We start from the raw sequence: 72,089 nt of genomic DNA on the forward strand, positions 1-72,089 counted from the left end.
CGGCACCTGACACACACACATATACACGCAGCACCTGACACATACATATACACGCACACCATCAGACACACTAATATACACACGCAGCACCTGACACACGCATACACACGCAGCACCTGACACACACATACACACGCAGCACCTTACTCACACACACATGTACACGCGCAGCACCTGACGCACACACATGTACACGCGCAGCACCTGACGCACACACGTGTACACGCGCAGCACCTGACGCACACTCGTGTACACGCGCAGCACCTGACGCACACTCGTGTACACGCGCAGCACCAGACGCACACTCGTGTACATGCGCAGCACCTGAGGCACACTCGTGTACACGCGCAGCACCTGACGCACACTCGTGTACATGCGCAGCACCTGACGCACACTCGTGTACACGCGCAGCACTTGACACACACACATATACACGTGCGGCACCTGACACACACACGTAGCATCAGACACAATAAAATAAACATGCAGCACCTGACACACACATACACGTGCGGCACCTGACACACACACACGTAGCATCAGACACAATAAGATAAACATGCAGCACCTGACACACATATACACACGCAGCACCTGACACACACACATATACACGCAGCACCTGACACATACATATACACGCACACCATCAGACACACTAATATACACACGCAGCACCTGACACACACATACACACGCAGCACCTTACTCACACACACATGTACACGCGCAGCACCTGAAGCAACACACATGTACACGCGCAGCACCTGACGCACACACATGTACACGCGCAGCACCTGACGCACACTCATGTACACGCGCAGCACCTGACGCACACTCGAGTACACGCGCAGCACCTGACGCACACTCGTGTACACGCTCAGCACCTGACGCACACTCGTGTGCACGCGCAGCACCTGACACACTCGTGTACACGCGCAGCACCTGACGCACACTCGTGTACACGCGCAGCACCTGACGCACACTTATGTACACGCGCAGCACCTGACGCACACTCATGTACACGCGCAGCACCTGACGCACACTCATGTACACGCGCAGCACCTGACGCACACTCATGTACACGCGCAGCACCTGACGCACACTCATGTACACGCGCAGCACCTGACGCACGCAGCACCTGACACAGACATACGTATTCATGCACAGCACCAGACATACACTTGTACACACGCGGAGCACCTGATACACACACATATACACCCGCAACACCTGACACGCACACACACACACACACACACACAGGACCTGACACACACATACACAGGCAGCACCTGACACCACGCACTCACACGTACAAGCAATGCATTTCACGCCTACCTCCAGCCTCAGTCACAGGCTGCTGCCGCCTACCCCCCTCCCTGCATCAGCTGCAAAGGCAGCAAAATATTTTGACCAAAGTCTAAAGGCCCATACACATTAAACAATGTCGATCTGTGAGCGACATCGTCTAATGTTTCCCCCTCCCGGGCCGGCGGCCGACTGTACACACTGAGCGATATGACCGCTCATATCGCTCAGTGACGTCACGCCCCCGCCAGCCCTGCACGAAGGTCGTGGACGACAGTCCACATCCTTCATGCATGCCCTACCGACAGCGACGATCGTTGCCGACCCGCGGGGCCGCGCATTCGTTCGTCGCTGGCAGCATACACACTTAACGATAAAACGAGCAATGTCGCTCAAGGAGGGGGAAAATGAGCGACGTCGCTCATTAAATCGTTAAGTGTGTACGGACTTTAAACAATTCGGTTTGGTAAATAAAATAATTTTGCACAGAATAGTGATGTTATACGAACATTTTCATTAAACATTTAAAAAATCAAATGTTTATTCTTACAGTGAAATTTTACATTTCTGAATAAAAAAAATAAATTTAAAAAAAGCGATGAAATTCCATAGACAAAAAACCTTACGGTTTCACATGTCCCATTAAGGCTTCTTAGACATGATCGAAATTTCAGAAACCTGTTGTAACTCTTCCACTCAAACTCCAAAAAGCAATGAAATTCCGATCATTAAGGCTGACACCTTAATGGACGTGTTCCTTGCGCAATACAGATATGGTATGCCATCACAGCCTGTGGGTAAGTGCAGATTCAGCACTCTCACAGAGTGACATTGCTGTCACTCACACAATGGTGGAGCTGCTAATTCACAGATTTGTGTGCTCATTGGAATACACACATGCAGTCTATGCAACTGAAGGTCTGAGCGGAAGACAAAGCTGCTCGGATGAGGTAAGAGTGTTGTTGGTTGGAGGGAGGAGACAGCATTGTGGATGGGGGAACAAAAGTGTGTGGCTAGAGGGAAGACTAAGCAGCACTAATGGGGGGGACAAAGAAACACAGGGGATAATTCAGACTGCAGCGATCGCAGTCTGAATTAGTTTGTGGGGTGCGAATGCACAATGGCTGCACTGTGCGTGCGTACCCGGGAGCGCAGCGGGGGGAGGGGAGGGCCTGACATGCTGGGCGGACTAGCCCTGTGCTGGGCGTCACATTGCATGTCAGAGTAAATGATTGTAGATGTGCTAAATTTGGCACATCTACAATCAACTGAGCAGCACTGAGCAGCACAGAGAGAAGGAAACGGTGGTACAGACAAGGCACAGGTGGGGAAAGGCAGATGGTACAGATAAATTAGTACAGACTAGCACAGATGGGAGAACACAGCAGTAGGGATTGGGGAAGACAGAGCAGCATGGGGGTGTAGGGGAAGTAAGTGTAGATGCATAGACCGTAGATGTGGTATTATAGTTTTAGCAATTAACCAAGATGTTTGAGGGAGCTAAATGTGTATTCTAAATGAGATGGATGTATGGAGTTAGAAGGATGTTGTAACAAGGTGGGATTGTTGTGACTGAATGGGATGGTTGTGAGGACTGTGTGGGATGGGAGCCCCACATAACTGCTCAGACCTTCAGTTGCATAGACTGCATGTGTGTATTCCAATGAGCACACAAATCTGTGAATTAGCAGCTCCACCATTGTGTGAGTGACAGCAATGTCACTCTGTGAGAGTGCTGAATCTGCACTTACCCACAGGCTGTGATGGCATACCATATCTGTATTGCGCAAGGAACACGTCCATTAAGGTGTCAGCCTTAATGATCGGAATTTCATTGCTTTTTGGAGTTTGAGTGGAAGAGTTACAACAGGTTTCTGAAATTTCGATCATGTCTAAGAAGCCTTAATGGGACATGTGAAACCGTAAGGTTTTTTGTCTATGGTATATATATATATATATATATATATATAACTGGTATGAACCGTGGAGACTGCGGCACTCAGTTTCAAAATAAGGCTTTTTACTGAAGCATGTTAGAAAATTACAGGATGCCTGGACAAGGCCGACGTTTCGGTGCTGCAAGCACCGTTTTCAAGGCAGGCATGAAATGCTGGGTGAGAATAGCTAACAAGACTAACAAACATAGATTTCTTACCTAAATAGGGGAACAGCCATCACGCCGCTGGAGAGCCGGGACTGGCGTCCGCTTCCGCCCGCCGCAGCTGCGTATGCGTCACTTCCGGTGACGTCAGTCGGCTTCCTCTCACGTTACCATGGCGACGCGTCCCGTAGTCACGGCGACGCTCTAAATGCCTGGCCGCCTCTGTGGAGCCGCTGACTAATCTCCCCGGCCCTCCATGCAGCGCTCTGCCACAAAACACAAGGGAACAAGTCACAGAGTGTTACAATGTACAGATAAACAATAAGCTATAAGCATATGTATGCAATAAAGCGTGGATAGGCACATTAGTGTAACAGTCATGTAAGTGCTTGTACAAGAGATAATATAAATCACCTGTAATATAAGGGATGAAGAAAGAAGAAAAAGGAAGACAAAAGGAAGGAAACACAATAAGTGGCCAGATTGATCTGGCACCATAGCACACATGTATGGAACAGATGGAGAAATGTCAAGTGTAGCAGTCCACTTGATCAGGGGACGGAATGATATAAACTTCAACTTGCGTTGTGCGGTGTTAATGTCCTCCAAAGACGTTCCAGTTGAGGCGTTCATTCATTCCATAGGGGGATACTGTATTCAGTACGTGGATCCACCTACTTTCACATCTAAGTAGCTGGCCATCACGATCACCCCCTCATATTGAGGTGGGAATGTGGTCAATCAGAATATGTTTGAGCTGGGCCAATGAATGTCCCTCTGCAAGAAAGTGGCGAGCCACCGGTTGATCAGCCACCTTGGATTTAAGTGCCTTATTGATGGATAAACGATGTAAAGCCATGCGTTCCCGGATGGTGCGAGTGGTCTTCCCCACATAATACATGTGACAGGGACAGATGATGATATACACCACGTGCGTGGATAAACAGGATAGTGTATGTTTGATCTTGAAACTCCGGTCCTTATGTGGGTGTTTAAAAGAGTTGCCGGTGATCATGTGGGTGCAAGTGGTGCACCTAGGGCACTTGTAGCAACCTGCTGGTTTTGTCATAAAGTGGGGTTGCACTAGGGTTTGCTTGAAACCCATGATGTCCGTATGGACCACCATATCTCTGATGTTTTTGCCCCTTGTGAAACATGGCATAGGACGTTTTTGTCTAAAGCATGTTGTTTCTTTATCCGTCGCTACTATGGGCCACAAGGCCCGACTTGCTCTTTGGACGACTTGACTAGAGGTAGTAAAGGCCATTTTCCATGGAATCACAGCTTCATTGGTACGAACTTTGGGACGAAGCAGTTCACTGCGACTCATAGCTAACACTTCATCTTTTTGTTGCTTCAAAAGGTTCAAACTATAGCCTCTAGCTAAGAACCTATCGAGTGTAGCATCGATACCTTTGGCAGCGGTAGCTGGATCATCCGCAATTCTTGCAACCCTCATCATCTGGGACTTAGGCAAACCACGTTTAAGGGGTTTGGGATGGTGACTTGATGCTAGCAGTAGGGTATTCCTATCAGTTGGCTTGCAATATACCTCAGTGTGTAACTGGCCAGATTCAAGTGTTACCAGTACATCCAAGTAATGAATGGTAGAGCGGCTATGCTGATGGGTGACCTTAATGGTAGAGTCACGGTGGTTGATGTCCTCAATCATCTGGTCCAGCAATTCCTCACTCCCTGTCCAAATGATGAACAGGTCGTCGATGTAGCGCATATAGGTCAAAATGTATCGTTTATATTCATCTTTGTTGAAGAACATCTGAGATTCTTCCTGAAACATGAATATGTGACTTCCCATTGCACAACCGGACAGTTGTCTATAGAAGCGTCCGTTGTAGATTAAGTAATTTCGGGTTAAGGTTAATTCCAACAGCTGCATAAACAAATCAATATCCAAGTCATCGATCTGTTGTGATTGATAAAATGACTTGGTTGCCGCAAGGCCCTGGATGTGTGGAATGGATGTATATAGGCTGTTAATGTCCAATGTACACAGTATGCTAGCACCAGGGATATTATTAATTGCTGAAAGTTGTTGTAGAAAGTCGGTTGTATCCTTGATGAGAGTTCGTTGGCTGATAACATGAGGTTGTAGAATACAGTCTAAATACATGGAAATTGGATGGTATAGCGAATTGCGAGTCGAGATGATCGGACGGCCAGGTAGATGAGTTGGGTTCTTGTGAATTTTTGGAACGGTGTATAAAACAGGACTGGTTGGAAAGGGTTGTTGAAGAGCTTTAAGGAGTTTGGACTCCAGGATCCCCTGCTGATGTGCTGCCTTAAAGATGTCCTGCAGTTCCGTTTGATACTGAATCGTGGGATCACCTGGCAGTAGTTGATACACCTCCCCGTCGGCAAGTTGTCTGTCAATCTCGGCCATATAGTCGTCTAAGTTTTGAATGACAATGGCGCCCCCCTTATCGGCGGGGCGCACAATGATGTCACGGTATTCCGACAGATTGCGTAAGGCCTGATGTTCTAGCCGGCTCAGATTGTAATGTAATTTTGGTTGTGCCTGAACGAATTTCTGGACGGAGTCGTCCATGAGTCGCGTGAATGTTTTGATGGAGCTGTTGGAGGATGACGGATCAAAGGTGGAGGTGCTGCGCTTAGACAGAAATACCTGTTGGGGTGAGTTTTGTTGTAAGGGTTCGGAGTTCTGGAAGAACTCTTGAAGTCTCAATTTTCTTGAGAACTGATGCAGTTCGATGTTCCAATTAAGATCGTTATGCCTGTTGGTAGGGACGAAAGATAGTCCTTTATTTAGGACTTGTTCCTCGAGATCAGTGAGTGCTCGTGAGGACAAATTGTAAATTATTTTTTCTTGGTCTTTTGAGAGCTGCTTTCGCCTTTGCCTCTCGTGACGTCAGTCGGCTTCCTCTCACGTTACCATGGCGACGCGTCCCGTAGTCACGGCGACGCGTCTAAATGCCTGGCCGCCTCTGTGGAGCCGCTGACTAATCTCCCCGGCCCTCCATGCAGCGCTCTGCCACAAAACACAAGGGAACAAGTCACAGAGTGTTACAATGTACAGATAAACAATAAGCTATAAGCATATGTATGCAATAAAGCTTGGATAGGCACATTAGTGTAACAGTCATGTAAGTGCTTGTACAAACTTGTTCAAACATACACTATCCTGTTTATCCACGCACGTGGTGTATATCATCATCTGTCCCTGTCACATGTATTATGTGGGGAAGACCACTCGCACCGTCCGGGAACGCATGGCTTTACATCGTTCATCCATCAATAAGGCACTTAAATCCAAGGTGGCTGATCAACCGGTGGCTCGCCACTTTCTTGCAGAGGGACATTCATTGGCCCAGCTCAAACATATTCTGATTGACCACATTCCCACCTCAATACGAGGGGGTGATCGTGACGGCCAGCTACTTAGATGTGAAAGTAGGTGGATCCACGTCCTGAATACAGTATCCCCCTATGGAATGAATGAACGCCTCAACTGGAACGTCTTTGGAGGACATTAACCCCGCACAACGCAAGTTGAAGTTTATATCATTCCGTCCCCTGATCAAGTGGACTGCTACACTTGACATTTCTCCATCTGTTCCATACATGTGTGCTATGGTGCCAGATCAATCTGGCCACTTAGTGTGTTTCCTTCCTTTTGTCTTCCTTTTTCTTCTTTCTTCATCCCTTATATTACAGGTGATTTATATTATCTCTTGTACAAGCACTTACATGACTGTTACACTAATGTGCCTATCCACGCTTTATTGCATACATATGCTTATAGCTTATTGTTTATATGTACATTGTAACACTCTGTGACTTGTTCCCTTGTGTTTTGTGGCAGAGCGCTGCATGGAGGGCCGGGGAGATTAGTCAGCGGCTCCACAGAGGCGGCCAGGCATTTAGACGCGTCGCCGTGACTACGGGACGCATCGCCATGGTAACGTGAGAGGAAGCCGACTGACGTCACCGGAAGTGACGCATACGCAGCTGCGGCGGGCGGAAGCGGACGCCGGTCCCGGCTCTCCAGCGGCGTGATGGCTGTTCCCCTATTTAGGTAAGAAATCTATGTTTGTTAGTCTTGTTAGCTATTCTCACCCAGCATTTCATGCCTGCCTTGAAAACGGTGCTTGCAGCACCGGAACGTCGGCCTTGTCCAGGCATCCTGTAATTTTCTAACATGCTTCAGTAAAAAGCCTTATTTTGAAACTGAGTGCCGCAGTCTCCACGTTTACTATATATATATATATATATATATATATATATATATATATATAGGTACATTTTTTGGGGGGAGAGCACCCTTTTGCTATTACATAGGGGAAATAACTGCTCCGGTAGTTAGAAAAATTGAAAATTCCTTAAAGATGGTATGTGTAGGCTAATAATAACTTAAGATTGTTTCTATGAGTACACCCAATAAATCCTAAGCATATGTATACAATTTAAAAAACAATTTAATAACAATAATAAAACAATTAAAACATTTTACACTTTCTGTGAACACACTTGTTCTTATACTGTATACACCAATAAGTATTCAAATACGACCAGAATGGTTATTGGCTGGTTGAATGTAGTTACACAGCAACAATAAAGTTTTCACTCACTGCATTTTTGTCTGCTGTGACTTCATCAGGGGTGTGTTTAGGAATGAAAACATAATAAAGGGTGTCACAATAACCTGAACAGAAAAAATGTCATTACAAACTCTATGAACAACTTAAATACTGTTGTTATTGGCTTCACATTCTGCTCTAAACATTTCTATATCTGCCGCCAATAAAAAGATTTAACAGTCATAAGTTTATTGTTATCTTTTGATTTGGTCAACATCTAGAATCCAAAACATACACATATACATTAATGGTGGTCTGTCGAAAGACTCTAAATGGTATAGACAACTGTTTAATAGTGTATGTATAAAGGGATACTCACTTATGTACAATACCATATTTTACATGATTGATTTAAGAGATTGGTTGGTTATATAGTTATCCTGTTACATAAGAGTTATATTAGGTTTTTTGACACAATTGTACTGTCATGGAAAAAAATGTTATCAATAGTTTTAAATACTTACTATTTAAGTGATTGTTGAGGTTTTCTATAAGTACTTCCCTCAAGATATATAAATATAAGGCATCAGTCTAGGGTCACTAAGGTCCCTGTGTCTACAGAATACAAATTAATTTAAACACAGGCTAAATGAAGCAATTTGCTGATGAGAGTGTGGTTATTATTCCTTATATCACACTTGTCTGAGCACACCCAATCTAGTTAATTCCAAATGCAAATAACATTTTAATAGAATATTAAATTGATATTAAATTGTTAATAAATATATATATTTGCATTTAAGATTAACTAGATTCGGTGTACTCAGACAGGTGTTAATAAATTATAATAACCACACTCACATCAGCAAACAAATATACAGTTTAATTAATCATTCACTCAATGACAAATAGTAGAGGTTGAATTGGTAATATCCATAAAATAACACTGAGGTACGCTCCCAAAATAACAATAAATGTATATATATATATATATATATACACTGTATATATATTTATTATGCACCCACACACAGTATATTTTGGGACTAATGCAGTAATGCACAGTATTACATAGTAACATATGAAAAAAGACAAAATGTCCATCGAGATCAACCTGTATTATAATTCTTACACCAGCTGCGTATCTAGAGAGGAGAGGACCCGTGTGCAGTCTTCGGCCAGTATTTACTAATATTCGTGTTTGAGTCGGTTTGTGTAGTGTTTAAACTCGTTTTGTATCGGGTGCATTTTCATGCAACTTTTTGAATCCATATACACAAAGTTACGAAGCAGTCAACTTTATGGTTTTCATATATCTCGATGCCAGTCGGTTTTTTTTGCCACATTTTCGGCCGACATTGTCGTTTGCGTACGTGTTTTTGTTTTTGCTGGTTTTTTTCCTAAGTTAAACGCGGCAGGGTTTTTTTTATCCCCGCGGCCGCATTTTCACTTTCAGTTTTGATTTTCATCCCCGTTCGTGATTGGTTGTGTTTCAGATGGTAGGAGTGTCTGTGCGCAACCATATAAATACGCCCCAAACCGTCCGCACCTCGTGGGTTTAGTTAGTGGTGAGGAGGAGGGAGGTTGTGCTGTGGAGGTAGGTGAATTTGGGGTTTGGTGAGGAGTGTTGGTAGCGATTTCTGAGTGTGGTATTGTGTTTGAAAGTCGTCTTGTCATTCTTGTTGTCTTGTCTTTTGTGGTTTTGTCTCATTTTCAGTCCAAGTTATTTTTCTTTATAGTCCCTTGTCAGTGTTTGTGTGTGTGTGTGTGTGTGTGTGTGTGTGTGTGTGTGTGTGTGTGTGTGTGTGTGTGTGTGTGTGTGTGTGTGTGAGTTGTGTAGTGGTAGTGGAGGAGTGTGTTGTTTGTCTTTTTTTTTCCTGTGTTAACTATTTAGACACACAATTATGTGTGACTCAGAGGTGGGTGAGGTGGAGGGTGTGAGTGAGGGGGAGGAGGTTGGTCAGGTGGAGGAGGTGAGTGTTAGTGAGGTTAGTGAGGTGGAGGAGGTGGGTGAGGTTGCTGCAGCAGCCTCAAGTGATAGTGATAGTGACAGTCAGACAGCTCCGCAGCCACGCACCACTACTAAGACTGGGCGGAATGTAAAGTTTAGTTTTGCTGAAAATGTGGCATTGGTGCGTGAGCTGATGAAGTATCAGAGGCAGCTATTTGGCCCTGAGTCCGCCAAGGTGCCAACACGGAGGAAGACGGTGTTGTGGGCGAAAGTTGTTGCTGCTGTCAATAGTGAGGGGGTGGTCAAGCGGTCGGAGGACACGTGCCGCAAACGGTACTATGACATAAAGCGACTTGTGAAGTCCAAAATGGCCAAGGAGGCCAAATTGGCTCGGAAAACCAGTGGGGGGCAGCCCTATATTGCAAGATATCTGGAGTATGAGGAGCCCATGCGGAGTGTAATACTTCCTGAAGTTGTCTCTGCAACCCATGTCCGGGATTCAGATAGGCCCAGGAAGAATGGTGAGCATGTGTATTTGCATTTACATTTTTTTTTTTTTTAAATGTGTGTCATGTGACGTTGCATATTACTCCCATCTTCAAGTGTGTGTCAGCAAATACATTGTTTTGGTTAATGTTTTATACAAAAGCCAATGTAACATCTTACTTTATTGTATGTCATGTGTTTTTATGAAAGATATTTTGCATGTGTAGTTTGGACTTGGTGTGTCTCTGAATTGTCCTGCAATAATGTTTTCCTTTTGGGCGTTTTTTATTTAAAAATTGTGACTATGTTTTATATTTATGTGATTCATGTGGAATGTTTTAAAAACAGTGGTTGTCATGTTAGAGGCTGGAGTAGTGGAAAGTGGTTTGGAAACCACTTACATGTGTAATGTCATTATTAGATAATGTAACATTTTTGACACAAAATAACACTATTTGATTGATAATTTGTAGCTTGTATTTGCAGTGTAATTAGTAAAATATTGCTACATTTTGGTTTGGCTCATATAGTGGTAATGTGTGTTTGGAGTGCCACATCACAGAGCAATTTCTATATTGCATCTGTAATATTTATCCTTTCAATACAAAATGAAGATGTGTGTGTTTTTGGTTGGTATTTTTTTTTTTTTTTTACTTGGGGCCTATGTCAGTGTTCTGTACATGTTTTCCTGTGTTGATTGTGCCATAGTGCATATGTCTATTGGACAATGTTTTTTTTTTTTTTCTGCTCCTTATGTTTTTATACAAAAAAAAACAAGCATTTCTTAAAGAATAAATGTTTATAAGCATAATGGGTGGATGTATCCACAATAGCATGAATATTTTTTTTTAATTCATTTTATACAGTGGTTGAAAAAAGCCAAACTACTCGTCGGCCAGTAACTCCTATCACATCTGACGATGATGACGCTGCGGAAGCAGGTAAAGTGTCCATTGTAGTATAGGGTATGTTTGTAAAGGAATAGCCATAACAAAATTGCACTTTCATTAAAAGGTCCATCAAAAGAAGTATGGAGCAGCAGAAGTGGCACTTCTGTAAGACATCACCACAAAAAACCTGTGGCCGAAAAGAAAGCAAGGTCGTATGTCCCGCACCAACCACAGCAGGCTACTCCGCCACAAAGATTATCGTCCGTATGTTTGGTCCCCCCACTCCAAATTTTGGACACACCTCCCCCACGTCATCCACACTCCCCTCATCTTGATTGTGAGTATCAAACTGAAATAAATGTTAAAAAATTCAGAACGTAATCAAAAATTTTCATAACCGCATTAAGGCAAAACACATCAAAAACTTAGATACTTACCGCAGTAAGTAAAAGCTGAAATGGAATCCAAGCTAAATGGCCTTGTCCACATCCAGTAAAGATATGTATGTCCACTTGAGCCATACAGTATGACATTGTGTGTAAGATGCTGCAACAAAAAAGCATATTTTTATAATTGGAAAAAGTAAGGTTGTTTTTCCAAATTTCACATGTGTGTTTGAGGTAACATTGCAAAATACATTAAAAAAACATTACTATGTTTGTTTGATCAAAGCTATAGGGTAACACATTATGGATTCCAATGTGTTTTTATGGTGGAGTATGTGTGAGCTACAATAAAACTAAAGTGTTTGCTTTCACAATTAAGTAACCAGACACATTTGCCACAAACAGGCATATGTATGTATTTAAGTTATGAGTGATGATGTTGCTAGGCAGAATAGTTGAAAGCAACAGTGAATGACATGTGTTCCATGTGTAGTGATTTGTTTACATTTCTCAAACATATGGATAGCTAACGGAGATTTGTTTAACATTTCAGCATCTAGTCCTGGGAACAGCATCCCTCCGCAACAACAGCAACACAGTGACATGGAGGAGACAAACATCTTAGAAATGCAGCCATTAAGGCAAAGAATGAGCCCCCCAGCACCTGTGAGTACACCACCACAGCAAAGCACACCCCCACCACAACACAGACCAACAACACCAGTAACACAAGGCCCTGATCAGGTGTTTTGGACCATTTGGGCTAGACAGCAGGCCACTAATGAAGATTGCCTGCATAGGCAGACACAAATGTTTGCAAGCCTACCATCTCACCTCAGAAGAATATCAAGAAATCTGAGTAGACAAAATGAACAAACAACCAGAATAGGCAATACCATGGAACTCATGCGTACAGACATTACACAGGTCATGGGCAACTTACAGCGCATAATGGAAGAACAGCACAGACTAATGGAAGAACAGCACAGACTAATGGAAGAACAGCACAGACAACAGCAAAGTTATATGAACATTTTTCAAAACAATCAAAAGATTAATGATAGTTTATTCCGAATTGTAGACAATCAAAATGCTGCTACACGTGAACTCAATGCCACCCTCACTAACCTGAATGAAACACTCAGATGCATGCACCAACAGCAAGCAAGCAGCAGTTCTGGTACGCCTACTCCAAATATCACGCCAGTCTCATCACCACCAAGACGCTCCACCAGAGCACGACAACATGACAGTGCTAAAGGCAAAGGGCAGGACAAGCAGCCACCCAAAAAAACGTGAACATAATACAAGTTAGACATTTGTGATAAGTAACTCAAATTAGTTAGTCAGTGTATGTTAGGCAAAAAATATATAACACTTAGCTCCTTGACAATTTTTACAACATCATTAATTATAAGTGGTACAAACAACAACATAAAATTTGTATGCACATTTATTCTTTACCATTTTTTTTTTTTGGTATTGGAGGAGGGGAATGTTGATGGAGCCGCACATACATGTTAGCAGGAAGTAAACTGACCACTTGATTTTTTTCTAATCATTACTCTTTCTAGATTCCAATCATTCTCTTTTCCCGCAGACACAATAATTGGCAGCCAGGCAGAATGTCTTTAGCAGGAAGTAAACTGACCACTTGATTTTTTTCTAATCATTACTCTTTCTAGATTCCAATCATTCTCTTTTCCCGCAGACACAATAATTGGCAGCCAGGCAGAATGTCTTTAGCAGGAAGTAAACTGACCACTTGATTTTTTTCTAATCATTACTCTTTCTAGATTCAAATCATTCTCTTTTCCTGCAGACAATCCAAATGACAATGTTATTGATAACTATTTTACCTTTCTTCTCTATACAACATTACAAGAACAACACAATTGAGTTGCGAAAAAAGCTTTTAATTTGTTGGCATTGAATTTTTTACAAAACTTTGTCAAAATGAATGTCAGTATTGTTGCGACATGTTTGTGTGTGTTAAAAATTAGTAAGAATGTTATTACACATGATGCAGAAACCAACAAATAAGAACTTTTAAACTAAAAAACAAAGAATGTGTTTAATAATGTATATATGTGGCAAACTGTGTATTTACTTACACATCATCAAGTTTACTGCATCAAACATTTGGAAATAAATTATTCCTGATTTCAGTAAGTTTGTGTCTCTTAAATATGATGGAGCATCACACATAGGGACACATGTATTCCTCAAGACTAACATATTATATGTTGAGGAGTGTTTTTTGGGAACACAGGTTGTCAAACTCGGCCCTCAGGACCCCACACAGTGCATGTTTTGCAGGTCTCCTCACAGAATCACAAGTGACATAATTAGCTCCACCTGTGAACCTTTTCACATATGTCTGTGAGTAATTCATACACCAGTGCTTCTACTGGGTTACGTGAAAAAAATGCACTGTGTGTGGTCCTGAGGGCCGAGTTTGTGAACCTGTGCATTAGGACGATACACACAATGATAAAGTGAAATACTAAATGGATTATGTGGGCTTGTAATAAATTAGCACTGCAAGTTTACGATCACTTATCCAGACTTAATGCATGCCACTCATAATCTGTTGTTTTGAGTTTAAAAATACACACAATACACATGCAACATTTGTTTTGCATAAAGCGAGGGTATGTTTGTATGTGTCAAGGAGACAGACACATTCTGAGTAATGGTTTTGGCAATAAAAATGGCAAAACATCTATTTATGATTACACAACAAATGAAATAAGCAAACCAAACTTACCTTAGAAATAGCGAGTGATGAGCTCTTGCCTAACCTGCCTCCCTACATCTGTACTCCAAGTATCACCAGATGTCTCTAATTCCTCTGCTTGCTGGCTGCTTTCTTCCTCCTCCTCAACATGTGACAGATGTTGTTGCAAACACATGTTATGAAGAAAGCAGCAGCAGAACACAATTTGAGTCACCTTGGAGGCACTATACAACAAAAGGCCACCAGACTTATCCAGACACCTAAACCTAGATTTCAGCACACCAAAACATCTTTCTATCACATTCCGCGTGGACTTATGTGCATGATTGTAATTGTGTTCAGCAGGGGTATCAGGTCGGGACAATGGAGTTAGAAGCCAAGAGAAACAGCCATATCCTCCATCACCTAAAATACAGATATAGTAACGTGATTCATGTTAAGATACAGCAACACATAAGTAACACACTGTGGGGCAGATGTATTAACCTGTAGAAGGCATAAGGAAGTGATAAACCAGTGATATGTGCAAGGTAATAAAGGCAGCAGACAAACTGTTCCTAAATGTTCATTTACATATTGGAGCTGATTGGCTGGTGCCTTTATCACCTTGCACAGAACACTGGTTTCTCACTTCCTTATGCCTTCTACAGGTTAATACATCTGCACCTGTATTTGGACAAAGTATACGCAGGCCTACACATATCAAATTACATACCCAGTAGCCATCCATCTGGCATTTGTCCGTCCTCAAACTTATCAAAGAGGGATGACTGACTGAGGATGAAGGAGTCATGGCAGCCCCCAGGGTAACCAGCAACAACACTCATTATTTTGAGATTTGCATCACAAACCACCTGCACATTTGTGGAGTGTTCGAAATGGCGATTTGTATATATGTGCTGCCTGCCCCTAGGTGGTCTCAGCTGAATGTGTGTGCAATCTATGGCTCCAAGCACATTGGGCATGCCAGACAGCTCATAGAAATCTACCCTGATGCTATGCCACTGAGACTCTTGGGTAGGGAAGCAGATTGAGGCCTCGATGTGGGGCTGCAAAACAGCCAACACCTGCATGTATATTTTAAGAACAAAAAAAAAATGAGATTTTAGGACAGAACTGGCCACCGAGAAATTAAAACAAACACAAAACAGAAGAGGTAGTTAGGTATACATCACCTGTGTTAATATTCTGGAAAATGAGGGCTGTGAGATTCCTATGACATCGCCAGACACAGCCTGAAAGCTGCCAGTAGCCATAAAGTGCAACGCAGCCAGGAGTTTGTGCAGGCCTGAGACAGAGCGAGAGCGTGCTGTCTCAGGGTCTAGGCCCAGTTTGACAAGGTCATACAGACGGAAAATGTTGTTACGATTTAGACGGAACATCTGTATGACCTTATCATCGTACAATGCGTTCAAGTTTAAACGCCCCCTAAAAAAATGAGGCCTGCGCAGCCTCCGCGGAACCTGTACAACCTGCTGACCATGTTCAGTTTCTTGGCCCTGAGTACTTACAGGCTGATGTCTGAGTCTGAGGAATCCCACAGCACACAAAAGATCACTGGCCCACAGTCCTGCTGCCATTTCTGAGTGTAGGTGTATTGAAATGGGCCTAACATCCTTTTATAGGCATCCTAATTCAGGTGTGAGTGATTTTTTATTTGCAACACATGTAAACACGACTGAAAAAAGCAGGTCTATTTGTTTGCCGCTTTTTTACTGAATCGCAGAAAAATACGACCGCAATTGAGCACTCAGAAACTAACACCCAAATACGAATGAATAGTGAATGCCCGTATTGTATGAAATAACAGCCGCGTTTGACCGATGGTCTATTCATTCGTATTTCGGAACTTTGCAAATCAAACCATTACGAATAGTCCAAACACTGCCGAGATTGGTGCTTAGTGAATTCCCGGATTGGGACTTAGAAAAAAAAAAACACAAATCGGACAAACTCAAATTCTTAGTAAATATTGGTCTTCGTGTTTGGGCCCCCTCCTCTCGCATAGCTGGCAGCGCTGCTTTTAGCGCTCCGAGCACTAGAGAATCTGGCACAGTGCCAGAGTCTAAGCGCATGCGTGGGTTTCCAAAAAAATATTTTTTGGAGACCTGCGCATGCGCTGTAGACTCTGGCACTGTGCCAGATTCTCTAGTGCTCAGAGCGCTAAAAGCAGCGCTCGTGGATATGGGAGAGGAGGGGTCCCACACGTGGACACCAATGGATGCCAGAAAGGTAAGTATAGAAGAAATGGGTGCAGTGTTCGCGGTGTGGGTCCCCTCTGAACCCAGAGCCGGATTAAGGGGGCGGGCCTGGGGGTATGTATCCAGGGCCCCCTTTTCTAAAAGGCGCCCCTGCCGCCAGCCACAGATCGGATCTCTGTAACCGATCCGATCTGCAGCACTGGGCTCCCGGACCCCGCGCTTCTCCCCGTAGGTTGCCCTGGCAACCTAACAGTGCTGGCGCCGGCGTTTCATGAAGTAAGGGACAGCTGAGCGACGGCTCAGCTGTCCAATGGTGAGAAGTAGTAGCAGCCTGCGGCTCAGTCACTGGCTGGGCACGCAGGCTGCACAGAAGACGTGTGGAGCCAGAGGGGTTGCGTTGGGTAGCGAGCTGTAGCTGCTCTCCTGTCTCACCAGCAGCCTGCCAGCAGCAGATCAAAAAAGTAAGTTGGCTGTATTGGTTTTTTTTTTTTACCTGCTGCTGTGTTAAATTGTAATTTTTCGCTTTGTGTTGTGTGTGTGTGTGTGTGTGTGTGTGTGTGTGTGTGTGTGTGTGTAATTATGTGTGCGTGTAATGTATGTGTGTGTGTGTGTGTGTGTGTGTGTGTGTGTTTGTGTGTATATAGGTGTATGTATATATATATATATGTGTGTGTGTGTGTGTGTGTGTGTGTGTGTATATATATATATATATATATATGTATGTGTGTGTGTATAAGTAAACATATACTGTATATGCAAGTGTATGTATGTATATAGTGTCCCAATGGTGCAGCACTCCTGGCGTCTTAAGTAATACCACTGTTTTAGGCATAAGTTTGGCAATCTTTCAGTGCCCTTTATTCATGTGGCACTTTCTTCAAGACCTGATGAAAGTGCCACACTAATAAAGGGCACTGAAACGTTGCCAAACTTATGACTAAAACAGTGGTATTACTTAGACGCCAGGAGTGCTGCACCATTGGGACAATTGTGGATTTATTTGTGCAGCAACCCACCGCAACACCCAGTGGGCAACCGCTGCAGCATTGTTCATGCAGGAAGAAGGCCAGACATCATGCCTTTTGACACACATATATATATATATATATATATATATACATACACAGTATATATATATATATATATATATGTGTTGGTATTGTGTGACCAGCAGTTTGGAGACCGCCGGTCACCATACCAAAGGTGGGATCTCAGCATTTAGATGACCGGTGGGCTAGGTGGCAAGCTGCGCTGCGCTCGCAACAGGTTCTATTCCTACTCTATGGGACACCCACGAGCGGGAATAGTCCCTTCTAGTCGGCATACCGATTCTAGGGATTGTGAAGGGAGTGAAATGTAGCCATCGGTATTGTGACCGGCGGTCTCCTGATCGCCGGTCGCATAACTACATCCCATATTATAAGGGCACGGTCGTGCCCTTATATTAAGGCTGAATCGAACAAACGGAATTCTCCCATAGGGAACTTCTGAGATGGGGGCATGGTGTTTGAGGGGCTACACCTCAAAAGTGATTGGACACACTGAGCTGAAATTTGGCATGGGCATGTAGAATCGTCACCCGGTGCTGCATGCCAAATTTCAGGGTAAAATAATAAAAAATGAGGAATTGGGAGTAACCTAAAGTTTCAACTGTCAGTTTTTTTCTGCAACTTCCTGTATGGCTTTTTGACATGGTTTTCCTATAGAGTGAATGAGGAGATTTTTGGGAAGGCATAACTCAGGATAGAGGATGAATTAAGCCTTGGGGTTTGTTTTATTAGATAGAGTATGTCCCAGTGTAGTGCCTTTTGGGGTTAAGGTTTTTCAGAAAGTTACAGTTTTTTTTAAATTTAGTAAAATATGCCCCATTATAGAGATAGGGAATTTCAATTTGTTGCGCCTGCGCAGTGGCCGCCTAAAGGGGGTGTACAGTGGCTTCACTTGGGTGTACAAACATGGCTGACATCTGCTGGCTAACTGAAATTCTTGCGTGTTAGGGGAATTAGCTGTGTTTATGCTATACAGGGGGGGTGAGGGGTTTTGTGGTTGATGGGGTGGGGGGCACGCTGTGCGATTATCAGCCCCGACACTGCACTAAGTACAGAGTTTAGTAAGATCCGTGCTGTGCCAGAGGCAGCTGTAAGAGCTCAGTGACGTCATCTAATTTATTCACTGAACTTCCGGGAAATTCAAAACTGAAAGCGCTGTGTGTGGCGGCCGGATGTATTGTGCTGCTGCTGGCTTTCAAACAGTGGCTACAGTGTAGGGGCGAACTGGTCCATGGGTAGATTCCCAGGGGGCCGGTCCCATGCACACCAAGGCTCATACTGAAGCGCTGGCCGGGCTGGAAGCCAACCTTTCGGGAGCGCTCTGGACAGGGATGCATAATCTCGGCCGGGGGCGGGACCTAAACGGACCCAGGGGCGGGGCCTAAACGGACCCGGGGGCGGGGCCTAAACGGACTTGGGGCGGGCCTAAATGGGGCGGAGCTACTCGGGTCTCAGACTGCTACTTACTCACTGTTGCTTCTGCTGCTGTAAGAGGGAGAGGACAGAGGAGGAGTTGCTGCAGATCCAGGGCTGGCCCAGTCAGTGAGTCTGCAGTGCACTCTGCTGTAGTTTGTAAGGTGAGAGTGAGTGGAGGTGTGTGTCTCTCCCTGTATATCCTCAATGTGTACTGTGTATGTATCTTCCTGTATAGCAACATTGTGTGTCTATAATGTGCAGTGTGTGTGTGTGTCTCCCTGTATAGCCTCATTGTGTGTCTGTAGTGTGCAGTGGTGTCTCCCTGGATAGCCTCACTGTGTGTCTGTAGTGTGCAGTGGTGTCTCCCTGGATAGCCTCACTGTGTGTCTGTAGTGTGCAGTGGTGTCTCCCGGTATAGCATCATTGTGTGTCTGCAGTGTGTTTCTGTCTCGTGGTATAGCCTCAATTGTGTGTGTGTGTGTGTGTGTATATATGTAGTGTGCAGTTGTTGAGTGCAGTGCAGTTGAGGTACTGGGGGGACAGTGAGTGGGTGGCGCTGGTGGCTCATTCATACTCCGGGCACCCCGCGCTCTCCACCCCCGCCCCATCCTGTGTGCTCCCATCACCTCCTTATCCCCCTGCACTCTCCCCCTGCACCTTGTGTCCAGACCAGGGGACTGTGTATGGACGGCACCCCGGCCCCACTGGTAGTATGGTCTATAATAGGCTCCGAGGCAGCAGTGGGAATGAATGGCCTGATGCGGCGGCAGTATACTGCGGTGTCCACCCGTTCATTCCTGCTCCCGCTGCTGCTTCGAAGCCTATTATAGACCACACTCAGACCGCACAAGCAGTGGGGCCGGGGTGCCGTCCATACACGCCCCGCTCACCGCTAGAGAGCACTGACGGGGACAGCAGCAGGGCTCCGACGGCAGGGCGGGTATGTTTGGCCAGTGACCTCCCTCCCCATGTGCAGGCCTGCGGAGTGTGCGGGGCAGGTGGCACTCTCCCTCCCAGGCGCTCTCCCCAACTGGCCTCAGCCCTGGAACACTGTGGCCATACTGCCAGGAGCTGGTCACCTCCTTCCTCAATGCAACATCAGCAGGGGGCTCGGGCCTCATCACCAGCCCAGGACTGTCTCATGTATGTATCATGTATGTGTGTGTGATATATGTATGTATCGTGTGTGTGTGATATTTGTATGTATCGTGTGTGTGTGATATATGTATCTAGCTATCATGTATGTTTCTCTATCGTCCTAGTGGATGCTGGGGTTCCTGAAAGGACCATGGGGAATAGCGGCTCCGCAGGAGACAGGGCACAAAAAGTAAAGCTTTAGGATCAGGTGGTGTGCACTGGCTCCTCCCCCTATGACCCTCCTCCAAGCCTCAGTTAGATTTTTGTGCCCGGCCGAGAAGGGTGCAATCTAGGTGGCTCTCCTAAAGAGCTGCTTAGAAAAGTTTAGCTTAGGTTTTTTATCTTAGTGAGTCCTGCTGGCAACAGGATCACTGCTACGAGGGACTTAGGGGAGAAGAAGTGAACTCACCTGCGTGCAGGATGGATTGGCTTCTTTGGCTACTGGACATTAGCTCCAGAGGGACGATCACAGGTACAGCCTGGATGGTCACCGGAGCCTCGCCGCCGGCCCCCTTGCAGATGCTGAAACGAGAAGAGGTCCAGAATCGGCGGCAGAAGACTCCTCAGTCTTCTTAAGGTAGCGCACAGCACTGCAGCTGTGCGCCATTTCCTCTCAGCACACTTCACACGGCAGTCACTGAGGGTGCAGGGCGCTGGGAGGGGGGCGCCCTGGGAGGCAAATGAAAACCTTTTTTGGCTAAAAATACCTCACATATAGCCTCCGGGGGCTATATGGAGATATTTAACCCCTGCCAGAATCCATTAAAGAGCGGGAGACGAGCCCGCCGAAAAAGGGGCGGGGCCTATCTCCTCAGCACACAGCGCCATTTTCCCTCACAGAAAGGCTGGAGGGAAGGCTCCCAGGCTCTCCCCTGCACTGCACTACAGAAACAGGGTTAAAACAGAGAGGGGGGGCACTAATTTGGCGTTAGAAATATATAAAAGATGCTATAAGGGAAAACACTTATATAAGGTTGTCCCTATATAATTATAGCGTTTTTGGTGTGTGCTGGCAAACTCTCCCTCTGTCTCTCCAAAGGGCTAGTGGGTCCTGTCCTCTATCAGAGCATTCCCTGTGTGTGTGCTGTGTGTCGGTACGTGTGTCGACATGTATGAGGACGATGTTGGTGAGGAGGCGGAGCAATTGCCTGTAATGGTGATGTCACTCTCTAGGGAGTCGACACCGGAATGGATGGCTTATTTAGGGAATTACGTGATAATGTCAACACGCTGCAAGGTCGGTTGACGACATGAGACGGCCGACAAACAATTAGTACCGGTCCAGACGTCTCAGAAACACCGTCAGGGGTTTTAAAACGCCCGTTTACTTTAGTCGGTCGACACAGACACGGACACTGAATCCAGTGTCGACGGTGAATAAACAAACGTATTCCTTATTAGGGCCACACGTTAAGGGCAATGAAGGAGGTGTTACATATTTCTGATACTACAAGTACCACAAAAGAGGGTATTATGTGGGATGTGAAAAAACTACCGTAGTTTTTCCTGAATCAGATAAATTAAATGAAGTGTGTGATGATGCGTGGGTTCCCCCCGATAGAAAATTATGGGCGGTATACCCTTTCCCGCCAGAAGTTAGGGCGCGTTTGGAAACACCCCTTAGGGTGGATAAGGCGCTCACACGCTTATCAAAACAAGTGGCGGTACCGTCTATAGATAGGGCCGTCCTCAAGGAGCCAGCTGACAGGAGGCTGGAAAATATCATAAAAAGTATATACACACATACTGGTGTTATACTGCGACCAGCGATCGCCTCAGCCTGGATGTGCAGAGCTGGGGTGGCTTGGTCGGATTCCCTGACTAAAAATATTGATACCCTTGACAGGGACAGTATTTTATTGACTATAGAGCATTTAAAGGATGCATTTTCTATATATGCGAGATGCACAGAGGGATATTTGCACTCTGGCATCAAGAGTAAGTGCGATGTCCATATCTGCCAGAAGATGTTTATGGACACGACAGTGGTCAGGTGATGCAGATTCCAAACGGCACAAAGGTGTATTGCCGTATAAAGGAAGAGGAGTTATTTGGGGTCGGTCCATCGGACCTGGTGGCCACGGCAACTGCTGGAAAATCCACCGTTTTTACCCTAAGTCACATCTCTGCAGAAAAAGACACCGTCTTTTCAGCCTCAGTCCTTTCGTCCCTATAAGAGTCATATCTGCCCAGGGATAGAGGAAAGGGAAGAAGACTGCAGCAGGCAGCCCATTCCCAGGAACAGAAGCGTTCCACCGCTTCTGCCAAGCTCTCAGCATGACGCTGGGACCGTACAGGACCCCTGGATCCTACATGTAGTATCCCAGGGGTACAGATTGGAATGTCGAGACGTTTCCCCTTCGCAGGCTCCTGAAGTCTGGTTTACCAAGGTCTCCCTCCGACAAGGAGGCAGTATGGGAAACAATTCACAAGCTGTATTCCCAGCAGGTGATAATCAAATTACCCCTCCTACAACAAGAAAAGGGGTATTATTCCACATTATATTGTGGTACTGAAGCCAGAAGGCTAGGTGAGACCTATTCTAAATCTAAAAAAATTTGAACACTTACAAAGGTTCAAATCAAGATGGAGTCACTCAGAGCAGTGATAACGAACCAGGAAGAAGGGGACTATATAGTGTCCCGAGACATCAGGGATGCTTACCTCCATGTCCAAAATTTGCCCTTCTCACTAAGGGTACCTCAGGTTCGTGGTACAGAACTGTCACTATCAGTTTCAGACGCTGCCGTTTGGATTGTCCACGGCACCCCGGGTCTTTACCAAGGTAATGGCCGAAATGATGATTCTTCTTCGAAGAAAAGGCGTCTTAATTATCCCTTACTTGGACGATCTCCTGATAAGGGCAAAGTCCAGGGAACAGTTGGAGGTCGGAGTAGCACTATCTCGGATACTGCTACAACAGCACGGGTGGATTCTAAATATTCCAAAATCGCAGCTGATCCCGACGACAAGTCTGCTGTGCCTAGGGATGATTCTGGACACAGTCCAGAAAAAGGTGTTTCTCCCGGAAGAGAAAGCCAGGGAGTTATCCGAGCTAGTCAGGAACCTCCTAAAATCAGTGCATCATTGCACAAGGGTCCTGGTAAAGATGGTGACTTCCTACGAAGCAATTCCATTAGGCAGATTTCACGCAAGAATTTTTCAGTGGGATCTGCTGGACAAATGGTCCGGATCGCATCTTCAGATGCATCAGCGGATAACCCTATTTCTCTATCGTCCTAGTGGATGCTGGGGTTCCTGAAAGGACCATGGGGAATAGCGGCTCCGCAGGAGACAGGGCACAAAAAGTAAAGCTTTAGGATCAGGTGGTGTGCACTGGCTCCTCCCCCTATGACCCTCCTCCAAGCCTCAGTTAGATTTTTGTGCCCGGCCGAGAAGGGTGCAATCTAGGTGGCTCTCCTAAAGAGCTGCTTAGAAAAGTTTAGCTTAGGTTTTTTATTTTACAGTGAGTCCTGCTGGCAACAGGATCACTGCAACGAGGGACTTAGGGGAGAAGAAGTGAACTCACCTGCGTGCAGGATGGATTGGCTTCTTGGCTACTGGACATTAGCTCCAGAGGGACGATCACAGGTACAGCCTGGATGGTCACCGGAGCCTCGCCGCCGGCCCCCTTGCAGATGCTGAAACGAGAAGAGGTCCAGAATCGGCGGCAGAAGACTCCTCAGTCTTCTTAAGGTAGCGCACAGCACTGCAGCTGTGCGCCATTTTCCTCTCAGCACACTTCACACGGCAGTCACTGAGGGTGCAGGGCGCTGGGAGGGGGGCGCCCTGGGAGGCAAATGAAAACCTTTTTTGGCTAAAAATACCTCACATATAGCCTCCGGGGGCTATATGGAGATATTTAACCCCTGCCAGAATCCGTTAAGAGCGGGAGACGAGGCCGCCGAAAAAGGGGCGGGGCCTATCTCCTCAGCACACAGCGCCATTTTCCCTCACAGAAAGGCTGGAGGGAAGGCTCCCAGGCTCTCCCCTGCACTGCACTACAGAAACAGGGTTAAAACAGAGAGGGGGGGCACTAATTTGGCGTTAGAAATATATAAAAAAGATGCTATAAGGGAAAACACTTATATAAGGTTGTCCCTATATAATTATAGCGTTTTTGGTGTGTGCTGGCAAACTCTCCCTCTGTCTCTCCAAAGGGCTAGTGGGTCCTGTCCTCTATCAGAGCATTCCCTGTGTGTGTGCTGTGTGTCGGTACGTGTGTGTCGACATGTATGAGGACGATGTTGGTGAGGAGGCGGAGCAATTGCCTGTAATGGTGATGTCACTCTCTAGGGAGTCGACACCGGAATGGATGGCTTATTTAGGGAATTACGTGATAATGTCAACACGCGCCAAGGTCGGTTGACGACATGAGACGGCCGACAAACAATTAGTACCGGTCCAGACGTCTCAAAAACACCGTCAGGGGTTTTAAAACGCCCGTTTACTTTAGTCGGTCGACACAGACACAGACAGGGACACTGAATCCAGTGTCGACGGTGAATAAACAAACGTATTCCTTATTAGGGCCACACGTTAAGGGCAATGAAGGAGGTGTTACATATTTCTGATACTACAAGTACCACAAAAGAGGGTATTATGTGGGATGTGAAAAAACTACCGTAGTTTTTCCTGAATCAGATAAATTAAATGAAGTGTGTGATGATGCGTGGGTTCCCCCCGATAGAAAATATGGGCGGTATACCCTTTCCCGCCAGAAGTTAGGGCGCGTTGGGAAACACCCCTTAGGGTGGATAAGGCGCTCACACGCTTATCAGAACAAGTGGCGGTACCGTCTATAGATAGGGCCGTCCTCAAGGAGCCAGCTGACAGGAGGCTGAAAAAATATCATAAAAAGTATATACACACATACTGGTGTTATACTGCGACCAGCGATCGCCTCAGCCTGGATGTGCAGAGCTGGGGTGGCTTGGTCGGATTCCCTGACTAAAAATATTGATACCCTTGACAGGGACAGTATTTTATTGACTATAGAGCATTTAAAGGATGTATTTCTATATATGCGAGATGCACAGAGGGATATTTGCACTCTGGCATCAAGAGTAAGTGCGATGTCCATATCTGCCAGAAGATGTTTATGGACACGACAGTGGTCAGGTGATGCAGATTCCAAACGGCACAAAGGTGTATTGCCGTATAAAGGAAGAGGAGTTATTTGGGGTCGGTCCATCGGACCTGGTGGCCACGGCAACTGCTGGAAAATCCACCGTTTTTACCCTAAGTCACATCTCTGCAGAAAAAGACACCGTCTTTTCAGCTTCAGTCCTTTCGTCCCTATAAGAGTCATATCTGCCCAGGGATAGAGGAAAGGGAAGAAGACTGCAGCAGGCAGCCCATTCCCAGGAACAGAAGCGTTCCACCGCTTCTGACAAGCTCTCAGCATGACGCTGAGACCGTACAGGACCCCTGGATCCTACAAGTAGTATCCCAGGGGTACAGTTTGGAATGTCGAGACGTTTCCCCTGCGCAGGCTCCTGAAGTCTGCTTTACCAAGGTCTCCCTCCGACAAGGAGGCAGTATGGGAAAAAATTCACGAGCTGTATTCCCAGCAGGTGATAATTAAATTACCCCTCCTACAACAAGAAAAGGGGTATTATTCCACACTATATTGTGGTACTGAAGCCAGAAGGCTAGGTGAGACCTATTCTAAATCTAAAAAAATTTGAACACTTACAAAGGTTCAAATCAAGATGGAGTCACTCAGAGCAGTGATAACGAACCGGGAAGAAGGGGACTATCTGGTGTCCCGAGACATCAGGGATGCTTACCTCCATGTCCCAAATTTGCCCTTATCACTAAGGGTACCTCAGGTTCGTGGTACAGAACTGTCACTATCAGTTTCAGACGCTGCCGTTTGGATTGTCTACGGCACCCCGGGTCTTTACCAAGGTAATGGCCGAAATGATGGTTCTTCTTCGAAGAAAAGGCGTCTTAATTATCCCTTACTTGGACGATCTCCTGATAAGGGCAAAGTCCAGGGAACAGTTGGAGGTCGGAGTAGCACTATCTCGGATACTGTTACAACAGCAGGGGTGGATTCTAAATATTCCAAAATCGCAGCTGATCCCGACAACAAGTCTCCTGTGCTTAGGGATGATTCTGGACACAGTCCAGAAAAAGGTGTTTCTCCCGGAAGAGAAAGCCAGGGAGTTATCCGAGCTAGTCAGGAACCTCCTAAAATCAGTGCATCATTGCACAAGGGCCATGGTAAAAAAAATGGTGACTTCCTTCGAAGCAATTCCAGTCGGCAGATTTCATGCAAGAACTTTTCAGTGGGATCTGCTGGACAAATGGTCCGGATCGCATCTTCAGATGCATCAGCGGATAACCCTATATCCAAGGACAAGGGTGTCTCTCCTGTGGTGGTTACAGAGTGCTCATCTTCTAGAGGGCCGCAGATTCGGCATTCAGTTTTGGATGTTGGTGACCACGGAGGCCAGCCCGAGAGGCTGGGGAGCAGTCACACAAGGAAAAAATTTCCAGGGAGTGTGATCAAGTCTGGAGATTTTTCTCCACATAAATATAGCTAAGGGTAAATTTATAATGCTCTAAGCTTAGCAAGACCTCTGCTTCAAGGTCAGCCGGTATTGATCCAGTGGGATAAAACATCACGGCAGTCGCCCACGTAAATAGACAGGGCGGCACAAGAAGCAGGAGGGCAGTGGCAAAAACTGCAAGGACTTTTCGCTGGGCGGAAAATCATGTGATAGCACTGTCAGCAGTGTTTCATTCCGGGAATGGAAACTGGGAAGCAGACTTCCTCAGTAGGCACGACCTCCACCCGGCAGAGTGGGAACTTCATGGGGAAGTTTTCCACATAATTGTAAACCGTTGGGAATTACCAAAGGTGGACATGATGGCGTCCCGTCTGAACAAAAAACGGGACAGGTATTGCGCCAGGTTAAGAGACCCTCAGGCAATAGCTGTGGACGTTCTGGTAACACCGTGGGTGTACCAGTCGGTGTATGTGTTCCATCCTCTGCTTTTCATACCTAAGGTACTGAGAATTATAAGACGTAGAGGAGTAAGAACTATACTCATGGCTCCGGATTGGCCAAGAAGGACTTGGTACCCGGAACTTCAAGAGATGCTCACAGAGAACTTATGGCCTCTGCCGCTAAGAAGGGACTTGTTTCAGCAAGTACCATGTCTGTTCCAAGACTCACCGCAGCTGCGTTTGACGGCATGGCGGTGGAACGCCGGATCCTAAGGGAAAAGGCATTCAGGAAGAGGTCATTCCTACCCTGGTCAAAGCCAGAAAGGAGGTGACCGCACAACATTATCACCACATGTGGCGAAAATATGTTGCGTGGTGTGAGGCCAGGAAGGCCCCACGAAGAAATTTCAACTCGGTCGATTCCTGCATTTCTTGCAAACAGGAGTGTCTATGGGCCTCAAATTGGGGTCCATTAAGGTTCAAATTTCGGCCCTGTCGATTTTTCTTCCAAAAAGAATTGGCTTCAGTTCCTGAAGTCCAGAAGTTTGTCAAGGGAGTATTGCATATACAACCCCCTTTTGTGCCTCCAGTGGCACTGTGGGATCTCAACGTAGTTCTGGGATTCCTCAAAACACATTGGTTTAAAACCAGTCAAATCTGTGGATTTGAAGCATCTCACATGAAAAGTGAACATGCTCTTGGACCTGGCCTGGACCAGGCGAGTGTCAAATTGGTGGTTTTTTTTCTCAAAAAAGCCCATATCTGTTTGTCCATTCGGACAGGGCAGAGCTGCGGACTCGTCCCCAGTTCTCTCCCTAAGGTGGTGTCAGTGTTTCACCTGAACCAGCTTATTGTGGTGTCTTGCGCCTACTAGGGACTTGGAGGACTCCAAGTTGCTAGATGTGGTCAGGGCCCTGAAAATATAGGTTCCAGGACGGCTGGAGTCAGGAAAACTGACTTGCTGTTATCCTGTATGCACCCAACAAACTGGGTGCTCTTGCTTTTAAGCAGACTTTTGCTAGTTGGATGTGTAATACAATTCAGCTTGCACATTCTGTGGCAGGCCTGCCACAGCCAAAATATGTAAATGCCCATTCCACAAGGAAGGTGGGCTCATCTTGGGCGGCTGCCCGAGGGGTCTCGGCTTTACAACTTTGCCGAGCGGCTATTTAGTCAGGGGCAAACACGTTTGTAAAATCCTACAAATTTGATACCCTGGCTAAGGAGGACCTGGAGTTCTCTCATTCGGTGCTGCAGAGTCATCCGCACTCTCCCGCCCGTTTGGGAGCTTTGGTATAATCCCCATGGTCCTTTCAGGAACCCCAGCATCCACTAGGACGATAGAGAAAATAAGAATTTACTTACCGATAATTCTATTTCTCGGAGTCCGTAGTGGATGCTGGGCGCCCATCCCAAGTGCGGATTATCTGCATTACTTGTACATAGTTACAAAAATCGGGTTATTATTGTTGTGAGCCATCCTTTCAGAGGCTCCGCTGTTATCATACTGTTAACTGGGTTCAGATCACAGGTTGTACAGTGTGATTGGTGTGGCTGGTATGAGTCTTACCCGGGATTCATAAATCCTTCCTTATTGTGTACGCTCGTCCGGGCACAGTACCTAACTGAGGCTTGGAGGAGGGTCATAGGGGGAGGAGCCAGTGCACACCACCTGATCCTAAAGCTTTACTTTTTGTGCCCTGTCTCCTGCGGAGCCGCTATTCCCCATGGTCCTTTCAGGAACCCCAGCATCCACTACAGACTCCGAGAAATAGAATTATCGGTAAGTAAATTCTTATTATCCAAGGACAAGGGTGTCTCTCCTGTGGTGGTTACAGAGTGCTCATCTTCTAGAGGGCCGCAGACTCGGCATTCAGGATTGGATGCTGGTGACCACGGAGGCCAGCCCGAGAGGCTGGGGAGCAGTCACACAAGGAAAAAATTTCCAGGGAGTGTGATCAAGTCTGGAGACTTTTCTCCACATAAATATACTGGAGCTAAGGGTAAATTTATAATACTCTAAGCTTAGCAAGACCTCTGCTTCAAGGTCAGCCGGTATTGATCCAGTGGGAAAAACATCACGGCAGTCGCCCACGTAAATAGACAGGGCGGCACAAGAAGCAGGAGGGCAATGGCAAAAACTGCAAGGACTTTTCGCTGGGCGGAAAATCATGTGATAGCACTGTCAGCAGTGTTTCATTCCGGGAATGGAAACTGGGAAGCAGACTTCCTCAGCAGGCACGACCTCCACCCGGCAGAATGGAAACTTCATCGGGAAGTTTTCCACATGATTGTAAACCGTTGGGAAATACCAAAGGTGGACATGATGGCGTCCCGTCTGAACAAAAAACGGGACAGGTATTGCGCCAGGTTAAGAGACCCTCAGGCAATAGCTGTGGACGTTCTGGTAACACCATGGATGTACCAGTCGGTGTATGTGTTCCATCCTCTGCTTCTCATACCTAAGGTACTGAGACTTATAAGACGTAGAGGAGTAAGAACTATACTCATGGCTCCGGATTGGCCAAGAAGGACTTGGTACCCGGAACTTCAAGAGATGCTCACAGAGGACTTATGGCCTCTGCCGCTAAGAAGGGACTTGTTTCAGCAAGTACCATGTCTGTTCCAAGACTTACCGCAGCTGCGTTTGACGGCATGGCGGTGGAACGCCGGATCCTAAGGGAAAAAGGCATTCCGGAAGAGGTCATTCCTACCCTGGTCAAAGCCAGAAAGGAGGTGACCGCACAACATTATCACCACATGTGGCAAAAATATGTTGCGTGGTGTGAGGCCAGAAAGGCCCCACGAAGAAATTTCAACTCGGTCGATTCCTGCATTTCCTGCAAACAGGAGTGTCTATGGGCCTCAAATTGGGGTCCATTAAGGTTCAAATTTCGGCCCTGTCGATTTTCTTCCAGAAAGAAGTGGCTTCAGTTCCTGAAGTCCAGAAGTTTGTCAAGGGAGTATTGCATATACAACCCCCTTTTGTGCCTCCAGTGGCACTGTGGGATCTCAACGTAGTTCTGGGATTCCTCAAATCACATTGGTTTAAAACCAGTCAAATCTGTGGATTTGAAGCATCTCACATGAAAAGTGACCATGCTCTTGGCCCTGGCCTGGACCAGGCGAGTGTCAAATTGGTGGTTTTTTTCTCAAAAAAGCCCATATCTGGTTGTCCATTTGGACAGGGCAGAGCTGCGGACTCGTCCCCAGTTCTCTCCCTAAGGTGGTGTCAGTGTTTCACCTGAACCAGCTTATTTTGGTGCCTTGCGCCTACTAGGGACTTGGAGGACTCCAGGTTGCTAGATGTTGTCAGGGCCCTGTAAATATAGGTTCCAGGACGGCTGGAGTCAGGAAAACTGACTTGCTGTTATCCTGTATGCACCCAACAAACTGGGTGCTCTTGCTTCTAAGCAGACTATTGCTAGTTGGATGTGTAATACAATTCAGCTTGCACATTCTGTGGCAGGCCTGCCACAGCCAAAATATGTAAATGCCCATTCCACAAGGAAGGTGGGCTTATCTTGGGCGGCTGCCCGAGGGGTCTCGGCTTTACAACTTTGCCGAGCGGCTATTTAGTCAGGGGCAAACACGTTGGTAAAATCCTACAAATTTGATACCCTGGCTAAGGAGGACCTGGAGTTCTCTCATTCGGTGCTGCAGAGTCATCCGCACTCTCCCGCCCGTTTGGGAGCTTTGGTATTATCCCCATGGTCCTTTCAGGAACCCCAGCATCCACTAGGACGAAAGAGAAAATAAGAATTTACTTACCGATAATTCCATTTCTCGGAGTCCGTAGTGGATGCTGGGCGCCCATCCCAAGTGCGGATTATCTGCAATACTTGTACATAGTTACAAAAATCGGGTTATTATTGTTGTGAGCCATCTTTTCAGAGGCTCCGCTGTTATCATACTGTTAACTGGGTTCAGATCACAGGTTGTACAGTGTGATTGGTGTGGCTGGTATGAGTCTTACCCGGGATTCAAAATCCTTCCTTATTGTGTACGCTCGTCCGGGCACAGTATCCTAACTGAGGCTTGGAGGAGGGTCATAGGGGGAGGAGCCAGTGCACACCACCTGATCCTAAAGCTTTACTTTTTGTGCCCTGTCTCCTGCGGAGCCGCTATTCCCCATGGTCCTTTCAGGAACCCCAGCATCCACTACGGACTCCGAGAAATAGAATTATCGGTAAGTAAATTCTTATTATCTATCATGTATGTATGTGTTATATGTATGTATCTAGCTATCGTGTGCGCACATGATATATGTATGTATCACACCTACCTCTATACATACATACACACACACCTATATCTGTACGTACACTGACATACACACACCAACATCTATACATACACACACTGACCCCTATACGTACACCGACGTACCCACACCTGCATCTACACATGCACATGCTGACACCTGGACATACAGTGACGTACCCACATGTTCATCTATACCTGCACATGCTGACACCTGGACGTACCCACATCTGCATCTATATATACACGTGCTGACACCTGGACGTACACCGACGTACCCACACCTGCATCTACACATGCACATGCTGACACCTGGACATACAGTGACGTACCCACATGTTCATCTATACCTGCACATGCTGACACCTGGACGTACCCACATCTGCATCTATACATACACGTGCTGACACCTGGACGTACACCGACGTACCCACACCTGCATCTACACATGCACATGCTGACACCTGGACATACAGTGACGTACCCACATGTTCATCTATACCTGCACATGCTGACACCTGGACGTACCCACATCTGCATCTATATATACACGTGCTGACACCTGGACGTACACCGACGTACCCACACCTGCATCTACACATGCACATGCTGACACCTGGACATACAGTGACGTACCCACATGTTCATCTATACCTGCACATGCTGACACCTGGACGTACCCACATCTGCATCTATATATACACGTGCTGACACCTGGACGTACACCGACGTACCCACACCTGCATCTACACATGCACATGCTGACACCTGGACATACAGTGACGTACCCACATGTTCATCTATACCTGCACATGCTGACACCTGGATGTACCCACATCTGCATCTATATATACACGTGCTGACACCTGGACGTACACCGACGTACCCACACCTGCATCTACACATGCACATGCTGACACCTGGACATACAGTGACGTACCCACATGTTCATCTATACCTGCACATGCTGACACCTGGATGTACCCACATCTGCATCTATATATACACGTGCTGACACCTGGACGTACACCGACGTACCCACACCTGCATCTACACATGCACATGCTGACACCTGGACATACAGTGACGTACCCACATGTTCATCTATACCTGCACATGCTGACACCTGGACGTACTCACATCTGCATCTATACATACACGTGCTGACAACTGAACGTACACACACCTGCATCTATACATACACATGCTGACACCTGGACGTACACCGACGTACCCACACCTGCATCTATACATACACATGCTGACACCTGGACGTACACCGACCTGCATCTATACATACACGCGCTGACACCTGGATGAACACCGACGTACACACACCTGCATCTATGCATACACTCGCTGACACCTGGACATACAAACACCTGCATCTATACATACACGCTTTGAGACCTGGACGTACACCAACGTACCCACACCTGCATCTATACATACACATGCTGACACCTGGACGTACACTGACGTACACACACCTGCATCTATACATACACATACTGACACCTGGACTTACACCGATGTACACACACCTGCATCTATACATACACATGCTGACACCTGGATGTACACCGACGTACACACACCTGCATCTATACATACACATGCTGACACCTGGACTTACACCGACGTACACACAAAACTTCATCTATACATACACATGCTGACACCTGGATGTACACCGATGTGTACACACCTGCATCTATACATACACATACTGACACCTGAACGTACACCGACATACCCACACCTGCATCTATACATGCACGCGCGGATGTGTGAGTGCGTCAGTGTGCGGGTTGTGTGAGTGCGTCAGTGTGCGGGTTGTGTGAGTGCGTCAGTGTGCGGGTTGTGTGAGTGCGTCAGTGTGCGGGTTGTGTGAGTGCGTCGGTGTGCGGGTTGTGTGAGCGCGTCGGCGTGCGGGATGTGTGAGCGCGTCGGCGTGCGGGATGTGTGAGCGCGTCGGCGTGCAGGATGTGTGAGCGCGTCGGCGTGCAGGATGTGTGAGCGCGTCGGTGTGCAGGATGTGTGAGCGCGTCGGTGTGCAGGATGTGTGAGCGCGTCGGCGTGCAGGATGTGTGAGCGCGTCGGCGTGCAGGATGTGTGAGCGCGTCGGCGTGCAGGATGTGTGAGCGCGTCAGCGTGCAGGATGTGTGAGCGCGTCAGCGTGCAGGATGTGTGAGCGCTTCAGCGTGCAGGATGTGTGAGTGCGTCAGCGTGTGGATGTATGAGAGCGGCAGTGTACGGATATGTGGATGTATGAGAGCGGCAGTGTACGGATATGTGGATGTATGAGAGCGGCAGTGTACGGATATGTGGATGTATGAGAGCGGCAGTGTACGGATATGTGGATGTATGAGAGCGGCAGTGTACGGATATGTGGATGTATGAGAGCGGCAGTGTACGGATATGTGGATGTATGAGAGCGGCAGTGTACGGATATGTGGATGTATGAGAGCGGCAGTGTACGGATATGTGGATGTATGAGAGCGGCAGTGTACGGATATGTGGATGTATGAGAGCGGCAGTGTACGGATATGTGGATGTATGAGAGCGGCAGTGTACGGATATGTGGATGTATGAGAGCGGCAGTGTACGGATATGTGGATGTATGAGAGCGGCAGTGTACGGATATGTGGATGTATGAGAGCGGCAGTGTACGGATATGTGGATGTATGAGAGCGGCAGTGTACGGATATGTGGATGTATGAGAGCGGCAGTGTACGGATATGTGGATGTATGAGAGCGGCAGTGTACGGATATGTGGATGTATGAGAGCGGCAGTGTACGGATATGTGGATGTATGAGAGCGGCAGTGTACGGATATGTGGATGTATGAGAGCGGCAGTGTACGGATATGTGGATGTATGAGAGCGGCAGTGTACGGATATGTGGATGTATGAGAGCGGCAGTGTACGGATATGTGGATGTATGAGAGCGGCAGTGTACGGATATGTGGATGTATGAGAGCGGCAGTGTACGGATATGTGGATGTATGAGAGCGGCAGTGTACGGATATGTGGATGTATGAGAGCGGCAGTGTACGGATATGTGGATGTATGAGAGCGGCAGTGTACGGATATGTGGATGTATGAGAGCGGCAGTGTACGGATATGTGGATGTATGAGAGCGGCAGTGTACGGATATGTGGATGTATGAGAGCGGCAGTGTACGGATATGTGGATGTATGAGAGCGGCAGTGTACGGATATGTGGATGTATGAGAGCGGCAGTGTACGGATATGTGGATGTATGAGAGCGGCAGTGTACGGATATGTGGATGTATGAGAGCGGCAGTGTACGGATATGTGGATGTATGAGAGCGGCAGTGTACGGATATGTGGATGTATGAGAGACAGAATGAAATAGAATGAGATAGCGTGTGTGGCAGAAATAAAACAAGATAGTATGTGTGTAAAAGAGAGCAAGAATTAGAGAGAAAAAGGAGAGATGTGAGATAATATGAGAGAGACCAGAGAGTGTATGAGTGAGAGGTGGCAGTCGGGATGAGAAGGCAGTGGCGGCACCCTTCAACCCAGCACCGCACTGATGCTGCTGTCAGTTGTGAAGGGCCTTCTCGAAACCAGAGAGCCAGCCAGTAGGGGTAAACTATGTAAGTACCAGAGTATGTGTGTTTAGCTGTGTGCGTATTTTGCTATATGTGTGTGTGTGTACAATTGTTTTGCTATGTGTGTTTAGCTGTTTGTGTGTTTTGTCATACGTGTGTATGTGTGTGTTGCTATGTGTGTGTCTTTTACAATGTGTGTGTATATACAGGGCTGGCCAACCGTTACATTGCGGAGAGTACCATATGTGGAGGGTGCTGCCGCTGCCTTCTCATCTTCTCCCGATGTGTGCTCGAACCCCTGCTGCACTGCCCCAAGAGAGAGCCTGGATCACAGGGTGAGGTGAGTGGGGAGCCAGGAAGGGAAAACACTGGCACAGGGTCGCACACTGCAGCCGCCATTTTTCTGCAAGCACACTTTCTCTCTGTTACCTCTGCCTCAGTCACCCACTCTATACCTGTTACCCACTATCTCCCTCTCACCCCTGTCTCAGTCACTCACCATCTCCCTGTCACCCCTGCCTCACCAATCGCCCACTATCTCCCTGTCACCCCTACTTCAGTCACCCACTATCTCCCTGTCACCCCTACTTCAGTCACCCACTATCTCCCTGTCACCCCTGCCTCACCAGTCACCCACTATCTACCTGTCACTCCTGCCTTACTCACCCACTATCTCCCTGTCACCCCTGCTTCAGTCACCCACTATCTCCCTGTCACCCATGCTTCATTCACCCACTCTCTCCCTGTCACCCCTGCCTCAGTCACCTACGCTCTCCCTGTCACCCCTGCCTCAGTCACCAACTCTACATGTCACCCCTGCCTCAGTCACCCACTATCTCCCTATTACTCCTGCCTCAGTCACCCACTATCTCCCTGTCACCCCTGCTTCAGTCGGGATCCGGTCTGAAGATCGACAGTGTCTATGTCGACCACTATAGGTCGACAGTCACTAGGTCGACAGGGTTTGAAGGTCTACAGGGTTTATAGGTTGACATGTTCTAGGTCGACAGAGCAAAAGGTCGACCTGAGTTTTTAACTTTTTTTTTTCTTTCTTTTTTTTAACTTTTTCATTCTTGACGATCCACATGGACTACGATTGGGAATAGTAACCTTGCCCGAAGCATGGCGAGCGAAGCAGTGCACTAATTGGGCTTCCCGGTCACTGTACGGAGAAAACGACACCAAAAAAAATGAAATGCTCATGTTGACCTAGAACATGTTGACCTAGAAACCCTGTTGACCTTCAAACCCTGTCGACCTAGTGACTGTCGACCTATAGTGGTTGACCTAAACATTGTCGACCTAGACACTGTCGATCTAATGATCCACACCCTGCTGACACCCACTATCTCCCTCTCACACCTGCTTCAGTCACCCACTATCTCCCTGTCACCCTGCCTCATTCACCCACTCTCTGTCATCCTGCCTCAGCCACCAACTCTACCTATCACCCTGACTCAGTCATATACTCTCTACTTGTCACCCAGGCCTCAGTCACCCACTATCTCCCTGTCACCCCTGCCTCATTAGTCACCCACTATCTCCCTGTCACCCCTGCCTCATTAGTCACCCACTATCTCCCTGTCACCCCGCCTCACCAGTCACCCACTATCGCCCTGTCACCCCTGCCTCAGTCACACACTATCGCCCTGTCACCCCTGCTTCAGTCACCCACTATCGCCCTGTCACCCCTGCTTAAGTCACCCACTATCTCCCTATTACTCCTGCCTCAGTCATCCACTATCTCCCTGTCACCCCTGCCTCAGTCATCTACTATCTCCCTGTCACCCCTGCCTCAGTCACCCACTATCTCCCTGTCACCCCTGCCTCACCAGTCACCCACTATCTCCCTGTCACCCCTGCCTCACCAGTCACCCACTATCTCCCTGTCACCCCTGCCTCACCAGTCACCCACTATCTCCCTGTCACCCCTGCCTCACCAGTCACCCACTATCTCCCTGTGACCACTACCTCAGTCACCCACTATCTACCGGTCACTCCTGCCTTACTCGCCCACTATCTCCCTGTCACCCCTGCTTCAGTCACCCACTATCTCCCTGTCACCCACTATCTCCCTGTCACCCACTATCTCCCTGTCACCCATGCTTCAGTCACCCACTATCTCCCTGTCACCCATGCTTCAGTCACCCACTATCTCCCTGTCACCCATGCTTCAGTCACCCACTATCTCCCTGTCACCCATGCTTCAGTCACCCACTATCTCCCTGTCACCCCTGCTTCAGTCACCCAATATCTCCCTGTCACCCCTGCTTCAGTCATCAACTCTACCTGTCACCCTGCCTCAGTCATTAACTCTACCTGTCACCCTGCCTCAGTCACCAACTCTACCTGTCACCCTGCCTCAGTCATCTACTCTCTACTGGTCACCCATGCCTCAGTCACCCACTATCTCCCAGTCACTCCTGCCTCACCAGTCACCCACTATCTCCCTGTCACCCCTACTTCAGTCGCCCACTTACAGTTTTTTTGTGGCGCGTGCTATCCCTATTTTTAATAAGGGAGAGGGGCCCAATGCATATTGTTGCTCCTGGGCCCACCATTCTCTAGTTCCGCCACTGCCCTTGTCTGTCTCTGTCTCTCTCGCTGCCCCTGGTACCTCTGTCTCTCTCGCTGCCCCTGGTATCTGTCTGTCTCTCTCTCGCTGCCCCTGGTATCTCTGTCTCTCTCGCTGCCCCTGGTATCTCTATCTGTCTCTCTCTCGCTGCCCCTGGTCTCTCTCTCTCGCTGCCCCTGGTCTCTCTCTCTCGCTGCCCCTGGTTTGTCTCTTTCTCGCTGCCCCTGGTTTGTCTCTTTCTCGCTGCCCCTGGTTTGTCTCTTTCTCGCTGCCCCTGGTTTGTCTCTTTCTCGCTGCCCCTGGTCTGTCATTCTCTCTCTCTCTCTCTGCCCCTGGTCTGTCTCTCTTACTGCACCTGGTCTCTGTGTGTGTGTCTCTTTCTCTCAGTCTGTCCCTGGTCTTTCTGTCTCCTCTCTCTCTCTTCCCCCATGTCTCCCAGTATCTCTCTGGCCCTGGTCTCTCTCTGTCTCCCCATATCTCTGTCTCCTATGTCTCCCAGTCTTTGTCTGGCCCTAGTCTGTCTCTTTCTCTCTCTCTACCTCTAGTCTGTCTCTGTCTCCTCCACCTCTCTCTCTCCCATGTCTTCCAGTGGCCTTCTCTCTGGCCCTCTTTCTGTCCATCTCACTGTCTCTGCCCCTGGTCTCTCCCACATGTCTCCCTCTCGCTGTCTGGCCCAGGGCTCTGTCTCTCATGTCTCCTCTCACTGCCCCTGGTCTCTCTCTCTCATTTCTCCATCTCTCTCTGCTCCTGGTGTCTCTCTCTGTCTCTCTGTAACAACCCCTGGTCTCTCTCTCTGTTTCCCCATCTATCTGTGGCTCTAGTCTCACTCTCTGCCGCTGGCCTCAGTCTGTCTGTCTCTCTTCCCCTGGTCTCTATCTGTCTCACCCCATGTCTCCCGGTCTCTTTGCCCTTGGTCTCTCTGTCTCCCCGTCTCTTTTCCCCCATGTCTCCCAGTGTCTCTCTGGCCCTGGTCTCTCTCTGTCTCCTCCACCTCTCTCTCTCTCTCTGTCTCTGCCCCTGGTCTCTCTCTGTCTCTGCCCCTGGTCTCTCTCTGTCTCTGCCCCTGGTCTCTCTCTGTCTCTGCCCCTGGTCCCTCTCTGTTTCTCTCTTCCCCATATCTTCCTCTCTCTGTCTGCCCCTGGTCTCTCTCTGTCTGCCCCTGGTCTCTCTCTGTCTCTGCCCCTGGTCTCTCTCTGTCTCTGCCCCTGGTCTCTCTCTGTCTCTGCCCCTGGTCTCTCTCTCTGTCTCTGCCCCTGGTCTCTCTCTCTGTCTCTGCCCCTGGTCTCTCTCTCTGTCTCTGCCCCTGGTCTCTCTCTGTCTCTGCCCCTGGTCCCTCTCTGTTTCTCTCTTCCCCATATCTTCCTCTCTCTGTCTGCCCCTGGTCTCTCTCTGTCTGCCCCTGGTCTCTCTCTGTCTCTGCCCCTGGTCTCTCTCTGTCTCTGCCCCTGGTCTCTCTCTCTGTCTCTGCCCCTGGTCTCTCTCTCTGTCTCTGCCCCTGGTCTCTGTCTCTGCCCCTGGTCTCTCTCTCTGTCTCTGCCCCTGGTCTCTCTCTCTGTCTCTGCCCCTGGTCTCTCTCTCTGTCTCTGCCCCTGGTCTCTCTCTCTGTCTCTGCCCCTGGTCTCTCTCTCTGTCTCTGCCCCTGGTCTCTCTCTCTGTCTCTGCCCCTGGTCTCTCTCTCTGTCTCTGCCCCTGGTCTCTCTCTCTGTCTCTGCCCCTGGTCTCTCTCTCTGTCTCTGCCCCTGGTCTCTCTCTCTGTCTCTGCCCCTGGTCTCTCTCTCTGTCTCTGCCCCTGGTCTCTCTCTCTGTCTCTGCCCCTGGTCTCTCTCTCTGTCTCTGCCCCTGGTCTCTCTCTCTGTCTCTGCCCCTGGTCTCTGTTGCCCTCTCTCCCATGTGTCCCTCTCACTGCCCCTGGTCTCTCTCTCTCTGCTCCTGATCCCTCCCTCTCTCTGTCTCCATCTCTCTCTCTCTCTCTCCATCTCTCTCTCTCTCTCTCCATCTCTCTCTCTGCCCCTAGTTTCTCATTATCTTTCCAGTGTCTCCCTTTATCTCTCTGCCCCATGTGTCTCCCTCTCTCTCTCTGCCCCATGTGTCTCTTTCAGTTACTCACCAAAACAGTGATAATGCCCATCCCCAGCTGACCATGTCTGTTTTTCTGAATTGCCAATTTTTTTTTTTTTTCGGGTGGGGGGGGGGGGGGGGGCATTCTTCAACATGCCCTGGGCCCCAAAGACCCTAGTTCCGCCTTTGTCTTGGTGTATATATATGATGGATGCACATGTCCAGTTTCAGAAAACTACCGAATATCAAACTGTACTGCTGCTGGAAGTCAATCTTCCAGCATCCGCCCACCTTAGAGGAACCTCCTGGTCTCTCTGCACCCATGGCTTCTCTCAAGTGCGTCCCTGATCTCAGTAATTGGGTAGCCCAGTGGAGCTGGAGATACACCCCCCTTCACCCTCCACCCAGCACTCTGCTGCTGTTGAAAAGAGAAGCAGCCACCTGGGAAATGGAAATACACAATGAGCTGCCCCCAGTGTATTCCCATCAGCTGTTCCTCTCAGCAGCCATTGGGGAAATGTAAAAGCTGCAGAATGCTCTGCCCCAGGCAATGGGCGTGGCCTCGTTAAAATGAGCGTGGCCTCGCCGGAAAAGTCTACCTTACACCCCAGTTTCTCTTACGTCCTAGAGGTTGCTGGGGACTCCATAAGGACCATGGGGTATAGATGGGCTCCGCAGGAGACATGGGCACTCTAAAGACTTTAGATGGGTGTGCACTGGCTCCTCCCTCTATGCCCCTCCTCCAGACCTCAGTTAGATCCTGTGCCCAGAGGAGACTGGATGCACTGCAGGGGAGCTCTACTGAGTTTCTCTGAAAAAGACTTGTTAGTTTTTTTATTTTCAGGGAGCACTGCTGGCAACAGGCTCCCTGCATCGTGGGACTGAGTGGAGAGAAGCAGACCTACTTAAATGATAGGCTCTGCTTCTTAGGCTACTGGACACCATTAGCTCCAGAGGGTCAGAACACAGGTCTCACCCTCGTTGTTCGTCCCGGAGCCACGCCGCCGTCCTCCTCACAGAGCCGGAAGATAGAAGCCGGGTGAGTATAAGAAGAAAGAAGACTTCAAATGCGGCAGAAGACTTCTGATCTTCACTGAGGTACTGCACAGCGGTAACGCTGCGCGCCATTGCTCCCACATTCACACAACCTGACGGCACTGTATGGGTGCAGGGCACGGGTGGGGCGCCCTGGGCAGCAATCATAAACTTCTAGGGACACTGGCATAGATATATATATATATATATATATACATACATACTGCGGAGGGGGTATATTACAGAAACCCCCGCCAGTATAAACATTGAGGGGGCAGAGCTTGATCCTCCAGCACCAACCAGTGCCATTTTCTCCACAGCACGCTGCAGAGAAGCTGGCTCCCCGGACTCTCCCCTGCTGAACATAAGTACAGAGGGCACAAAAGAGGGGGGGTGCACATTTATTTGGCACAGTGAGTGTAATATATATATATATATATATATATATATATATATATATATATATATATATATATATATATATAAGCACTGTACTGACTGGGATTTTATTCCAGGGTCCGGTGGCACTGGGTGTGTGCTGGCATACTCTCTCTCTCTGTCTCTCCTAAGGGCCTTATTGGGGGACTGTCTCCATATAGATATATATCCCTGAGTGTGTGGGGGTGTCGGTACATGTGTGTCGGCATGTCTGAAGCGGAAGGCTCATCTAAGGAGGAGGTTGAGTAGATTGTGGTGTCTCCGTCGGCGACGCCGACACCTGATTGGTTGGATATGTGGAATGTATTAAATGCAAACGTGTCTTTATTACATAAGAAATTGGACAAAGCAGAGTCCAGGGAAGTAACAGGGAGTCAATCCATGGCTTTGGCTGTGTCACAGGGCCCTTCAGGGTCTCAGAAACGTCCCCTGTCCCACGTAGCAGACAGTGATACCGACACGGATTCTGACTCCAGTGTCGATTACGATGATGCGAGGTTACACCCAAGGGTAGCCAAAAGTATTCATTATATGATTATTACTATAAAAGATGTTTTGCATATCACAGATGACCCCTCTGTCCCTGACACGGGGGTATGCATGTTTTAGGAAAAGAAACCTGATGTAACCTTTCCCCCATCTCATGAGCTGAATGCTTTATTTGAAAAGGCTTGGGAAACTCCAGACAAGAAACTGCAGATTCCCAAGGGAATTCTTATGGCGTACCCTTTCCCCGCGCAGGACAGGTTACGGTGGGAATCCTCGCCCAGGGTGGACAAGGCTTTAACGCGCTTGTCCAAAAAGGTGGCGCTACCATCTCCGGACACGGCAGCCCTCAAGGATCCTGCTGATCGCAGACAGGAAACTACCTTAAAATCAATTTATACACATACGGGTTCCTTGCTCAGACCGGCAGTAGCGTCGGTATGGGTATGTAGCGCAGTAGCAGCATGGGCAGATAACTTGTCATCTGACATTGACACCCTAGATAGGGAGTGCATTTTATTGACCTTGGGTCACATTAAAGACGCAGCCTTATATATGAGAGATGCTGCGAGAGACGTTGGGCTGTTAGGTTCAAGAGCCAACGCCATGGCTATTTCTGCTAGGCGAGCCCTGTGGACTCGCCAATGGATGGGTGATGCCGACTCAAAGAGACATATGGAAGTTTTACCTTACAAGGGTGAGGTCTTATTTGGGGAGGGTCTCGCGGACCTGGTTTCCCCGGCTATCGCGGGTAAATCTTCTTTTTTGCCTTATGTTCCCCCACAGCAAAAGAATACACCACAATATCAGATGCAGTCCTTTCAGTCGCATAAGTCTAGAAGAGGTCGGGGCTCACCTTTCCTTGCCAGAGGTAAGGCTAGAGGGAAAATAATGACTAGTTCCCAGGAGCAGAAGTCCTCCCCGGCTTCTACTAAATCCACCGCATGACGCTGGGTCTCCACTGAGGGAGTCCGCACCGGTGGGGGCACGTCTTCGACTCTTCAGCCAGGTCTGGGTTCTGTCAGACGTGGATCCTTGGGCGATAGAAATTATATCCAAGGCTACAAACTGGAATTCGAAGAGGTGCCGCCTCGACGATTTTTCAAGTCTGCTTTGCCAGCTTCTCCCCCAGAGAGGGAAATAGTTTTAGCTGCAATTCAAAAGTTGTACCAACAGCAAGTGATTATCAAGGTTCCCCTGGTCCAACAGGGGAAAGGGTACTATTCAACCCTGGTTGTGGTCCCGAAACCGGATGGCTCGGTCAGACCCATTCTGAATCTAAAATCCCTAAACCTGTACTTGAAAAAGTTCAAATTCAAGATGGAATCGATCCGGGCAGTTATCTCCAGCCTGGAAGGGGGGGATTTTATGGTGTCATTAGACATAAAGGATGCATACCTTCATGTCCCCATATATCCTCCTCATCAGTCATACCTGATATTTGCTGTACAGGACTGTCATTACCAGTTTCAGACGTTGCCGTTTGGGCTTTCCACGGCCCCGAGGATTTTCACCAAGGTAATGGCGGAAATGATGGTGCTCCTGCGCAGGCAGGGAGTCACAATTATCCCGTACTTGGACGATCTCCTGATAAAAGCGAGATCGAGAGATCAATTGCTGAAAAGCGTGTCGCTCTCCTTGAGAGTGCTGCAGCAACATGGCTGGATTCTAAATCTATCAAAGTCACAGTTGATTCCAACGACTCGGCTATCTTTCTTAGGCATGATTCTGGACACGGAACAGAAGAGGGTTTTTCTCCCAGTGGAAAAAGCCCAGGAACTCCAGAACATGGTCAGGGACCTGCTAAAACCAAAAAGAGTGTCAGTCCATCAATGCACTCGAGTACTGGGAAAAATGGTGGCGGCCTACGAGGCCATCCCCTTCGGCAGGTTCCATGCGAGACAATTCAGTGGGACATTCTGGACAAGTGCCCGGGGTCCCATCTACAAGTGCATCAGAAAATAAGCCTGTCCCCCAGGGTCTCTCTCCTGTGATGGCTGCAGAGTGCTCACCTTCTCAGGGGTCGCAGGTTCGGTATTTAAGACTGGGTTCTGATGACCATGGATGTGAGCCTCCGAGGATGGGGAGCAGCCACACAAGGAAGAAATTTTCAGGGACTCTGGTCAAGCCAGGAGGCTTGTCTACACATCAATGTACTGGAGTTGAGGGCCATATACAACGGCCTATGACAAGCGGAGAATCTTCTTCGCGACCTACCGGTTCTGATTCAATCAGACAACGTCACGGCCCTGGCTCATGTAAACCGCCAATGCGGGACAAGGAGCAGAGTGGAAGCCACCAGGATTCTTCGCTGGGCAGAAAATCACTTAAGCGCTCTGTCATCTGTCTTCATTCAGTGAGTGGACAACTGGGAAGCAGACTTCCTCAGCAGACACGATCTCCATCCAGGGGAGTGGGGGTCCTCATCACGAAGTTTTTGCAGAGATAACAAGTCATTGGGGACTTCCTCAAATAGACATGATGGCGTCTCGCCTCCCAAGAAGCTTCCGAGGTATTGTGCCAGGTCAAGGGACCCTCAGGCAGTAGCGGTGGACGCCCTGGTGACACCATGGGTGTTTCAGTCAGTCTATGTGTTCAGTCGGTCTATGTGTTCCCTCCTCTTCCGCTCATCTCAAAAATATTGAGAATCATAAGACGAAAAAGAGTGCAGACAATACTCATTGTTCCAGATTGGCCTCAAAGGGCCTGGTATTCAGATCTTCAGGAAATGCTCACAGAAGATCCGTGGCCTCTTCCTCTCAGGGAGGACCTGTTGCAGCAGGGGCCCTGCGTGTTCCTAGACTTACCGCAGTTACGTTTGACGGCATGGCGGTTGAACACCAAATCCTATCTGGGAAAGGTATTCCGGAGGAAGTCATCCCTAGTCTAATAAAGGCTAGGAAGAAGGTGACGGCGAAACATTATCACCGTATCTGGATGAAGTATGTATCTTGGTGTGAAGCCAAGAATACTCCTACGGAAGATGTCCATCTGGGCCGTTTTCTCCACTTTCTACAGACAGGAGTGGATATGGGCCTAAAGTTAGGCTCCATTAAGGTACAGATTTCGGCCCTATCAATTTTCTTTCAGAAGGAATTGGCCTCTCCTCAAGAAGTCCAGACTTTTGTAAAGGGAGTGCTGCACATCCAGCCTCCTTTTGTGCCCCCAGTCACACCTTGGAACCTTTACGTGGTGTTACAGTTCCTAAAATCTCACTGGTTTGAACCTCTTCGAACGGTTGAATTAAAATTTCTCGCTTGGAAGGTGGTCATGTTGTTGGCCTTGGCATCTGCAAGGCGGGTGTCCGAATTGGCGGCTTTATCTCACAAAAGCCCCTATCTGATTTTCCATGTGGAAAGAGCAGAGTTGAGGACTCGTCCTCAATTTTTGCCTAATGTGGTTTCATCGTTTCATATAACCAACCTATTGTGGTACCTGTGGCTACAGGTGACTTGGAGGATTCCAAATCCCTTGATGTAGTCAGGACATTAAAAATTTATGTAGCCAGGACGGCTCGGGTTAGGAAAACAGAGACACTGTTTGTCCTGTATGCGGCCAACAAGGTTGGCGCTCCTGCTTCTAAGCAGACTATTGCTCGTTGGATTTGTAACACGATTCAGCAGGCTCATTCTACGGCTGGATTGCCTTTCCCAAATTCGGTAAAGGCCCATTCCAATAGGGAGGTGGGCTCTTCTTGGGCGGCTGCCCGAGGCGTCTCGGCATTACAGCTGTGACGAGCAGCTACTTGGTCGGGTTCAAACACTTTTGCTAAATTCTATAAGTTTGATACCCTGGCTGATAAGGACCTCATATTTGCTCAATTGGTGCTGCAGAGTCATCCGCACTCTCCCGCCTGGTCTGGAGCTTTGGTATAATCCCCATGGTCCTTACGGAGTCCCCAGCATCCTGTAGGACGTAAGAGAAAATAAGATTTTAAACCTACAGGTAATTCTTTTTCTCCTAGTCCATTGAGGATGTTGGGTGCCCGCCCCAGTGCGGACATATTTCTGCAAGGCTTCTATATTGTTATGTTACAGTTAAGATCAGTCTTTGGCTGATGCTGTTTTGTTCATACTGTTAACTGGTTGCATATATTCCATGTTATACGGTGTGGATGGTGTGGGCTGGTTTGAATCTTGCCCTTAGCTTAACAAAAATCCTTTCCTTGTACTGTCCGTCTCCTCTGGGCACAGTTCTTTAACTGAGATCTGGAGTAGGGGCATAGAGGGAGGAGCCAGTGCACATCCATCTAAAGTCTTTAGAGTGCCCATGTCTCCTGCGGAGCTTGTCTATACCCCATGGTCTTTACGAAGTCCCCAGCATCCTCTACGGACTAGGAGAAAAAGATTTACCGGTAGGTTTAAAATCTTATTTTTTGGCCCTGCACCAACAGACCTTGCCCACCACAGGGGGGAAAAAATGTCACCATATTAAGCCCCAAATAGTAATGTCCCCTGCACAATATGCCCCACACTGCAATGCCCGTGATACATTTATGTCCTACAGTAAAGCTTCTACACGCTGGGTGTCATGCTCGCTACCAGGGGTTTTATGGGCTGGGTGTCTTGCTCGTTGCCAGGGGTTTGTAATGCTTGTGGCCAGGGGTATTGTTCGTTGCCAGGGGTGTTATCGTTAAACATTTAAAAAAAATCAAATGTTTATTCTTACAGTGAAATTTTACATTTCTGAATTTAAAAAAAAATAAATTGAAAAAAAGCGATGAAATTCCATAGACAAAAAACCTTACGGTTTCACATGTCCCATTAAGGCTTCTTACACATGATCTGGCATTTCAGAAACCTGTTGTAGCTCTTTCACTCAAACTCCAAAAAGCAATGAAATTCCGATCATTAAGGCTGACGCCTTAATGGACGTGTTCCTTGCGCAATACAGATATGGTATGCCATCACAGCCTGTGGGTAAGTGCAGATTCAGCACTCTCACAGAGTGAGATTGCTGTCACTCACACAATGGTGGAGCTGCTAATTCACAGATTTGTGTGCTCATTGGAATACACACATGCAGTCTATGCAACTGAAGGTCTGAGTGTTGTTGATTGGAGGGAGGAGACAGAGCGGTGTGGATGGGGGAACCGAAGTGTGTGGATAGAGGGAAGACTAAGCAGCACTGATGGGGGGACAAAGAAACACGGGATAATTCAGACTGCAGCAGCGATCGCAGTCTGAATTAGTTTGTGGGGTGCAAATGCGCAATGGCCACACTGTGCGTGCGTACCCCGGGAGCCCAGTGGGGGGAGGTGTAGGGCCTGACATGCGGGGCGGACTAGCCCTGTGCTGGGCGTCACATCGCATGTTAGAGTAAATGATTGTAGATGTGCTAAATTTGGCACATCTACAATCAACTCTGAATTACCAACACAGATGGGGGGGGAGGTAAGAAAGATGGAGGAACGACAGTGGCACAGATGGTGGGGAGACCGCTGCGTGGATGGGTGGACAGTGCCGTATGGATGATGGGGAAAGAGCAGCACAGATCTGGGAGGGGTAAGAGCAGCACAGATGGAAAGAAATGGCACGGATGAGGAAGGCAGAGCAGCATGGATGAGGGGAATACAGTCCCAACATCGGAGGGGATAAGTATTTTTACCTCCCCTTGGGGGGTGGCAGCTAGAGCTAATCCTTGGGTGGGTTGGATAGGGCAACCCCCCCCAATAGTGACCCATGAAACTTACCTTCAGGATGTCAGCTATATAAATAGGGTAAGAGTGGTGTGGATAGGGGGTAGATTAAGCAGTAAGTATGGGAAGGGAGACAGAGCGGTGCGGATGGGGGAAATGGTGCAGATGGGTTGAAGACACTGGCACGGATGGATAGAAAACTGGTACAGATGGGAGAGAAGACAGTTTATTTATTTAATTTAATTAATATTAAATGAAACGTTGACATTAAGCTGCTTGGACAGCTTTCATTGAGGTTGCCGCTGGTAGTTTTTCATAAGTCCTGGAGTGCCGTACCTTCCACCAAGACTGCACATCTATTTACTGGCACCTGGGCACTTCATCCTGCATGTTCCATAGGAGTGCCAGTCCTTGCCTCTATTTATATATATATATATATATATATATATATATATATATATATATATATATATATATTTGATCTCCCTGCCTCTATGTTAGGGGCCCCCCTGTTTGAAGCGCCCCAGGCCCCCCATAGCCTTAATCCGGCTCTGTCTGGACCCAGGGGCCATGTGCACCGCACACACTGCACCTGCTATAGATATGCCACTCTCTTACACTAATCTGTATGTAACTATAGTTTAATTATAATGACCCAGATGACGTTATGTTTTTAGGTCTAAATAACTACTATAATTCATGCTTTTTCTAAAATACTCTCCCTTTAAGTGCTATATCCTTGGATATTTCTTTCAGCTAGGAGTTTATCTAATCCATTTTTAAACATACTGACTGTGTCCACCATTACTACCTTGTACCTTCCAAATTTTTACTGCCCTTCAGAGGCGTAGCTAGGGTTTTCGGAGCACAGGGCAAGATGGAAAATGGCGCCCCCCCCAAAAAAAAACACCAAAAGAAGCATGCGCGTGTGGTGAAAAATGGGCGTGGCCACACTCCAGAAGGGGTGTGGCCACACTCCAGAAGGGGTGTGGCCACGCACCAGAAGGGGTGTGGCCACTGAAAATGGACCACAGTGCCAGTTACATTGCCCCACAGTGCCGGATACATGCCCCACAGTGCCGGATACATGCCCCACAGTGCCGGATACATGCCCCACAGGGCCGGATACATTGCCCCACAGTGCCGGATACATTGCCCCACAGTGCCGGATACATTGCCCCACAGTGCCGGATACATTGCCCCACAGTGCCGGATACATTGCCCCACAGTGCCGGATACATTGCCCCACAGTGCCAGATACATTGCCCCACAGTGCCAGATACATTGCCCCACAGTGCCAGATACATGCCCCACAGGGCCAGTTACATTGCCCCACAGTGCCAGATACATGCCCCACAGTGCCAGATACATGCCCCACAGTGCCAGATACATTGCCCCACAGTGCCAGATACATTGCCCCACAGTGCCAGTTACATGCCCCACTCAGTGCCAGATACATGCCCCACTCAGTGCCAGTTACATGCCCCACTCAGTGCCAGTTACATGCCCCACTCAGTGCCAGTTACATGCCCCACTCAGTGCCAGTTACATGCCCCACTCAGTGCCAGATATATGCCCCACTGTGCCGCCCCCCCCCCACGGTCACTCACCGCTTGTTGATATCTATGTGAGAGGAGGAGAGCGCAGCGCCTCTCCTTCCCCTCACCGCTCCAGGTCTCCGGCGGCTGTCTGGCGCCGGTTCGCTAGCCAATCAGAGCTTGCGGACCGGCAGCCAATCAGGAGCTGGTCCGCAAGCTCTGATTGGCTAACACCGCTGGAGACCGTACACAGCAGCGCTGCTAGTGCTGGCAGCGGCGGTGAGGGGAGGGAGAGACGCTGCGCTCTCCTCCCCTCACATTTTGGCGTGACAGGGGCGAGTGGGGCATGATGCCCTGGCCGCCGGCGGCGCCCCCCTCTCCTGGGCCTGCCAAGGCGCCCAGGGCACGTGCCCCACTCACCCTACCCTTGTTACGCCTCTGCTGCCCTTTCCTTCGTTGGGTACAAAAATGTCTTTCCTCTAACCTCAGAGGGTGTCACAGAGTCCTGTGTAGAGATTATTTGATATACAAATCACATGATAGATCCTTGTATTGTCCCTTTAGATATTAGTAAATATTAATAATGTCCCCTCTCAGCTGTCTCTTTTTGAGTGTATTGCAATTGAATGGTTTGCATGCAAAAACAAGGACATTTCTACCCATATGTAGAGATCAAGCTACATTCAGGTTGGAAACAATATATCTGCATGTACAGTATGGATGTTATGGAGAAAAAAATAAAAACACAACACGCAAGTCGTAATGAGCCCCTCAATTAATAGTTGTGCATCCTCACATGTGGCCTGATTCAGATGTGTTTGGAGTTGCTATCGCTGCTGCTTACATGGAAGCAGCAACAAAAGCAATTATATGGTAATATTAGTGATCCATTTTGCGTCCTAGGGCGCAGCATCGGATCATCTGCAACACCATCGGCCGGCTGTGTGGCCCATGGGTCATGCAAGCCGGCTGCCACAGAACCAACAAATAGACCAGTAAATCTCCATCTTCCAAAGGAGATCCTGGCTTCATCACTCCACAAAAATGTGGCGGCAACACACATCTGTTTTGGCAAACTGAAGCTGTCACTGCCTCCTCCCCAAACTGCAGCAGACTGTCAATCACTGATGGTCTGTTGCCGATCTGCATACGATTTCGCAGACGCATACTGCTGTCATGAGCCACTGCTGTGGCTTATTCCTCTTTGCATTCTGTTTATGTATTTTATGTTGTATTTCTGTTAGCATTCCAGGTTTTCTCATGTACTTGTTTAGGGTACTGTTGCGAGCTGCCTTTGGTGAGTCTGTGTAACTGCAGCCTGTCTCCTGTATGTGTGGCCTGTGCAGTCTCACCTGTCAGATAATTAGGCCCCTTCATCTGACACCGGTGATAGCTACATGTTCCTGTTTGTACCTGTGTCCGGGCCCTGTCCTATGATAGAATCTTGAACCTGTGCAATTGGTTCTGTTGTACTACTTGTGATGTCTAGTTGGAATCCTGTGTACCCTGTCCTCACAGAATCCTAAATTCATTACCCGTCACCTGAGTTCCTGCTTCAGTGAGAACCTGTGAGCTCATATGAGATCCTGTCTGCCTGTGTTGAACCCGTGACCCGGAGACCTTGCCAGATTGATTACCTGACCAGTACCAGCTAGCCTTGTACTCAGGTTTTTGTGGAGTTTCCACACAGACACTGCTTGCCTGCATTTCTGTATTATATCACCGTTGAGCATTGTTGCTTTCACAGTTTATTAAGTCACTTATAACATCTTTGAGCATTGTTGCTTTCACAGTTTATTAATTTGCTTATTACATCTTATGCATTGTTGCATTCACAATCACTCATATATTCCGTGTCATAGCTTTCAACACTCCATGTCTTGGTTCCTATGTTGGGATTTTGGCAGCCATGCTGCACATAATCTGTTCATTGTCCTTTCTGTATTCTCTCCCACTGGTAGTCATACTAGACTTAGTTAGCTTCCCCCTTATTCACTCGCAGTCTCAGTTGGTGCCTTGTTACCTCCTAAGACCTGGGGGCATTGGAGTCTGCGCGGACCTAATTCGCTCATTCAAACGTGACTGCTATAGGAGAAGACTATCCCTGTAGGCACCAACCGACCACTGGGGGAGAAACAGAGTCAGTGGTTAGAGTAGGCGTTGCTGCAGTCATCCATAACTAGCCGCAGCTTCACTCATGAGTACTGGAACTCTCCAGTTGCCACCCACTCCCCTGAGTTCAAGATACTCAGTTCATAACAACTGCACATACAGATCTGGCGCATACACAAAGTACTGAACATCATTGCAGCATGAGCTACAGCTACGTCATTTCCTAACTGAGGAGGTGATTCAGACCAGATCGCTGCTGTGCAAAAACACAGCGGGCGATCAGGTAATAAATGGCATACATATGGGACGTGCATAGGACAACAACAAAGGGCATCATCGGTCAGCGACAGGATGGTGCACAAAATCCAATCTCATGGGCGTTCACAAGGTGATTGATAGGAGGAGGCCGTTTGTGGTAACTGAGCATTTATTGGGAGTGTCCGGAAAAACATAGGCGTGCCCAAGCGTTTTCAGGAAGGGTGTCTGATGTCAACTCCGGCCCCAATCAGCCTCTTCTCATTGCACTGTAGGAGTAAGTCCTGGGCTGTGCACAGACTGCACATACTGGATTTTTGCAGCTCTGCATACACATGCGATCACACACTTGCACGGTGACTTTACACTCCCCCTGGGACGGCAACTATCTGAATGCAGGACAGCAAAGTTAGCAGCCAAGAGATCAGGTCTGAATCACCCCGAGTTGAGTGAGTGATGCTTGCTGATAATATGGTTGAAACTAGAAAACAGACTCTCATTGATACCCCTTGTAAATACCAAATTGCTTTCTAACAAATATTTAAAATGCCCACTCTAATTTATACTGCGGACGCCAGGCGCATCTTAGTACCATATACGATAAAAGTGCGCTGTACGTCGCAAAACACTACATCCCCTAAGAGAAAACAATACACCCACACATTATCTGAGTTCCAAAGCTCATTGATGTATATATTTGTTATTAAAAGGATATGTATTCAATATATCACAATGTACAGTATATATATATATATATATATATATATATATTTACATGGTTACAATTTATACAGTAAGCAGTTAATACAAACTAAATCAAATACATACAGTTACAGGCCAGCAAATACATCACCATATCTTTCTCATATAAAGTCTTCCCTCCATATCACTCTCTCTCTCTCTCTCTCTGTAAAATCATGTAGGCACCGGACTGGCAGCAACTCCACCATCGTCTGGCACAAAACAGCAACTCCTGTGTGTCTGATCAGCAATGTGCTATCTAGTTTGGGGGAGTACACACATCTAGTCTAAGGGAGGGAACTTTCTCATTCATGATGAGTCACTGGTCAATTCATATGCAAACCAGGTTCAGCCTTGAAGACATCAAAAGGGCTGGCCTGAGATTCCTATCCACCACCTGCTTGGAATGTCCATTGTTCTAATAAGAGTGACTTTAGCTTTCATACATTTAAACATAACTACTCATAGCAATGTCCTACAACCTAATAACAAGTATCAAATGAATCTACACATTAATCTGGTTACTGTAATACCAAACACGACATGTCTATCTTGCTCTGCTCCAATAATACACATACATGACGTTACTCCATTATATAATTTTAAATCATTATGATGTCTGGCGCTTGATATGTTATAATTATATGCTGTATGAAATATGTGTCGAATCTATCTCTGTGGCATGTCTGTGTAAATGCGTATGTTACCATATATTGCTGTGTTCGCTGCGCGTATTTGCAAGCATAGCAACTTATAATGTGTGGAGTCTGTATGTTCTCTCTATGTAATATTTTTTTTTTACTTCGACACCCTATTCCACTAGCTCAAAAAACACGGGTAAATGCACGGGGGCAAAAGTTAGCAGCCAACCCGTGTTTTTTGCAAGTGGAAAAGGGTCCCCCCCCGCAAAAACCGGGATCAAGTGACCCGTGAATCCTACCCGGGTAAATACCTGGGTAGGACACGGGAATGATCCGGGTAGGGTTGTAGTGTAAACGGGAGCCATGTCGATGCGACATGGCTCCCGTTTACACCGTATGGAACGGCTGTGCTGGGAGATCATGTGATATGCCGGGTTGGTGACTGCTGATGGGAAAGGGGGCTGAGCACGGGCCGCAGCCGGGTAGCACCCATGTAAGGCTCCCGGCTGCGACCTGTGATCATAGATGGAAAAGGGGTATTAGTAAAACTACCTAGATGTCAGTGCTATTGTACAACAACTAACCATTATACGTATCTATGACAATAACTGCAATACTTTACCTAGTTTTCTAGGTAATTTATTTATTTGACTTTTCATAACCCTCTTTTCTTTTCTGTTTTTTATTCATGAATCAGAATTATATGGTGTGCTGTTATTAGAATCAAAAGTTCTACAGCTCATTATAGCACTTCCTACAGCTACAGTGTTGATCACTAGAATAAAACTGATATGATCCTTATTATATTTCACTACACTTATGTCTACAAAAAAACAGATCAAGTTGAGCATAAAATATAAAAAGGGTAAATTTATTCGGTAGCAGCAGGAGCAAATAACAATGTACTGCACTGATGACAAATTGTCTTGTTCAGGACATAAAATGTTTTATAATGTTTTCATAGTTCTAGAGTATTTTGGACATGCTCCCAATATCCTTTTTGTTATATTTTTAACAATAATCAATTTTAGACAGCAGTAAGTTAAAGTAATTCTGTTAATAAATGATTCAGCTGATTGAGAAGCAGAATTTGGGTACCAGTTATAGGAAATTTATATTTTCAATAATGTTATTTTAAAACTGTGGCCCAAATGTATTAAGCCTTTAAAGAGTGAAAACGTGGAGACAGATATTGGCGGGATGTACTAAAGGGAAAATGCGATAAAACTCGTTTTATTGCATTTTCGCATGTACTAACCCCCATCCGCCGCGTTTTCACCCCTGAGGGTATCGCCATGAGCTTCTTATTGCCGGCCGCCGCAACCCGCTGCCTCTGCCACCCCTCCCCCGCCGCCGATGCCTCCTCCCCCGGCATACCTTCTTCAAGGAAGCCCTGGCCCGGAAGTTAAACTCCTCCTCCCCCTAGCAACCCAGCCGGAGGTCCTTTCCGGCTGCAGGGGGGAGGAGGAGGAGGCACCCAGGGCAGCCTGCTGCCTGCTCCCCAGCAGGTGAGCAGGTGGAGACCCCAGGGAAGTGACGGAGACCCCCCGCACACCACCTCACAGGTATCGCGGGGGGCCTCCATCACTGCATCGCAATGTTAATCGCATATGTTAGTACATATGTGAACAACATCGCTGCGATGGGCAGTGAGGGGCGGCGATGTATGTTAATACATCCCGCCCATAAAGAGTGATAAATGACCAGCCAATCAGCTCCTAACTGTCATTTTTTTTAAACTCAGCCTGTTACATGGCAGTTAGGAAGCTGATTGGCTGGTACTTTATCATTCTTTATCCATCTCCACTCTATCACTTTTTAAGGCATAATACATTTGGGCCATTCCTTACTGTACCTATCATGCCTAGGAAGGGTATATCTCCCTTTGGCACACTTTCTAATAAAACCTGTGTTCTTCCACTGGAAAAATGCTGTCATCCCAATGCCTCCAACACTACCACTGACCCTTAATTTCACCAAATGTTTGGATTTCAACATTCCAGCATGGTAGTTATTAATGGGTAAGTTCTACTGTACTTCTGTAAATACCCGAAGGGTGGGGTATTCATTTCTATTTCAGAAAGTAATGTATTATAACATTTATAAAGACTGTATTGAGTTACTATGGGTATACTTTGGTTACATTCATAACAGTATAGAATCAAAACAAAGGTTGAACTCGATGGACAACTTGTCTTTTTCAACCTCAATAACTATGTTACTATGTTACTATGACTAACAATTATGCATAGCATTGCCTGACTTTTTCATTTTTTGCATAGCTCTCTCCTCTCTCTTCCACATCTCTCTATCTCTTTCCACACCCCCATATATCTCTCTCCCCATCTCCCTCCGCCATCTGATCTGTGTTGATACTTAAATGTTGGTGCACACCTGGCTTAAATGGTGCACAAGCTGAACCACCTATCTACTCCTGGTATTTAATGTTGGTTACCAAGTAATACCTCCAGACCACCATGTCTGGTTAATTGTTTCCTGGTGTATACAGTATGTTGGTTACCTAGTCTTATTTCCAGACTGCCATGTCTGGGCATTATATCAATTAATGGTTGAATCCTGGTTTTGAAAGTCAGACTTTATAATTACTGTATGGTATAGTACCAATACTGAATTGAATTATAACCATTTTACCATAATCCTGATCACATTCAAATAGGTATCACTTCAATGAAAGTCTTTTTCTTTATTTACAAGCTTCTCATATTGGACTCCCATTGTAGGACAATACATGTGCCCACCCTGCACTGGTACAATATCAACAGAGGAGACTAAGGTTGTGTTCCACGGGTTGGTTCGTGTCACCATACCGATGCCAGGATCCCGGCTTTTAGATGACCGGTGGGGAAAGAAGCTCCTTGTGGGCTCGCTGCACTCTATGGGTGTCGTGGACACCCATGAGTAGGAATAGTCCCTGTTAGTTGGCATGCTGACTGTCGGGATTGCGAGGGAGCGGAATTCCGGCATTGGTATAGTGACCTGCGGTCTCCTGACTGTCGGTCACATAACTACATCCTGTGCCCTTCTACAACAGCAAATCCAATCTCCTTTATATTTTTACTTCAGAGTCTGGTATATACCCCAGTACTCTCATCCACCTATTCACTACCTCTAGGGGCACACACGTGGGATGCAGATACATGGAGATAATCATAAAAACTCTGATATTTTCACTTTCTGCTATATGTTGCTTTATTAAACTTCTGGGTTAGAAAACACGTGACACTAAATCAGGGCCAGATTAACAATGGGGCGGATGGAGCTACAGCTCCAGGCCTCCACATAAAAATAGGCCCATCATCATGGTGGCATGACGATCATTAGCCAACAGCTGGCCACATGGTCTGCCATGAAGCATAACTATTAAGATTGTGTTTCTATTTTTTCTCAGATATTTATGCATTTTTTTTTATATTTTTACATATTTAGGGAGACATTGGAGCTTATAGTGTAGAGGTGTGCACACCCATATGGCTCTGGCCACACCCACACAGCACTGATCACACCTAACCCATTTCTCACAATAAGTCCTTGAATATTTTCAGCTCCAGGCCAATGTGGCCCTTAATCCGGCCCTGCACTAAGTGACACTGAAACTCTGATACTTCATTTTCTGCTGTGTGCTGCTTGAAGATATCAGTGAGTTAGAAAAAAACCAAGATATCCTAAGAGTGAAAAAGCAAGTTCTTCTGATTTATCAATGTGATCTTGGAGAATATTACCAATTGGTGTTGCATTTACACACAGTGACTTATTATAGTATACCAATGTCTAGGATTGTACACATCAAATTGAGATATTCTCCTATGTTTTGCTTGGATATGCGGAATATCAGCACAGACATACAGTGACACATTGTGGTTACAGCTTTATAATTATATTATATCATTACTTGTTTTTTTCTCATGCTTATGATGCTGATGTTCAACTGCAGTGATTATTGGTAGGACTAGATACTTTAAGGGAACATACTGTCAAATATACCCATGACTATTGGCTGTCATTGCATTTTGTTTTTTTATATTGTCCACAATATTTTCACCACTTTGTTTCAAGGATTTCCTTGGGAGATAGACATTTGTTTTTACTATTCTAACTGTTGGATGAATTGAACATCCACTGTAATTTTTATAATGTCAGACATACAGTATACTAAACTGTCTAGAGCTAAAATAGGTTTGCACTATAACTAATTAAGAAATAACCAGACAATTTGATATCACATTTTATTCTGTTAATAAACTTTTGTCCAAGATTGATATTCAGGACCCGTCTGACACTCACTATTTACTTTCATAGGCACCATCAGAGCAACCCATTGGAACTACAAGCCTTCGGTCTCGAAAAATTTAATTTGGGTATCAGAGGTGGTGACCTAATGCAACAACTCCTCAAACGTGAATCCGAATGGACTTTCAGACTGGATTGCCTTGCACCAAGAGGGATGAATGAGCACATCAATTATGGAGTGTTCATCTAGCCCATCCAGTCCTCAAACAAAGGACATGCAATCATAACATAATTCCTCCCAATGTAGATTGAAACAACAGACCCTTGAAAATAAGACTTTAAGCTAATCTCTTTCTAACTTGTAAATTATCTTATTCATCTATACACTTACCTGGTTGCATTATCCCCATCCTTCTAACTCACCCACAGGTTAAAAAACTTACCCTCACAATTACCCCATATTGACCATTATCTCAAACCTCCACCCCCCCCCCCCTGCTTCTGCAATCACACATCACACCTCCACACTATATCCACATCACATCAAGACCCATTTACTCCAATAGCACAACATTTAACAATCACCAGTTCCTACCTCATATACTACATACCTCACATTGCCCCCATCCCACATAATGCGATTAGTTACCCAACTTAGATCCACACTATTGCACTTTGCATCAATGGACTTTAGTCACATCACTTTATGTGTCACATTTTTCCTGCTCATATATATAATAAGGCAATTACACAGTCACATCACTCTGATACTTATACCCCTTTTCCACCTACTGAGCACGGGTCGCAGCCGGGAGCCTGACATGGGTGCTACCTGGCTACGGCCTGTGCTCAGCCCCCTTTCCCACTGCGCTCACCAACCCTGCATATTGCTGGGTTGGTGACGCGGCAGGGGCGGCGCTGGGAGATCACATGATCTCCCAGCGCCCCCTTCCATACAGTGTAAACGGGAGCCATGTCGCATCATCACAGCTTCCGTTTACACTACAACCCTACCCGGATCATTCCCGTGTCCTACCCAGGTAGTTACCTGGATAGGATTCACGGGTCACTTGATCCGGGTTTTTGCCCTTTTCCACTAGCAAAAAACACAGGTAAATGCGCACCCCCGTGCATTTACCCGTGTTTGTTGAGCTAGTGGAAAAGGGGTATTAATAATTATCAATATTCTCCTTTTTTCTTTTTTTCTTTTTTTTATTATTATAGAAACCTCTCAAATAGTGGCTTTCTACTCTATGTTACCAACATATTCCTTTTCTCTTTGGTTTAAATTTCTTTAGCCTACATGGAACCTATATTTACCTTTTTGTGCCTCATGCCTTATGCCTCATGTCTAACTGCACTATTTGGTATGCAATTAGATGTTTTCCTTTTTCATGTGGGATACTAATGAATGTATTATACTTATAACCTAACTAGTACTCAGATTACGCCAAAATTCATCTGATCTTGGAAGCAAAGCAGTGACAGGCCTGATCAGTACAAGGTCAAGTGACTATCTTGGAATATCAGGTGCAGTAGCTCCAATCATCAACAAACAGCAGAAGTGGTGAAGAAAACATTGGCCTTACCTCTATACCTATTCTACTAATTAGAACTACAATCTTTGCAAGACCACCTACCAGAGAAAGAAGCTTCATTAGCACAACCATTACAAATACCAAGGGAGCCATTATCAAGGACTATAGCTACCATTATGAAAATCATTTTCCTCCATAACGATATTACACTCCTGATATACTAAGATATTATACATATCTTTGATTTTAATATTTTTCACCAGGGGCGTATTGGAAATGGTTATGTACACTCAGCAATTTGATTGGTGACAACATGGGGCATGTCAACCCCTTATACTAATACCATTCAACTCCACCTAAGGTGACTGTATTTTGTATGTAAGTCTGTGTCCTTTCTTCTTTTATGATTAACCATAATAAAAGTTAAGTTTTAACATATTTTATATCCATCAAGTGTGCCCCAACATAGTCTTTCACTATAACTCACTATTTTATACAAGTTTCATTAAAAGTTATGTTTTAATATATTCAGAAATCTATTTTAGTGCCCCCAAAAAAGTCTACTTTTTTCTTAATGACAAAGGGGGTCATTCCGAGTTGATCGCTTGCTAGCTACTTTTAGCAGCCGTGCAAACGCTATGTCGCCACCCACGGGGGAGTGTATTTTCACTTTGCAAGTGTGCGAACGCGTGTGCAGCAGAGCGAAACGAAAAAGTTTTTTGCAGTTTCTGAGTAGCTCTGGACTTACTCAGCCCTTGCGATCACTTTAGTCTTTTTGGTCCCGGAAATTACGTCAGACACCCGCCCTGCAAACACCTGGACACGCCTGCGTTTTTCCAAACACTCCCTGAAAACGGTCAGTTGCCACCCACAAACGCCCTCTTCCTGTCAATCTCCTTGTGATCGGCTGTGCGAATGGATTCTTCGTTAAATTCATCACCCAGCAACGATCCGCTTTGTACCCGTATGATGCACCTGCACATTACGGTGCATGCGCAGTAGTAACCTGATCGCTGCGCTGCAAAAAACGGCAGCGGGCGATCATCTCGGAATGACCCCCAAAGTTAAGTGGTGTAATATCAGCTCCTTCCTTTCCCTGCCTCCATACTCTGGAGTCAATGAAAGGACCCCTACCATATCAACCAGGGTATATAAATGTTTATATATTAAATAACTAAATACATATCTATATAATAATTCTCTAAGGTCTGTCCCATCTCCAACATACATGCACAGTAGGAGCCAGAGTGCCTTCCCCAGCGGCTACCACTGTTAAGAAGACAGGACAGACCTAATCTAAGTGGAGAAACGGGATAAGTATAGGAGCAGGGGAATAGTACCGAGTGGGGGGGATAGAGTGTTGTGGAAGGTGGGCAGCCAGAAACAGGAGGTGAATCTAGAGGGGGCGGAATAGAGCTGAGGGCAGACTGAGATCATCCTTTACTAGTTTATGTAAATAAAGTTTTAAGATGTACTGTTAAGAAATCTAAATGGGCAGTTTGGGTTGATATGATTGAGCGCAGTTTGGTTAATGCTAGTTGTTTTATGTTGTGTTGTGGTATGCTAAGAGAAGAATGTAGAGACAAGTGGGTGATTCAGACCTGATCAGTGCTGTGCGTTTTTGCACAGCGGGAGATCAGCGATAGACTGCGCATGTGTATGCACCGCAATGTGCACGCATGTCCGCAAACCAACAGGCATCGCCGGACAGCTACAGGCTGGAGTGAAAATTTAGATCGCACGGGCGTTCACAAGGTGATTGACAGGAAGAGGCCGTTTGTGGGTGGTAACTGAAAGTTTACTGGGAGTGTCAGGGAAAATAAAGGCGTTCCCAAGCGCTTTCAGGGAGGTTGTGTGACGTCAGCTCCGGCCCCGATCAGCCTGTTCTCATCGCACAGTAGGAGTAAGTCCTGGGCTACACACACACTGCACATAGTGGAAAACTCATTAAATGGTAAGTGAGGTGCGAACGGATTTGTAGCTGTACGCTGACTGAGGGATTTTTTGCAGCTCGGCGTACACATGCGATCGCACACTTGCACGGTGAATATACACTCCCCTTGGGTGGCGACTATCTGAACGCAGCGCAACAAATTTAGCAGCCCGGCAATCAGGTCTGAATCACCCCCAATGACCATTACATCACAACATATAAATGTAAAGGTTTTATATGTTCTGCTGTTGTAATTATGTAGTTTAATGGTTTGAGTGATGTTACGGTTTTCTCTTTAATAAATACGTGTGCTTTGATACAAACTGCTGACAACACGTCAAAAGGAAGTTGCAATAGAAAATTATTTCTCTCTGTTCCATCTCTGGTAATCTTCTTGTTACTAGTAACATAAAGACCAGTTTCTATATTCATAAACTTCATTATTTTCTCATTTACCATTACTTTTTTTTTTTTGCCAGCCTCTGCTGATTACGACAGAACATTGCAGAAATAGATTTTAAGAATTTACATTTTCTCATCTCGTTATAGGACAGAGAAGAGGTTACTTATCAGCTTAGCATTAGAGTTGATTATAATTTTTGTAGCAGTCATAAGAGCTGTCATTCAGATGGACACCCGTAATCAGCACTTGTACATTCATTTCAGAGGCTACTGTATGTGATTTTAAAGCTCATTATATTTCCAGAGAGCTTTTATGAAGTTATTACAGATGATGGAGCTTGAGTTCCCAGCTAAACATCTTTCCAGAGAGATATAAATAAGTCTTCTTTTTTAAGATTAGTTAATCATACATCCTAATACATTACTGAAATGTTAATAATGTTTGATCAAATAATTTTAAGATATTTCTACAGAGGAGATATAATATCAATAAAATTTGGATGCTACAAATACATTTTTCTACCTTTTTTCGTTTACGTGAAATGTGTGTATTAGCCCATTAAGACATTACTAATTAATAGGGGGAATCCAATTGGGAGCGAAGTTTAGTGAGGCAAAAAACCTTGCTCACTTCGCGCCTAATTTTAGATCCGAAACCTGCAGTATCCAATTTAAAAAAAGTAGTTGTGCGGCGCATAAAAAATGAAATTAATAAAAACATACTCATTTGTCCGGTGTTCTCCATTGGTCTCTTCGGCTCCCAGTGTGCTCCCCTCCATATTGTGACTAGGGAGGGGGCTGCTGGGAATCCCGGGGCTGCTGGGAGGTTCCAGGGCTGCGAGGAGGTGCAAGGGCAAGATGTAGTTCTCCCAGCAGCTGACTCCGGAGGTTATTGCACAGCAGAGGGGGGGTCACACACACTGGGGGTCAGTCCCATATATACACACACATTTCCACACACTCACACACACTTGCAAGCACTCACACAAACTCCGCACACCTCACACACTCACCACTGCTGCAGAAAACCCAGCTTCCGAAGCTGGATGAAGAAGACCCCACTTTGGTAGGTGAGTAATTACTGACTAATTAAGCTAATTGGAAAATCCCAATTTCCCCAATCCCAGAGCAAATCCCACTGACTTTTCCTAAAATTAAAGATTTTAGTAAAATCTGACATACTCTGGAGATGCGAGAAAAAGGACGCAGTGATCATTGCATCCAATTTTCTGAGTTCTAATTGAATACAAAAACCCTGTGGCTGCTGGGTTTTGCGGGGGAAAAAAACCCAGCGGCAGCCTTTTTAAAGTAGGAGTCTCCACGGGGATCCGGAAGTAAGCGCTCCCCACACGGGGAAGGGATGCAGCGCCAAAATTTATTTTTTACTATGCCTCACCCAACCACAAATCATTCCAGCACCCATGAATCTACACTAAAGGATGTGGAGATGAACAAGAGCTTTTTTTAAGTACTGGTACCCAGGAAGGGTCTGTAATATTCCCTCTGGGAAAGACTGCTACTGGAAGGGACTTCGCTATTGTATGTCAGCACCAAGCACTTCTTATTTTGTCCGCTACCCACTAGTCTCTTCTCCCCTGATGCTGGGTTCTGGCTTTTTCTGATAACTAGTATCTCTCCTAGTGGCGGGCATGCAACACTGCATGTAATTTCTAACTGGTCATGTGAATGGTTGTATCTGCTGTTAAGGTAAAGGTGCAGCCTATCTGAGCTTGATTCAGAGGTGCATGCAAACCACACACCATAATAGTGTTCACATATTTGACTGATTATATGTTACTGCGCATGTGCAATAAAAATCAGAAAACCCTTTTGGTGCATGCGTTACACTCAATGTATGCAATGTGCTATTGTAAATGGGGCCGATGGTATTAGAAATGGAATGGTACCATGATGTGCATTCCCAGTAGGTCACTGGAAGGTGGCCTGAAGTGAGCGCAAAAAACCCCATCTGTCTCATGAATGGCTTATGGGCGTGTTACAGGCATATCAGTCACAGCTGCATTCTTAGTAGTGATGTGCACTGGAAATTTTTCGGGTTTTGTGTTTTGGTTTTGGATTCGGTTCCACTGCCGTGTTTTGGATTCGGACGCGTTTTGGCAAAACCTCCCTGAAAATGTTTTGTCGGATTCGGGTGTGTTTTGGATTCTGGTGTTTTTTTTTTACAAAAACCCCTCAAAAACAGCTTAAATCATAGAATTTGGGGGTCATTTTGATCCTATAGTATTATTAACCTCAATAACCATAATTTCCACTCATTTCCAGTCTATTCTGAACACCTCACACCTCACAATATTATTTTTAGTCCTAAAATTTGCACCGTGGTCGCTGGATGGCTAAGCTAAGCGACCCAAGTGGCTGACACAAACACCTGGCCCATCTAGGAGTGGCACTGCAGTGTCAGACAGGATGGCAGATTTAAAAAATAGTCCCCAAACAGCACATGATGCAAAGAAAAAAAGATGTGCAATGAGGTAGCTGTGTGACTAAGCTAAGCGACCCAAGTAGCCGACACAAACACCTGGCCCATCTAGGAGTGGCACTGCAGTGTCAGACAGGATGGCAGATTTAAAAAATAGTCCCCAAACTGCACATGATGCAAAGAAAAAAAGAGGTGCAATGAGGTAGCTGTGTGACTAAGCTAAGCGACCCAAGTAGCCGACACAAACACCTGGCCCATCTAGGAGTGGCACTGCAGTGTCAGAAAGGATGGCAGATTTAAAAAATAGTCCCCAAAGAGCACATGATGCAAAGAAAAAAAGAGATGCAATGAGGTAGCTGTGTGACTAAGCTAAGCGACCCAAGTGGCCGACACTAACACCTGGCCCATCTAGGAGTGGCACTGCAGTGTCAGACAGGATGGCACTTCAAAAAATAGTCCTCAAAGAGCACATGATGCAAAGAAAAAAAGAGGTGCAATGAGGTAGTTGTGTAACTAAGCTAAGCGACCCAAGTGGCCGACACAAACACCTGGCCCATCTAGGAGTGGCACTGCTGTGTCAGAAAGGATGGCACTTCAAAAAATAGTCCCCAAACAGCACATGATGCAAAGAAAAAAAGAGGTGCAATGAGGTAGCTGTGTGACTAAGCTAAGCGACCCAAGTGGCCGACACTAACACCTGGCCCATCTAGGAGTGGCACTGCAGTGTCAGACAGGATGGCAGATTTAAAAAATAGTCCCCAAACAGCACATGATGCAAAGAAAAAAAGATGTGCAATGAGGTAGCTGTGTGACTAAGCTAAGCGACCCAAGTAGCCGACACAAACACCTGGGCTATCTAGGAGTGGCACTGCAGTGTCAGACAGGATGTCAGATTTAAAAAATAGTCCCCAGAGAGCACATGATGCAAAGAAAAAAAGAGGTGCAATGAGGTAGCTGTGTGACTAAGCTAAGCGACCCAAGTGGCCGACACAAACACCTGGCCCATCTAGGAGTGGCACTGCAGTGTCAGACAGGATGGCACTTCAAAAAATAGTCCCCAAACAGCACATGATGCAAAGAAAAAAAGAGGTGCAATGAGGTAGCTGTGTGACTAAGCTAAGCGACCCAAGTGGCCGACACAAACACCTGGCCCATCTAGGAGTGGCACTGCAGTGTCAGACAGGATGGCAGATTTAAAAAATAGTCCCCAAACAGCACATGATGCAAAGAAAAAAAGAGGTGCAATGAGGTAGCTGTGGGACTAAGCTAAGCGACCCAAGTGGCCGACACAAACACCTGGCCCATCTAGGAGTGGCACTGCAGTTTTCTAGCGAGAGGATGAGTGCTTCCATCCTCATGTGAATCTGAACCACTAGCCATGAACATAGGCCAGGGCCTCAGCCGTTCCTTGCCACTCCATGTCGTAAATGGCATATTGGCAAGTTTACGCTTCTCATCAGACGCTTTTAATTTTGATTTTTGGGTCAGAGCAGTGGACTACTGTACCGTACTGCTATATATATACTGGTAGTCATAGCAACATTCTGCACTGTCCCCTCCTACTATATACTGCGCACAACTAAAAATGCAGCACAGGTATGGATGCATAGTATACTTGACGACACAGAGGTAGGTAGAGCAGTGAACTACTGTACCGTACTGCTATATATATATATATACTGGTGGTCACAGCAACATTCTGCACTGTCCCCTCCTACTGTATACTGCGCACAACTAAAATGCAGCACAGGTATGGATGCATAGTATACTTGACGACACAGAGGTAGGTAGAGCAGTGGACTACTGTACCGTACTGCTATATACATATACTGGTGGTCACAGCAACATTCTGCACTGTCCCCTCCTACTATATGCTGCGCACAACTAAAATTCAGCACAGGTATGGATGCATAGTATACTTGACGACACAGAGGTAGGTAGAGCAGTGGACTACTGTACCGTACTGCTGTATATATACCGGTGGTCACAGCAACTTTCTGCACTGTCCCCTCCTACTATATACTGCGCACAACTAAAATGCAGCACTAGTATGGATGCATAGTATACTTGATGACACAGAGGTAGGTAGAGCAGTGGTCTACTGTACCGTACTGCTAGATATATACTGGTGGTCACAGCAACATTCTGCACTGTCCCCTCCTACTATATACTGCGCACAACTAAAATGCAGCACAGGTATGGATGCACAGTATACTTGACTACACAGAGGTAGGTAGAGCAGTGGACTACTGTACCGTACTGCTATATATATACTGATGGTCACAGCAACATTCTGCACTGTCCCCTCCTACTATATACTGCGCACAACTAAAATGCAGCACAGGTACGGATGCATAGTATACTTGACGACACAGAGGTAGGTAGAGTAGTGGACTACTGTACCGTACTGCTATATATATACTGGTGGTCACAGCAACTTTCTGCACTGTCCCCTCCTACTATATACTGCGCACAACTAAAATGCAGCACAGGTATGGATGCATTGTATACTTGACAACACAGAGGTAGGTAGAGCAGTGGACAACTGTACCGTACTGCTATATATATACTGGTGGTCACAGCAACATTCTGCACTGTCCCCTCCTACTATATACTGCGCACAACTAAAATGCAGCACAGGTATGGATGCATAGTATACTTGACGACACAGAGGTAGGTAGAGCAGTGGACTACTGTACCGTACTGCTATATATATACTGGTGGTTACAGCAACATTCTGCACTGTCCCCTCCTACTATATACTGCGCACAACTAAAATGCAGCACAGGTATGGATGCATAGTATACTTGATGGCACAGAGGTAGGTAGAGCAGTGGACTACTTTACCGTACTGCTATATTTATACTGGTGGTCACAGCAACATTCTGCACTGTCCCCTCCTACTATATACTGCGCACAACTAAAATGCAGCACAGGTATGGATGCACAGTATACTTGACGACACAGAGGTAGGTAGAGCAGTGGACAACTGTACCGTACTGCTATATATATACTGATGGTCACAGCAACATTCTGCACTGTCCCCTCCTACTATATACTGCGCACAACTAAAATGCAGCACAGGTATGGATGCATAGTATACTTGACGACACAGAGGTAGGTAGAGCAGTGGACTACTGTACCGTACTGCTATATATATATATATATATATATATATATATATACTGGTGGTCACAGCAACATTCTGCACTGTCCCCTCCTACTATATACTGCGCACAACTAAAATGCAGCACAGGTATGGATGCTTAGTATACTTGACAACACAGAGGTAGGTAGAGCAGTGGACAACTGTACCGTACTGCTATATATATACTGATGGTCACAGCAACATTCTGCACTGTCCCCTCCTACTATATACTGCGCACAACTAAAATCCAGCACAGGTATGGATGCATAGTATACTTGACGACACAAAGGTAGGTAGAGCAGTGGACTACTGTACCATACTGCTATATATATATACTGGTGGTCACAGCAACATTCTGCACTGTCCCCTCCTACTATATACTGCGCACAACTAAAATGCAGCACAGGTATGGATGCATAGTATACTTGATGACACAGAGGTAGGTAGAGCAGTGGACTACTTTACTGTACTGCTATATTTATACTGGTGGTCACAGCAACATTCTGCACTGTCCCCTCCTACTATATACTGCGCACAACTAAAATGCAGCACAGGTATGGATGCATAGTATACTTGATGACACAGAGGTAGCTAGAGCAGTGGACTACTGTACCGTACTGCTATATATATATACTGGTGGTCAGCAAAATTCTGCACTGTCCTCCTACTATATACTACAATGCAGCACAGATATGGAGCATTTTTAAAGCAGAGAACGTAGATATTTTCAGCACACTGAGCACAGATATTTGCAAGCACACTGAGCACAGATATTTGCAGCACACTGAGCACAGATATTTGCAGCACACTGAGCACAGAAACTGAGAGATCGCTGCCACGTCCTCTCGCTATCATCTCCAATGCACGAGTGAAAATGGCGGCGATGCGCGGCTCCTTATATAGAATACGAATCTCGCGAGAATCCGACAGCAGGATGATGACGTTCGGGCACGCTCGGGTTAACCGAGCAAGGCGGGAAGATCCGAGTCTGCCTTGGAACCGTGTAAAATGGGTGAAGTTCGGGGGGGTTCGGATCCCGAGGAACCGAACCCGCTCATCACTAATTCTTAGATGCATAGCCGCTTGCACAGAGGCCTTGGCAGGTGCAACTGTTGATAGGGCCTGTGATGGTGCACCAATGGTGGACAGTCTAGAACCACTGGCAGTGTTGCAGCATGCATGGGCACAGTCAGTGGGCCTATCCGGGCTTGCATATTCAGGTGCACACATGTGCCCAAGGGGAAGGCTGAAACTAGCATTTGCATATTCCTGCGACTCCCGCAACAAATTGTCAAAGTCGAAAAATATTGTCGTTCACAATGCCTTGTACTAACCCCAATGCACATGCCCGCTGCTCGTGCATTCAGTCTGCCGTGTGTGCACACGTCCGCAAATTGCGTAAACTCGCTCCGGCGATTACGCACGTGATATGCGTATTTACGGTAGAGTTTGTGAGCTTGTAGCGGGCGACTCGTTTATAGCATAGTTAACTCATATAGTGTGTTTTGTAAATAATATTTCCCTTAGCAATGTCAGCAAGAATGTTTAGTTTAAATGGTTCGTGGACATGGGGATCCCTCTTTGCATGATATGAAGGGTCAGGCAAAGGTTGGAAGGTGGTGTTTAGTATCCAGCTGTAGAGTATTTTAATAGTAACATTTCAGTGTTGGTTAGGAAGAGATTGTTCGCTGCTGCGTATAGTTACGCACAAAAGTATGTTTGGAGCATTAAATGTATTTGCTGATAATCACACATGCAGGGGGGAATCCAGAGGATACCTCCCACCTGGGCAGTAGGAGAAGGACACAGCCCACCTGTTTAAACCCACCTATGACCTTTACTATAATGTGGAGACACATTCCTGTGTCCAATGAACAATGAGATTGTAGGGACCATTGTATTGTGAATGTATGCTGTAAATATAAGGACCACCATTGCTGGGGCAGTCACTCACTCTCTGCAAGGTTTTCACACTGAAGGCTGGTTCCAGAAGCGCTTGTGAATCATTCCCATGTGTGTAAGTTCACTGTAGCCATTTCTTCCCTTTGTGTATGCCATTCATTCTCATTCTGTGTACTTGTGTTTGCGATCGTTCGCTATTGTTTATATTTGTGTTATGTTATTCTGTTTAGTTGTTAATGTTAGGTTTGTAGTGTATAAGCTGTAACTGTTTTTCCCCTTTTACATACTAAAATCTTCTAAGAAGGTGTTGGAACCTTACCAAGTGTTGTGTGTTTCACCATTTATTACTAAGGGTTTCTGAGCATCTCAATCGCTCAAACAGCTTGCTTAATAACAAGGTTAACCAGTGTTACATCATTGCAGTATCTCAGTACTAAGGTTTACAGTATAAGCATATTCTGTGTTTAAGGTTTAAAAGGTTATTGACTGTGTGTGCGCTCGCTGTGTGCATTCCGTACACCCAGCGCAGCGTGTGTACGTTATTTGCGTACCATGTGCGAAGTCTTTGTACGCAAATAGCGTACAAAGTGCGTAGCACGTGCACGTGGTTTAGCGGCCATAACGGCTTCTCGGTATTAGTACATAGCTTATGTTCAAAGGTAAATATTTGACTCTATCAATTGAGGGCGATCGTCCAGGCCTCCTCATATCCACAGCCTAGTAGGACAAAGCATACTTTTATCTATCAGCAAAGGTCGGGAAGGTAGTATCCCCTGTTATCCGTTTGGTGGTTGGGGATACAGTAGTGCTGATTAGATAAAGCGTCTGCTCCGCTTGGTTTGTAGGGATGCTGGTGGGATCCGGAACCGAAAGGTAAGAACGTTAAGCTATTGTCTTTTAAATCTGTTTAATTTCTGTTTGGTGCCAACTGCGCACGCAAGACACGTAACACATGCACACACCTGTACTCTGCATATCTGATCATATTGTTGCAAAACAAGGTTCAAATGAGTCATATTGTGTTTGATTCAGATTGGATTGCTTATCTGTTTAAGTAGGTTTAAAAGTATTTTTAAAAGTTTGCATAGCTTGATAGTTTTATTTTTAACCCAGGCCTAAAATAACGTCAGGGGCTTGCATGGTGATTCTTTTGTGACAAAAGAAGCCGCATGGTCTGTCCTCCATTTTGTGTAACCCTCATGGATGTGGAAGGGGGAGGAGCAGCGGCCATTTTGGGGAAAGTCATTTTTTTTTTCAAAATAGCTGATTTTCAGTCTACTCAGGAATAATCATCCGTCCTTTGTCAAAAATAAATCACCATTTATGAGTTTCCAATGCATTTATTTAACCCATGTCATAATCAATTATAAATAGTTCAGATGGGGCTTAATGAAAGTTAATAGTAAAATGAATATTTGATGTAAGAACGACACACAGAGATAAAACAAAGTTGTTGTTTTTTTTTCTCTTTTTCTCTCTTTACCTCCAAGATTCTGTTGAACTCTGCTGCTTGTGAGATGGGCCATTGAAATGCAAATTAACCTGTGTAACTGGGTTTTTTTCCTAGCAGTGAAAAAATCACCTTCACAGACAGTCAAAAGCATATTCATATGCAAATTAGAAGCACTGAATAAGTAAATGAGTCTCAGGAAACCAGTGGATGGTACATAGATATAATATTATAATTATGTGTGTGTTTACATCAATGTATGTTCTGCAGGATGGCTATACAATATGAATCATACAATTGGAAGCATTGATTATTAGATTAATTTAGAATTTTCATTTGTGTATTCTCACATATCTACCTTCCTGTTTGCCATTTGCATTGATAACGTGCAGAGAAAAATTTGCTGCTATTTTAAAAAGTAAAGAGTAATACTTAAGGGAGTAATTGTAAAAAACACGCACGCAGCAAAGAAGATACTGTGTGGTGTTTGGTAAGCGTTTATAGTGAAAGGTCGCTTACATTTATAGAAGCGTGTTATTTGTGTTACTGCGGACGTATCCAGCCTGTGTACACGTGTCTCTCACCGAGTGCGAGTCAAGCGTACGCGACGCAAAGGCCTACACACGTGGCGTAAATTACGCAACGTGCGTACAGATACGCCCGCTAGATACAAATCACACGATAACATTGTTTTAGTAGGGTGATACGGAAGCTTCGAGATAATAGCACAATTTCTTTCAGTTTCCTAAAACTAGTTTAAAAAAGATCCTTCTCTTGCTGCATCTCCTCTAGGATTAACCTGTGTTACCTGAATGAAAGTAATTTTCTGTACAGAAAAATCAAAGTATATTTGAAGTGAAAGAAGCGTGTGTATGCAAGTGAATTTTTCTTTGGGTAAACCTTGAGAAAAATCGGGATCTCGTAGAAGTACACCCGTGAAGTGAAGCACGTGGTGGCGTGGGAGGCATCTCACGTTAACAGTGAAATAAGGTAAAAGGAGCAAGTAGTGTTACAGCAGACCAGAAGGTTGCTAAAATCAGAAATCCGTTAAAAGTACCTATACGAAGTTTTGAAGACCCTGACTTAAGAAAAGTCAGAGGTAAGTGAGCGCAACCCAGAGGGGGGTTGGCGCAAAACCCATATAGGCCCGTGTTGAGAATACGCTCCGGCTGAAGGTTTCGCAGCCTAAACAACCGATTCCGCTGGTTGTAAGGCGGATAAGTAATAGTTACTTATACGAAGTGCAACTGTACCGCACGTAATTGTGTGCATTAGTTGGTTACCTTGATACCAATTCAGTTTTTGTGGGATCATCAACGCTATTTGTACATTCTAACGTGATTTGTGTAGGTTTTTTTTTATTTTAAGGGAGGTTCGCTGTTCACTCAGGAATTCTTCAACGGCCAATACTTACTGGGGAGGGTAGCATACTCCCACACGCCCCAGTAAATAGCGGTTCATAGGGGCCCTAGGTTGAGTACAGCAGCGCTAATGCAGTTTCTGGGTGTATTGGTCAACGTGGGCGAGAGGGAGTGAAGGCACTCGTTGAGCTTTCACCGTCGCCTTACCTCAGGCAACTTGGTTTTTTGTAGGAATTCGCAAAGAAGGCAATACCTGCAAATAATGGGGGCCAGTTGCTCAAGTAAGGGACGATCAACCAAGGTTCAGGTTGATTTAGTACCACGACCAGTTGGGTCGGCGAGGTATATAATGTGTGAAAAATATGGATCACACATATAGGTTTTATGCAAAGAATGGGAACGAATGACTGAGGATGATGGTGAACAGTTCCCCAGGGTGGGCAGTTTGAATCCTGAAGTATTGCAAAATCTAAGAAAAAGGATATGTCTAATAAAATCTGCAAAACAGAGGATTAGGCATTATGATTGTTTACAGTTATGGCAACAGGAAGGTGAGATACAAAGGGAATTAGCTTGCACAGCTGGTTCCCACCTTAGCAGGAAACACATGGCAACTGGAGAAACAATGGCTACAGAGAATGGCATACTGGGATATGATGATAATAATGCACTTAGTAACTGTATTAACGATGATAAGAGTAAATGTAATAAATGTAATAATGATAGAAGGAAAACTGATAAATGTACAAATTCTAACCCGTGCAAGTTGCACCCCATGTTAAACTTCCCTCAGGATTACAAGCAAGAAAGTGAGCCCAGCACGATGTCGGCACCTTTTCCAGCAGCCATCATACGAGACACCCAGGTGGGCACGGCCCAATCGGTAAAGGCAGTAGTCAAGCCCCCTAACGGAGGGTCAGGTGAGGTCGTGTCCACAGGTAAGTACGGTATTGTATATCATGCACAGACAATTGCACCTCACATTGTAGAGTCAACACAAGATGATGTAGCTGAACTTAATCCTGTCAGGGTGATTGCAGTCCCAAATGGACAGACTGACGCTCTGGGAATCACTCCTGCCAGGAGCATTGCAATGCACTGCGCCTGGTCCCGGATAGAATTA

The 72,089-nt window shown here is 46.3% G+C and overlaps 1 long non-coding RNA gene across 1 annotated transcript; it reads left to right on the forward strand.

The window, feature by feature from the left end:
* Positions 1-19,047: 19,047 nt before the first annotated feature.
* Positions 19,048-58,783, forward strand: LOC134968830 (uncharacterized). Its single transcript, XR_010189342.1, has 3 exons — positions 19,048-19,248; positions 35,237-35,367; positions 56,862-58,783. It is a non-coding gene; the product is annotated as an uncharacterized LOC134968830 (long non-coding RNA).
* The last annotated feature ends 13,306 nt before the right edge of the window (positions 58,784-72,089 follow it).

Source organism: Pseudophryne corroboree, chromosome 11 (genome assembly GCF_028390025.1).
Source record: "Pseudophryne corroboree isolate aPseCor3 chromosome 11, aPseCor3.hap2, whole genome shotgun sequence".
In the NCBI taxonomy this organism is placed as follows: domain Eukaryota; kingdom Metazoa; phylum Chordata; class Amphibia; order Anura; family Myobatrachidae; genus Pseudophryne; species Pseudophryne corroboree.